The sequence below is a fragment of the Erpetoichthys calabaricus genome, chromosome 12 (genome assembly GCF_900747795.2).
Source record: "Erpetoichthys calabaricus chromosome 12, fErpCal1.3, whole genome shotgun sequence".
Lineage (NCBI taxonomy): Eukaryota > Metazoa > Chordata > Cladistia > Polypteriformes > Polypteridae > Erpetoichthys > Erpetoichthys calabaricus.
The window spans coordinates 54192341-54264429 of NC_041405.2; the positions used below are offsets into that span (position 1 = coordinate 54192341).

General features: G+C 40.0%; 1 protein-coding gene across 1 annotated transcript; it reads right to left on the reverse strand.

The window, feature by feature from the left end:
- Positions 1-27212: 27212 nt before the first annotated feature.
- Positions 27213-45569, reverse strand: LOC114662187 (calcium release-activated calcium channel protein 1-like). The gene is made up of 2 exons (XM_028815557.2): positions 44922-45569; positions 27213-29532 (listed from the first exon to the last, which is right to left on the reverse strand). Exons 1-2 carry the CDS (start codon positions 45183-45185, stop codon positions 28972-28974), a joined length of 825 nt encoding a protein of 274 aa, XP_028671390.1. The 5' UTR covers positions 45186-45569; the 3' UTR covers positions 27213-28971.
- Between the last annotated feature and the right edge of the window lie 26520 nt (positions 45570-72089).

The following is a 72089-nucleotide window of genomic DNA, read 5'->3' on the forward strand; positions in this document are numbered from 1 at the left end:
TTATAAAGGTTTGCTGCAGATGACTTAACTGAAAATAAATTAATAGTTCCTATGTGTATAATACATATTTATCTATTTGACTTATGCCTTTATTCCAGCAACTTGCAACATCTGAGGTACAATTTGTTACATTACTTTTGTTTTTTGCAGCACAGGCAGGTGAAGTGACTTCCTCAGGGTCACACAGTGGTGTCAGTACCAGGATTTGAACTGACAAGCTCCGGGTTTGCTGAAATATTACTGAAGAAAGAAAAAAAACGAAAACAGGCAAATGGGGCTATGCATACAAATGTCCATCCATCCATTATCCAACCCGCTATATCCTAAATACAGGAGCCAATCCCTGCCAACACAGGGCACAAGGCAGAAAACAAACCCTGGGCAAGGTGCCAGCCCACCACAGGGCGCACACACCCACACACCACGGACAATTTAGAATCGCCACTGCACCTAACCTGCATGTCTTTGGACTGTGGAAGGAAACCGGAGTACCCGGAGGAAACCCAGACAGACACGGGGAGAACATTCAAACTCCACGCAGGGAAGCGAACCCGGGTCTCCTAACTGGCACCTTTCACTGTGCCACCATACCGCCCGCATACAAACTTAAAAGGTTTAAATAAAACAGAAATATATACCTTTATTTTTACTTCCTTAACTTGTGGAGGGTGTATCCTGTAGCAAAGCCATTACTTTTTTCATGAAAGCCCCTTTCAGTCAATAAGCCTTAAAAAACAGGTGTAAAGCTAAACTTGCAGCACCGCTATTCAATTACACTTGCCTAACGCCTCTCCTAAGGGGAGATACTGTGGGATCTGGGCATCAGTCAAAGCACCAATCACAGGCCCGATTAGAAAGCGGGAAGCTGTGATTTGTCATCTCCCTCCCATGTAACAATCACAGCCCGTGTTACAACGCACTATGTATGTATGTGTATATGTATATATGTGTGTATATGTATGTGTATATATATGTTGATATGTGTGTATGTATGTATATATATATATATATATCTATATATATATATATCTATATTAATAAAAGGCAAAGCCCTCACTGACTCACTCACTCACTGACTGACTGACTGACTCACTCATCACTAATTGTCCAACTTCCCGTGTAGGTAGAAGGCTGAAATTTGGCAGGCTCATTCCTTACAGCTTACTTACAAAAGTTAGGCATGTTTCATTTCGAAATTCAACGCGTAATGGTCATAACTGGAACCTCTTTTTTGACAATATACTGTAATGGACGGCAGCTCGATGGCCGTGGGAGGCGGAGTTGAGTGTCACATCATCACGCCTCCCACGTAATCACGTGAAAAGACTGTGAACGCAGTAGGGAGAAATGAAGGAAGAGCCGCAAACAGCGAAGAACAAAAAATTCATTAAACAATTGAGAAGGGAGTGAAACAATAAGAAGCGAGCGAGTGAAGCATACAAGCATCTTCATAAGAAACAAAGCACGGTGTAAAACGTAAGTTTAAATTAAGTTTATAGAAACGCTCCTGCTGTGGATTGCAATAACATATTCGCGAGATAAAAGTTTAATGAGAAGACACGAGGTATAAACGAACCACATGCCGTAGCGCAACGTTAGGGGCTTCACCTCTGGTGCTGACGTTCGAAATTCGATTCCCGAGAGGGGATGCAATGAGTGTGTACGCATGAAGAGCACAGAATTAGGGCGAAACACGTGTCGCGTACTCTTTGCATAATTTGAAAGTAAACAATTTCAACCATTCTATGATCTGCTTCTCGCAACTGAAAGACGGCACATGGCGGATGTTAACCGACTTGCTGACCGCAACGTTAGGGGCTTCAACTCTGGCGCTGACGATAGAGATTCGATTCCCGAGAGGGGATGCAGTGAGTGTGTACGCCTGATGAGCCCAGAATTAGGGAAAAACACGTGTCGCATACTCTTTGCATTATTTGAAAGTAAACTATTAAAACCATTCTATGATCTGCTTCTGGGAACAGAAAGAGGGCACGTGGCGGACATAAGGTGACTTGCTGACCAACCACAAGAGTAACCTGGCAGGGAACCACCCATACAATCAGATTGTGATTCAGAAAATGAATGCCATGAATGTAATTACCACGATCTACATACTGTCAAATAAACGAAACACACGCCGTAGCGCGACAGCTGTGAAAAGGGAGGTTCACAAAAAAACATCCTTAACAAATTGTTATTGGTTATTGGTTTAAAAAGGTTTTCTTTTCTTCTTAATAAAAAATTAAAAGCAGTACTTCGCCGCAACGAAGCGCGAGAATTTGGCTATATATATCTGCTTCTCGCAATTAAAAGAGGGCATGTTAGACAACTTGATGACCAAGCATAAGCGTTACCTGCCAGGTAACCACCTATACAATCAGATTGTGATTCAGACTAGGAATGCAATGAATGTAATTACCCCGATCTACATACAAGGCGAAAGTCTTGCAACATTCAAAGATGATGGTTTGGGATAAGTACACCATGGAACATAAAAGAGCTTATGAAGCCTTGAACTGAAAAAAGCAAGATCTCAGAGATCATAAAAAAAAAAAATAGGAGGTAATGTCGTTTTACTTGCTGTAGATTTTAGTCAAACATTACCAGTTATTCCACGAGGGAGACCAGCAGATGAACTCAACGCGTGCTTAAAATCCATGCTTCTCCCACGGTCGGTTATATGTCGCGTGTTCTCGGGTAGGTACACCAAAAAATGTATACATTTAAGCATGTAATGGGCAAACAAAAAATGAGGTATACCCGAAGGCACTGCAGTAGTACTCAATGTAACTTTACTTCTTAAATGTTAATGTTTTACTGTTTAATAATTTACACGCTTCTTATATGTTGTTCAAATTCTTTTATCAAAATACCAGTGACAGCGCAATGCACGATAACATGGAGTGAATACACCATACGCATTCGCCCACGGCCGCCCTGGTGTGCGCAGATAGGAGTTGATTCTACAATAAAATAAAATAAAGATAAAAAGAGTAATGCAATCATCACCCATAAAGCGGATAGTAGACGTGACGTACTATATGTGTACCAGATTTCAAGTCAATAGGTGAAACAGTTTGTGAGCTACAGGTGATTTAAAATCCTGGACAGACAAACGAATAGCCATGGTAGCAAATTATAGAAGATTTTACTGTTTAATAATTTATATTTATATGAAATGTGCTTCTTATATATTACTTCATATTCTCATATGATAATGATGTTAATGTTGTTTATATTGATTTCTATGTTATTGTAAGTGCATGTATATGTGTATATGTATGTATGTATATATATAATATATGTGTGTATATATATATAATATATGTGTATATATATATATATAATATTTGTATATATATATATAATATGTGTATATATATATATATATATATATAATATGTGTATATATATATATAATATATGTGTATATATATATAATGTGTATATGTATATATATATATATAATATATGTGTATATGTGTATATATATATATATATATAATATATGTATATATAATATATATGTGTATATGTATGTATATATATAATATGTGTATATGTATATGTATATACATATATATGACAGCAACACTCATAACAATGACAACACAATTACATTGACAATCATGTTACGTTATTTTTAAAATGTTTCCTTTACTTTTTCATAACCTCTTTAACACACTACTTCTCCGCTGCGAAGCGCGGGTATTTTGCTAGTATATATATATATATATATATATATATATATATATATATATATATATATATATGTGGATGTATGTATGTATATATATATGTATATATATGTATATGTAGATATGTGTATATGTAGATATGTATATATATGTATATATGTATATGTATATATATGTTTACATAACCTCTTTAACACACTTATTTTGCTAGTATATACTAATAAAAGGCAAAGCCCTCACTCACTGACCCACTCATCACTAATTCTCCAACTTCCCGTGTAGTGTAAAAAGACACAAGAGAGCAGATAAAGGTTTGGGGTTTTCCGGCCCCGTATACTGTAGGAAAAGTGCAGAAGTTTGAAAATAAACAGTACAAATTTCATAACACCGTCCGCCATCATGGCGGATGGGGGAAACATTTATGAAGGGGGACCAGAAATGGTTGAATGTGCTGATGGGATGAAACCGAGATGGATGATGGGATTGCTGACGTCATCAGTGTGAGACAGAGGGAAGGCGGAAGTGGCGTGTTGAGAATCCGTGTTCAGGAAGATTCATGGCGGGGTTGTGTCTTTCTTTCTGTTGAAGAGAGAAAGGTTAGTACTCCGCCATTCCCGTCTGGTATATGCTTTCGCGTTACGGTTTAGATCGTTCCGCGGCTCCCTAATCGCGCATGCGTGACATGACCCCCCCCCCTCAGCCCAAACCCATCGGGTCGGGCAGACCGAACCGAGAGGTCGTGAACCCGGGAGAGGGCATCAGCATTGGCTTGAAAGGGACCCCGACGATAAGTAACGGTAAACTTATAGGGCTGCAGGTCCAAGAACCACCTGGTGACTCGAGGGTTCGACTCCTTGTGCAGGGCCATCCACTGTAGAGCAGCATGGTCCGTTACCAAGGTGAACTCACGACCCAGCAGGTAGTACCGCAGATGAGTCACCGCCCACTTAATGGCCAAGGCCTCCCTCTCCACCGCCGCGTACCTGGTCTCTCGGTTCAACAATTTCTGGCTCAGGTATATCACAGGATGTTCGGCACCGTCGACGCTTTGGCTCAGCACGGCACCCAGGCCTGTGTCCGAAGCGTCAGTCTGGAGAATAAAAGGTAAAAGAGAAGTCAGGGGTATGTAATATAGGTGCCGACGTCAGGGCCATCTTTAAGTCACTGAATGCTTGTTCCACTTTCTGGTTCCATACCACATATACAGGAGACCCTTTCTTTGTGAGATTAGTCAAGGGTGCTGCCCTTTCGGAGAAACGGGGAACAAACCGGCGGTAATACCCCGCTAACCCCAAGAAGGCTTGCACCTGTTTCTTGGTTATCGGACGGGGCCATTCCAAGATGTCTTTTATTTTGGAGCATTGGGGTTTCACCTGTCCCCGCCCCACTAGGTAGCCTAAATATTTGGCCTCCCTCAAGCCAAAGTAACACTTGCGGGGAATGATGCGGAGGCCGGCCTTCGCTAGTGTGGCAAGAACAGCATACACCTGCAGTATATGTTCCTCCCAGGTGCCGGAATAAATGGCTACGTCATCCAAGTAGGAGGCACAATAGGACTGATGGGGCCGGAGCACTCTGTCTACCAGACGCTGGAAGGTCGCTGGTGCCCCGTGCAGCCCAAATGGGAGGACCTTATACTGCCAATGTCCACTAGGGGTACTGAAGGCTGTTTTCTCTTTGGTGGATGCCGTTAAGGGAATTTGCCAGTACCCTTTTGTCATGTCCAAGGTAGCCAGGTATTGCAGGTATTGTGCCCTCCCCAGGAGCTCTAGTAGGTCATCCACTCTGGGCATAGGGTAGGCATCGAACTTGGAAACTTGGTTCAGACGCCTGAAGTCATTGCAAAACCTCCAGGAACCATCTGGCTTAGAAACGAGGATGATAGGACTGGACCAGGGACTATAGCTTTCCTCAATAATATTCATGTCCAACATCCTCTGGATCTCAAGTTCCACTTCCGTCCTCTTTGCCTCCGGGAGGCGATAGGGTCTCTCCCTGACTACCACCCCCGGGTCAGTAACGATATCGTGCTCAATCAGTGAAGTACAGCCAGGTAACTCGCTAACCACTTTGGGGACGGCATGGATAACATGTTCCAGCTCCTGCTGTTGTGATGGTGTTAAGTCCGGTCCGAGGTTAAGTATAACTTTACTTGCGCAAAGAGAGAGGGCTGTACCGGAGGGTGGAACCTCGTCCCTGTCTCTCCACAGCTTTAACAAGTTCACGTGGTACACTCTCTTGGTTGGTCTACGATTTGGCTGTTTCACCAAATAATCTACCAGCCCCTTCTGCTCCTTAACCTCATAAGGGCCCTGCCAATGGGCCAGTAATTTAGAGTGGGATGTGGGTACAAGTACCATTACGCGGTCCCCGGGGTGGAATTCCCTGAGGACAGCATTCCGATTATAACACCGGGCTTGCACTGCTTGAGCACGAGTCATGTGGTCTTTTAGGATGGGCCGGATCTTGTTCATTCTATCACGCATTTGCGCGACGTATTCCAAAACATTATTGCCGGGTCGAGCCTCCTCTTCCCAGCCTTCCTTTAAAATATCTAAAAGTCCCCGCGCAGGTTCGAATCCTGCTGACTACACCACTGTAAAAAGACACAAGAGAGCAGATAAAGGTTTGGGGGTTTCCGGCCCCGTATACTGTAGGAAAAGTGCAGAAGTTTGAAAATAAACAGTACAAATTTCATAACACCGTCCGCCATCATGGCGGATGGGGGAAACATTTATGAAGGGGGACCGAAAATGGTTGAATGTGCTGATGGGAAGGAACCGAGATGGATGATGGGATTGCTGACGTCATCGGGGTGAGACAGAGGGAAGGCGGAAGTGGCGTGTTGAGAATCCGTGTTCAGGAAGATTCATGGCGGGGTTGTGTCTTTCTTTCTGTTGAAAATAAAGAGAGAAAGGTTAGTACTCCGCCATTCCCGTCTGGTATATGCTTTCGCGTTACAGTTTAGATCGTTCCGCGGCTCCCTAATCGCGCGTGCGTGACAGTAGGTAGAAGGCTGAAATTTGGCAGGCTCATTCCTTACAGCTTACTTACAAAAGTTAAGCAGGTTTCATTTCAAAATTCTACGCGTAACGGTCATAACGGTCGACAACGTTCGCCATGTTAAACTTCCTTATTTATGGCCCAATCTTCATCGAAATTTGGTAGGCGGCTTCCCTGTGCTAACTGAAACCGATGTACATACTTATTTCGGTGGTATGACACCATTGTCGGCCGCCATATTGAACTTTCCAACGGTCTTTGTTACTTATGGGCCCATCTTCAAGAAATTTGGTACATGGGTTCCCAACGCTAACTGAATCCTACTTACGTACATATATACGTCCATAGCCTGCAGCTCAGTCGCCGTGTGAGGCGGCGTTGGGTCCCCCATCCCCACGCCTCCCACGTTGTTGGCTGCCTGCCTATATAAGGCTATCTGTCGCTCTGGTCTCTTCATTCCCTTCCTTGCTTCGCCACGGTATTCACGTCTCCCTGCTGATAACTGCAGCCTTTTTATTTAATCCACGGCTTCTCCGCTGTTTTATTGTTTGTTTATTATGACTATAGTTATTGTGTAGGTATTTTAGACTTAGTTTACATTGCTCAGGTACTCATTTCCTTTATCATTCCAACCGTACCCCCATTAACATGTCTATCGTGGTGATCACCATCGATCAAAGAACTGTCACTTACTGAGTGACACTTTTCCATGCCTTTTTCCATGCCTTTTCCATACACTTTTCCATGCCCAGAGATGGCGCCTGCCTTTTCCATTCTCTGTGTTACCTATTGCACGGCCATATCAGGCTCACTCTTGTTATCCAGAAGAACATTGTGTCTTATGTATTGAATGACTGGGGCAGGTTCAAGGTGTGGACTGATGACGGTACAGGAGATAATTATACTACACAGGAGCACTATAAGAGTGAAATGCTTAAGCCCTTCACCTATGGTTCTGCATGTAAGTTGATGGCTACCGCTATATTGTTCGGTTGTTGCTTTCAAGTGCACCAAAATGGCCAAATATTTTATACCTTTGGACAACTGCCAATGCCTCTTAAACATCTTAGATTCACAGGTACGAATCGATTTGAGTAATGGACACTTTCATGTTTATGAATGTTTAAACTCTCAAAAGCTGGATGCGAAGTTATCGATAAAACCCATTTCAATTCAAATGCCTCCAATTTCCAGTAAGGCTCTGCTTCGCAATGACAATTAATAATTAATTAATTAATTAATTTTGTAGGGACAGACCCTACAAAAGGTTGGCATTGATTTGAGGCAAGATTGCTTTTCGCATGGCCAACTATACCTTGTATGCTCAAGAGTAAGCTCAGCGCACAGCTTGGTCATATTACAACCGGAGTGCCGAACTGACAACGTGGTATACAAAGAGATCCTTAACAAATGATTATTGGTATATTTTCCCTCAGTTTAAAAGGTTTACTTTTCTTCTTAATAAAATTTTTAAAGCAGTACTTCGCTGCTGCGAAGCGCGGGTATTTTGCTAGTAAAAATATAAAAGCACTGTGGACCTTATCCTTATATAATTGTTTAAGCTTTTCATAAACTTTTTGTTTGTATTCCATGCCCCCAGTGCTCCTATTTATATTGTAGTTTTTGATGGTGATGTTAATTTAAAATAAAAATAACCTAGGCCCAGAACTCCTAACCTGTAAAGTCTCAAACTACAATTAAATTAAAAAAATAGTTTATAATATTTACTGTACATATGGCAGCTTTCATTAGTGAAGACCATCCTAAGTATTTTACTGTTTAGAATGTAAAACAGTTGTTTACATTTTCTAGAAGGTTACATGAGCTGCACATTCGTGCACAAGGAGCCAATACTAGAACCAAAGAGGCAACTTTGTCATTTATAGTCTAGGGGGATTTGCCCCTTGCTCGCTTCGCTTGTCAGCCCCCATTCCTGCGCTACGCGCTAGCCTCTTTGTGATTTTGTCACTCACGTATGGGGATGCGGTTGTACAATTTAAAAAGATTTTTATTTTCATGGGAATTGTAACATATGCATAATAGAACTAACTATTTTACATTACAGCGAGTAATTAACCATATTAAAAAAGAGTAAAATGTAATAATTTGAAAGTACAGTAAATTATGTTTCATGTTGTGTTAGACTTATTCATTGCATAATACGATTTTGTTCTGTTTGGCTTTGAAATTAACACGCAAATACTTTTTAAACTTCCACTTTTACTGTAAAACTTCAGTAAAAACAATTTTTTAAATTAAATTTTCGTCAGTATTGCATTGAATTTTGATTGTGTGTTTGGACTTTCATCATGACGATGCAACGTATAACTTTTTCGAATGTTTGCCTCTGAGATTTGATAATTATCTTTGCAAAAGCTATTCTAACAGGAAACTGTTTTAATGTTTTAATACAAATGACATTTCAAGATCTTCTTTGGTGTCTCATGTTATCCGCGGAAGATGTGCGACATTACCTTTCTCGGATACATCCTTCTTTCAACAGTAATTCAGGTGGTGGAAGACAGTACGGTGTTAACGATTGTAGATATTCTTTGGGATATTGTAAGTTGATGTTTTCATCTTCCGCACAATCACCAACAATCTTTCAGCATAGTCTATTGATACGCATTTAACCAATTTGCCATGTAACCGATCATCATTTTTGGCGTTAATTCGTTTGACTACATCGTTTCTCTGTGCTAGAATTGCCCGTGTACTCATTTTTTCTGTTGATAACCCTTCGTGATGAAATTCGTCAATAAGATTTGGACATAATATGTCTTCTTTAATTGGGAACTTAAAGTGAGGAAAATGTTAAAATCTATAAGAACTGAGAGAGCAGAAACTGTGTCTGTCAAAAGTATTCACACGAATTAGAGGTGAGATTACCGCGTGTGTGGTTGAAAATGGTTGAGAGGTGGGCATGACTTGAAAAAATCTCATGGCCAAAATGAATATGGTTGAGAGGAAGGCGTGACTTGGAAAAAATCTTCCAAGAAGTCTTGTCTCGCCTCAGAATTTTTTAATATAATAGAGAGACAAGACCTTATCGTAAGACCAAGACTTAGTTTAGTTGCAGAATTGTGTCTCATCTGCAAGTCTTCCTTCCAGCAAAGTTTATGTTGAAGTCCATTTTTTCAGCTATATGCATGGCTTAATTGGTCATGAGTTTTTTCTATATTTAATGTACTAATGGACATCATTCATCTACATATATTACTTTATTTTTCTTTTCTAAGGAGTTCAGAATGTTTTTTGCATTTTATTCACAATAATTGTTTACATTTTCTGAGGTTACTTAAGATTTGTTTTCAGAATGTTTAAGATGAATTTACTCTTTTGATAGTGAGCACAAGTTCATTTTTAAAGGGATATACTTTATTTAGGTGCAGTTAAGCAAATGAGCTGTTAACAATAAAGTGCAGTAACCAACTTATTGAGTATACTTGGAGAGTATTAGAAATTGTGGAAAAAAGAACAGACTTAATCATATATCTGTTATATACTATAGTATTCTATCTATCTATCTATCTATCTATCTATCTATCTATCTATCTATCTATCTATCTATCTATCTATCTATCTAAAATGTTACAGGTTGCTTCCATCTGTCATGCAGCTACCAGCAAACTACTGGGGCTACAACCTTGATCTCACTCTTAATCCAAAGTTTATGGCGTGATACACACTGGTGAAGCAAACAATTGGGTAGCGGCAAGTTACACAAAGTTATCAGGGTTCATATCTTTCTTACTGCACACTGCATAGGGAAACTGATCAAGAAATTGACATGGCAGAATGAAAAAGAAGAGCAGTAACATTTGAAGCAAATTGCAGAAGACGCTTATGTGATAGGAAGAAGAAGAATGACAGCTCTGGCATCTGCTGTGTATCAAGCACATGTGGAGCAACAACCTGCTAATAATTTCAAAGTACTGGAACTGGAACCTTGATCTTAGGCATACCAGATGTCCTGTTGTTTGCAGGTTGCATGATTTGGAATGAGAAAAAAACAAATCAACTAATTGAATATGACTTTAATTGAAAACAGGTTGAGCACATACTTGTATGTACACCTTGTCCCAACAATCAGCAGCCATTGGCTCCTCTAAACAGTTTCCTAGCACTCTGAAAAATAAATTAATTAATTGATCCTCACAAAGCAGGAGAAGGCTGCAAGAAGATAGCAAAGTGATTCAGGTAGCTGTTTCTTCAGTTCGTAATATTATTAAGAAATGGGAGTCAACTTGAACTGTGGTGGAGGTCAAGTTGAGGTCTGGGGAGACCAAGAAAACTTTCTGAAAGAACTGCTTGTTAGATTGCCAGAAAGGCAAATAAAAACCTTTGTTTGACAGCAAAAGACCTTCAGGGAGATTTAGCAGTCTCTGGAGTAGTGGTGCACTGTTCTACTGTGCAGTGACACCTGAACAAATATGACCTTCATGGTAGAGTCAGCAGAAGAATACACTTCCAGTATTCTAGCCACAATATTCAGTGCCTGAAGTTTGCAAATGAACATCTATAAACAAGCCTGATGCATTTTGGAAATAAGTCCTGTGGACTGAAGAAGTCACAATAGAATTTTTTGGCCGCAATGTGCAAAGGTATATTTGGAGAAAAAAGGGTGCCAAATTGCAGGAAGAGAACACCTCTTCAACTATTAGCATGTGGGAGGATTGATCATGCTTTGCACGTGTGTCGCAGCCAGTGTCACAGGAAACATGTCATTGGTAGAGGGAAGAATTGATTAAAAAATACCGGCAAACATCATACCATCTTTAAAAAAAGTTGAATTTAAAATGAAGATTGGTCCTACAACAAGATAATGAGTTTAAACATACCTCAAAATCTACACTAGAATACCTGAAGAGCTGTAAGCTGACAGGTTTTGCCATGGCCCTCACAGTCCTCCCACCTATAACATGTTTGAAAATCTGTGGATAGGTCTCAAAAGAACAGTACATGCAAGACGGCCTAAGAATCTTGCAGAATTATAAGCCTTTTGCAAGGATGAATGGGAAAAAATGTCCCAGGTAAGAACTGGAAGACTCTTAGCTGGCTATAAAAAGAGTTTACAAGCTGTGATATTTGCCAAATGAGGTGTAACTAGGTACTGACCATGTTGGATGCCCAAACTTTTGATCCAGGCCCTTTTGATTTTTTTCGGTGTACCTGTGAATGACGGAAATAAAAATGTAATCTTGCTTAAAATATTAAAGAAATGTGTCATCCTTAACTTTAACTTTTTGGTGATCAGTTCATCTTCTGTTCACTTAACTATTCACAATAACAGATTGTAGAAGCAAGGGTACCCAAACTTTTACATGCCACTTGTGATATTGGCGCTTGGTTGGTACAGAATGACAACGGAGGCAGAGTTAAAATAAACAAAAGAACTTTTAATTTCTTCTTCACCTATGGGGCACATCTTCCCCGTGAACCCCACAGGCACAACACAGTCCCAAAATACAAAGAAACATCACCCCAAATCACACTCTTCTTTCTACCCCTCCCAGGGCGTCGGCGTCGTCGTCGTCCTCCTCCAACTCTGGCGCCCTGAGTAGTGGCTGCAGGCTCATCTTATAGCCCACCCGGAAGTGCTGCTGGTGCTCGTTCACCTATTTCTGGCTGCACTTCCGGGTGTGGCTGTGCTCCCGCCCAGATGGGCTTGTTAAACCATGCAGCTCTATGCAGCTCCCCCTGGCTGAGGCCACAGAGCCCAACCAAGATGAGCTCCGCTGTTCCATGAAAGTGGACCCGACACAACCCGGGGGGCTACCAACAAAGGTTCCAAGGAACGTAGCGTGGCTTCCATGGCTGCTCCCCCGGATCTAGTGACAAAGGGGGTCCCAGCCGGGCATGGGCCCCGCCCATCCACCACACACTATATATTATTACTCCAGGGCCATGTATAAGAGTAAGTATAGTGGACTATAAAAGGCAGGTCCATGCTAAGTTCACAGACTAGATAACATCAGAGTAAAAGAAGTAGAACATATATTGGCTATGTTTTAAACTGCAGATTAATTCTGCATACATACCTAGGTCAATGGAATTAAGTAGTCTAAATATTTATAGAGGTCAATTTTAAGAGTAAATTACGACACATATTCTCAATCCTGCTTAATCCAGTCGATGGTTAGGGAGGGCGGTCCTAGCAGCTTTGGAAACAAGGTAAGGTCCAGCACTCTTCTGGTCCCAGTCTTAACAAACATTTTAAGATCTGGGAGAAGAACCAGAACACATAGAAGACAAATTAAACATTTACAGGAAGAATGTGGAAACCACACAAAGAACAAGAACAAGGGGTATGATTCTCTCCAGGTGCCTGGATCAATGAGGCAAATGAGTTTCTCTTTAATGTAATGCTTGCAATCAAAATCTTTAGTTATTGTACACCGGGGACCCTTATATAAAGCAGTAGTTCTCAGCATCTATCCTGATGCACAACTTAGGGTACTATGTTTTTTTATATATATATTTTATTGATTCTATTAATCATTCCATACAAATGATCAATTTTTACAAAAAATAGGATTGAAAACAAATCAACCCCCACCCCTGAGAAAGACAGTATGGCCAACAGAGTAAAACTTAAAACTAGTAAAAATAAGTAAATTGATGAGTTTAATCTAAAATGTTATTGATTAGATCCTGCCTGGTTTTGAAAAAGTTCTGCACAGATCCTCTAAGTGAGAATTCGATTTTTTCCAATTTCAAATAATATAAAACATCAGTTACCCACAAACTTAAAAGAGGAGAGTTAGGATTCTTCCAGTTAAGCAAGATAAGTCTACGTGCCAATAGTGTAGTAAAGGAAATCATAGTTTGTTTGTCCTTCTCCACTTTAAGCCAATCTGGAAGTACAGTAATCCCTCCTCCATCGCGGGGGTTGCGTTCCAGAGCCACCCGCGAAATAAGAAAATCCGCGAAGTATATGTTTATATGGTTATTTTTATATTGTCATGCTTGGGTCACAGATTTGCGCAGAAACACAGGAGGTTGTAGAGAGACAGGAACGTTATTCAAACACTGCAAACAAACATTTGTCTCTTTTTCAAAAGTTTAAACTGTGCTCCATGACAAGACAGAGATGACAGTTCCGTCTCACAATTAAAAGAATGCAAACATATCTTCCTCTTCAAAGGAGTGCGCGTCAGGAGCACAGAATGTCAGAAAGACAGAGGAAAGCAAACAAATCAATAGGGCTGTTGGCTTTTAAGTATGCGAAGCACTGCGGCACAAAGCTGTTGAAGGCGGCAGCTTACACCCCCTCCGTCAGGAGCAGACAAAGAGAGAGAGAGAGACAGAGAAAAACAAACAAGCAAAAATCAATACGTGCCCTTTGAGCTTTTAAGTATGCGAAGCACCGTGCAGCATGTCGCTTCAGGAAGCAGCTGCACAGAAGGTAGCAACGTGAAGGTGTGCGAACAGCCCCCCTGCTCAATCCCCCTACGTCAGGATCAGAGAAAGTCAGTGCAAGAGAGAGAGAGAGAAAAGTAAGTTGGGTTTCTTCTCAGCCATCTGCCAATAGCGTCCCTTGTATGAAATCAACTGGGCAAACCAACTGAGGAAGCATGTACCAGAAATTAAAAGACCCATTGTCCGCAGAAATCCACGAACCAGCAAAAAATCTGCGATATATATTTAAATATGCTTATATATAAAATCCGCGATAGAGTGAAGCCGCGAAAGGCGAAGCGCGATATAGCGAGGGATCACTGTACACCAAATACAGCTGTTAATGGGTTAGGAGGTATTGTGACACCAAGGCTGTCTGAAAGGCATTTAAAGATTTTGATCCAGAATGATGTTAATTTGGTGCAGGCCCAAAACGTGACCGAGTAAGGCTGGAACTTGATTGCAGCGTTCACAGGTTGGATCTTGCCCTGGAAACATTTTGGACAATTTTAAATGAGACAGATGTGGTCGATATATAATTTTGAATTGATTAATTGCATGCTTTGCACATATAGAGCTCGACTGAATTCTCTGTAGTGCTACCTTCCACTCCTTTTCTGATATGTTGAGTGAGAGATCCTTTTCCCACTGTCCTCTTGGATCTTTGAAAGGGAGGGACTGTAAAATGGTTTTATATATTGCAGAACTGCTGTCTAAGTCTTCGAAAACTCTGCAATATTTTTTCCAGCATAGAGGAAGGTGGGAGTTGAGGAAAATCGAGCAGGTTCTGTTTAGCAAAGTTTCTGATTTGAAGATAGTGAAAGAAATGTGTTGCTGGAAAGTTAAATTTGGAATGTAATTGTTCATAGGATGCAAAGACATTGTCTATATAAAGATCCCTAGGTGATTTAATCCCAAATGTTTTCTAGATATTAAAAACTGCATATATTTGCAAGGGTTTAAAAAGGTGGTTCTCGTGCAGAGGTGCCACAGATAAAAGATTCTCTATCTTAAAATGCTTTCTACATTGGTTCCATATTCTGAGTGAGTGAAGCACAATTGGGTTGTTAGTATATTGGCGATAACTTGCATTTATAGGGGCACAAAGCAGGGAATATAAAGAAGTACTGCAGGATTTTATTTCTATTGCGGACCAAGCCTGTGTATGTTCATCTATTTGTGTCCATGTCCAGGTTTTTATAGCTTGTATGTTTGCTGCCCAGTAATAAAACTCAAAGTTAGGTAGAGCCATGCCACCTTCCGCCTTAGGTCTTTGTAAGGTCGCTCTTTGGATACGTGGATGTTTTAAGTTCCAATTAAATGAGGTTATGGTTGAATCTAATTGCTTAAAAATGATTTATTGATGTATATTGGAATGTTTTGAAATAAAAAGAGAAGCTTAGGAAGGATATTCATCTTAACAACGTTAATTCTTCCAGCTAACGTGAGATGAAGGGTTGACCATCTATGCAAGTCTTGCTTAATTTTTTCCATACAGACGGCAAAATTTTGTTGATAAAGAGCTTTATGTTTACTTGTGATGTTTACCCCTAGGTATTTAAACTGATCTGCAATGATAAAAGGGAAGGTGTCCAATCTAATATTGTATGCTTGAGAATTCACTGGGAAGAGCACACTTTTATTCAAATTAATTGAAGACCAGAAATCTTTGAAAATTCTGTAAGTGCTGTTAGGACTGCAGGCATAGTATTTTGTGGGTCTGATAAATACAGTACCATATCATCTGCATATAGAGAAATTTTCTGTTCAAGTCCTTCTCTGATAATCCCCTTCATCTGATAAGCATTTTGACAGTGAACTGCCAGTGGCTCAATGGCGATTGCAAAAAGTAGTGGTGACAAGGGGCATCCTTGTCTGGTACCACGTTCTAGTTTAAAATAGTCTGAATTAATGTTGTTAATACAAACTGAAGCTTCTGGATTGGTATACAGTACTTTGATCCATGCACAAATGTTCGGGCCAAACCTAAATTTCTCTAATGTAGTGAAAAGGCAGTTCCATTCAATCATATCAAATGCTTTTTCTGCATCCAACAATAATAATATCTCTGGGGTGTTTGACTTTGCGGGTAAATATATTACATTAAACAGGCATCGAAGATTGGAAACTAAGTGTTGGCCTTTAATAAATCCAGTTTGATCTTGTGATATTACTGAAGGCAGCACTTTCTCCATCCTTTTAGCTAGGACTTTGGAGAGTATCTTAACATCATTATTCAGGAGTGAAATTGGTCTGTATGATGCACATTGTAATAAGTCCTTATTTTGTTTAGAAAAGACGGTGATTAATGCTTGGCGAAAAGTTTGAGGTAGAATTTGATTGTCTCTAGCTTCTGTAAATGTTGCTAATAAGAGGGGAGCTATTTGAGTGGTGAATTTCTTATAAAATTCAACAGGGTAGCCATCAGGGCCTGCTGCTTTCCCACTCTGAAGTGACTTTATAGCATCTAGTAATTTTGATAGTGCCAGAGGTTTATCCAATTCCTCTGCACTAAGAGTATCTATTTGTGGTATTTGTAATTCATCCAGAAACACATTAGATTGTGTGTTGTCTTCTTTAAACTCAGTAGAATATAGGGATTTATAGTAGTCTCTACATGTGTTCATTATATTTTTATGGTCAATGATTTTGTCTCCGTTCGTGTTGGTGATTGCTGGGATTGCACTGAAAACTTCTTGCTTGTGGATTTGTTGAGCTAAGAGCTTATTAGTTTTCTCTCCATGTTCATAGTAATGATGTCTTGATTTAAAAATGAGTTGTACAGTTTCTTTAGTTGTTAAGAGGTTGAGCTCTAAATGCAGAGTCTTCCTTTTCCTATGAAGAGCCTCACTTGGACACCTGGCATGTTCTTGATATATTCTAGTAATTTTGCTGGTTAGCTCTGAAACCTTCTTGGTTTCTAATTTATTTATGTGGGAAAGATATGAAATAATCTGTCCTCTTAAGAAGGCCTTCAGGGTTTCCCAAAGTATTCCTGCAGAGACCTCTGAGGATGTATTTGTCTCTAGAAAAAAACTGATTTGTTTTGATATAAATTATGTACAGTTTTTATCTGCTAATAAAAGTGGGTTAAGATGCCATCTGCGAGATGAGTATGTGGGGCATAATGATTTTAGCTCCAAGATCAGAGGGGCATGGTCGGAAATAACAATAGCGTCGTACTTGCAAGATTTAGAACTTAGGGTATTATTTTAATCAATTCTGTATTCAGAGTTCAATCCTGCTTTATACTATTAAACACATTTTTACCCCCCTCCCCACCAACCATATGAACTGTTTTGCACCAATCCAGTAATAAACAGTAGAGAGTATTATTTTTTTGCTTTTCAGTTTACTAAAGGTGTGTATTTTATATGCAGGAGGAATAGAATATCTTCCTAATTTTGTTTTTTGGGCTGTACTTTTTTAAAAATATGTGTAATAAATATGCAAACTGTACATCCTAGCAATTAAAGCATTTTTAGTTTATCCTGTACCATTGTACTTCATCCCCAGCATTTACATGCACATGTTGAGTTTTTGTTCAAATCTTTCTACTAAAAGTGGTTTCATTTTTGTTTCTTAGGTACATTGAACATGTGTCTAACAAGCTTTCTGTGGCTGACTTAGTGTTGTCTAAGCCCAACTTCATAACTGATGTACATTGTCTCAAAATGAATGCCTCGGAAGAAGGCTGTATCAAGCAGCTCTTCTGTGGCTGAATCAAGAGTATTTCTCATTTATATAATCAAGGATGGGATTCTTCTTGTCCTCTGTTAGCTCTGTGTGTGTGTGTGTGTGTTTTTTTCTCCCTTCTAGTTTTAGAATATGATTTTGTGCATGTTTGAGGTAAGTGCGTAGTATCTCCTTCTTCAGTATCAGAACTTCTGGGAAAACGTGAAGTGAGGCCCTCACACAGTTAATCATCGCAAAGGCTTTTCGTAAGTGACCCAACTGGTAAGCATTTCTGTAATGAATCCAGTTCAGCATGAGTAGCAGGATCCCTATTTCGTTTGTGCATGTCTCTTTTAGGTAAAGCTATCTACAGTATGTGCAGAAAATAAAGTATATGTTAAATAATTTACAATAGTTGAATCTAAAGCATTTGAAAAATTTGTAAAATGTAGTAGGGTATTACATAATAATATATCAAATTATTCACCTGATAATAATAACTTGTTTATCAGCTATCAATAGCATTGGAATTTTGAAACTGACTACACAGAAGGCTATGAATTTCTAAAGCCTGTTTGATTGAATGAAGTGTTTATGGCCAGGCATCACATACTGTACTTTAATCCAAATGTTGTGACCATTTCCTTAAATAGCCCTCTTTCAACTGTTTGTCATTTTTATGCCATTGCATAGTTGCACTGTAAATGAAGGTACAATGTCAGTTTCTCTTTCCTTTTTTCCTTCCTAGGTTAAGTCAACAGAAGATAAATATTAATGTCTTTATATTTGACACTGACACCACTTGTGTGTGAGTGTTACACTGTTAATAATTTCCTAATACCGTACTCTAAAAGCCTGTTTCATTTTGACATCTTGACCTTTAAGAGTACTGTAGATGTTTATATTATGCTAATACTATCCACAGCAATAACTGTCACTTGATGCTTTATGCATATATTTTTTAAAGGTAAACCATGGCTGCATAATAAAAGAAATACAGGTTGACCCACTAAAAAGTGGCCCGCCTCCACCAAGACGACTGCACTACTTGGCAAAGAATAAAATGATCAAATTTGGTACTCACATTTACAGAAGATACTGAAAGTGATCTCCTTGTGTGTCAATACATCTCTGTGTCCGTTTCAGCATGTTCATGTACACTCTTTGCAACGTCATGGGATCAGTTCTCTGTATTGCAATTTCAATGTTCAACTTCAGGTAATTTACAGTCCACAGAAATGTCTCATACACACAGCCCTTTAAATGACCCCACAAGAAATAGTTGCAAGTTGTTAAGTCAGGCTGTCTGCGGTGAGGAAACTGATTGACGAAAATTTCCTCTGAGAACCCTCAGTGCCGGGATATGGTCTATGATAGACTTCTTGGGCGTAAAACCAGACTGCACCGGTTGCTGCAATTGAGTAAGTGATTATGGATCCTATTGAGGATGACCCTAGCAAGAACCTAATCCAGCACCGAGAGCAGAGTTATCCTCCTGTAGTTGCCACAATATAAGCGATTACCCTTCCCTTTCTAAATAGGGACAAGTCCTGTTCTCCAGTCAGTTGGGATGATGTCTTTCTGTCAAATGGAAGCCAAGATTGCTTGCAATGCTAGGAGGACAGCCTTACTATCAACCTGGACAAATTCACCCCGGATACCACCTGTCCCTGCAGCCTTCCCTACCCTCAGCTGGTTTACCACCTGTGCAATCTTAGTGAGATTGGGTGGTTCACAGCTAACTGGAGGATCAGTCTCCAGAACTGTGGACCCAGAGATAGTCAGTGTCCTAGCCAGAGGATCAGCTTTAAACAGTGAAACTGTGAAATGGTAGTGCTAACCTCTGTGTCACTGTGCCACCACAAGAGATTATACTTTTTTTTTTTTATTATGATTTTTAACCTTGCAACAATGCTCACCACTCACATCATGCTCACCACAGTATATCATAGTCTTTTGTCTTCTATTGATGTATACCCAGTGAACTATGGAAATATAACAAAAATTTCTATTGGCTTTTATTTCTTTATCACTAAAAGGAGCAGTGTGGAGAGAAATGTGAGTAAAGATGACACAGAATACTTTCATATATACTTTATCTTAAAACCTGTATGGAGGATATTGCCTTGTGCAGCATTTACGGTGACACCTGTGAAAGGTTCATTTGCTAGCAAAAGAGGACAATTGTTCCCTGAAATATTACATATTTTTAGATCTCACTAAAATTGGAAACTGTAATCATTTAGATTATTGGCATTAAGGAGTGCTGTCACTATGCTAAAATACAGGCGATCAAAAAGACAGGTAGAAGCTGAAAAAATCTTTATCTGAACTGTCTACTATCAGAATAATGTAAAGAAAGCTTGTCACCCTTCAATTACCACAAAGGGCAATTTTGGATCTTGTGCCCAATATATAAACTAGCTGTGTTATCTGACATTGCTCAGGTAAGAAGGTAGTAAGGTAAAATGTATTGACAAATCATACATTATGTGAAGGACGGCAGGTGTCCTTACCCAACCAGGACACCCTCAGGAGGGAAGGACGGGGGAGACATCTTATACAGGGCTTTATCTCCCCCAGGATGCTAAATGGCAGCAAGCCCAGGCTCAGATCCCCACATGGGTGCCCGCAGGGCATGCCACATGTTGTAGTCCCAGTGGGCTGCCAGGGGAACCTACAGGATCAGGGAGTTCCTAGTCATTGTGTTTCCGCCTCACCTGGAAATGCTGACAGACCACATATGTGAAAGATTGAGAGGACTTCTGGGCCGGCTAAATTAAAAGGGACTGCCTACCTCGCATCATGAAGCCAAAGCCAGAGGGGAGGAGGACGAGCCTGCCAGAGGAGGAGTGGAGGCAAAAGGAGTGACAGAGACAGAGAAGAAGAAGAAAAGAAAATGTCATTGTTGCACTTAACTGTGCTTGGTTCTTGTGTACTGCGCTGTGTGGCTGGGCAACAAAGGAAAGGGTTTCCCTCATCGGAAAAATAAAACGTGAGCGTTGCTGGACTTATACCTGGTGTCTGTCTGTGTCCAGTTTGGGGAGCTTGTTTGCCTCCTGGTGGCCACAATTACCAGACTTCCTTACCCTTAAACTTGTTGCATTTAGTACATAACTACAGTTAATATTGCAAACTTTCTTTGTATAGAATTTTCTTGGTTTTCATTTTTGGTGCAGAGATCCCCAAACTGCAGTAAATAAACCAGGAAAAAAATATTCCTTGAGGTCAAGACAAAAATAGTGAGGGGAAATTCTTGATTAACGAAAATGTTAAACATCACGACCAGCATAGCACTATTTCCTTATCAATACATCACTCATATCATATTTCAAATCACTTGCTTATTAGAACTGTAGTACTGTTTCTCAGCTTTGCCCAGATGCTATTTTCAAAGTTCATTCTAAATTTAAAAGCAGAAAAAATACTCTGTGTGTTTATACTAAATTTGATTGTTGAGCCATATTCATTATGAATTTACAACCATTCACTCTTTTTAACAGTGTCTTTTACTAATGAAAGAACTGAGCTATTTTTCATCTTTCCTTTCTTTTTATTAACTTTTGTACAGAATTTGAAAAATGAAGTCAGGAGTGAACTGGATTTCAGACATGAATTTTTATCACAATTTAGGATGATGAGAGTGTTCAGTGTGACTGTAATACAAATCAAAACATGGGCGAAAATCAAAGACAAAATGAGTGTCAGTGCACGATGTAAGTCAAATCAGGTCAAGTCAAGTGGCTTTACTGTCATACCTTCCATACACAGTTTTACAGCATGCAGTGGTACAAAACAATGTAACACAGAACACGAAAATGAGATAGTAAAACAATTACTGTATATTAAATCAGCAAAAAGACTATTTAATGTGGGTGAGTGAGCAAATACTTGTTGTTAACCTTTAATACAATAAAAACACAAGTAATGTCTGCTTTGACATTTCTGCTTATAATAGAAATATTCATGGGACCAGGCTGCTTTTATGGTTCTAGATTCCTTGTACTTCCCCGTGTTAGTGGAAAACCTAGGTGGACCAACCATCTCTAGCCAAGAACAAGTACTGCCTTCAGTGAAAGTCCATGCAGAAATAGAAACAACCTAAGCATTAATATTAAAAAGAAAACAAAAAGATCTCCGAAGACATAATTTTGTTAATACAATGGAAAACAGCAAACAGTCTGTTACTAGATGGTCTTCCCTTCACCTTAGTTTAGCCAGGAAATTCAACATTGTCAAAATGAATATCTTCCGGAATCTCCTATATCTTTTTTAACTACATGACTTTCTTGTTTCCGTCTTGAATGTATTGCTATTTAATTCCCACCTGTGTAAGTAGTGTTGCTGTAATTCCCACCTGTGTAAGTAGTGTTGCTGTATGGAGTTGGAATGGAGATGAGCTGAAATGAGTAATAATTGATGGGGAAGCATGGCCAGAGGTTTAGAGAGAAAATGAGCAAGGGAGACAGGAGGTGAGAGGCCATACTTACTTTATTGTTGTATCAAGTGGAGGAAAGGGAAGAAGCCACTCTGTTGGGCAGTAAAGGTAGTACTCTGTTGTTAGGGACAGCCGGGAACATTGCCTGGCCAGAATACCCTCAGCTTCAAAGGGCAGGGGCAGAAAGCAGGTACAGGGACATTGTCTCCCATGGCCTACTAGATGGCAGTCGCTCAGGTTGTGACAGAGTCACAGATTTCCTTAGGGCACCATGAGAACTGGAATTTCCTGACTCAGCCTTATTGGGTTCCGTGGGTGCCGCCAGAGGGTGCTGTGGGGACTGAGGAACCCTACTTTGTCGGGCTCCAGCCTTACCTAGAAGTGATTGAGGGTCAAACCTGTGGGACACCAGAAGTACTCCTGGGTTGCATAAAAGGAGTTACATGTCACAACTCAAGGAGCCAGAGTCAGGAGGATGAGGATGAAGATTGCCTGGAGAAGAGACAGAGGAGTTATTGTGGGGAACAAGTCTTTTGATGGAAGATTGAAACCTGTGTAAGGTATAGGATTTATTTATCATGTTTATTGAAGCATTGACTGTGTGATTTCATTTGTGTTCTGGTTTTGAGAAGCTGCAGCGCCTCTAGTGTCCACACGGATAAAGTTTGAAACTTTACCACTGTGATCACAGGCGTACCATGTTTTCATGTGTGTAAAGAATAAATGTAATTCCAATCCAAGCAAAATGATCAAAAAAGTGTGAATAATTATTGAATAAATGTAAAGAATTATTATTATTATTACTCTTGTATGTACAAAAATGCAACAGTAAATAGATGAAAATATCACCTCAGCTGTGTCATAAAAGATACATTTGGAATATTTGGAATAAAACCTGATAAGCTAACATTATGCAAAGAAAAATGTATATTGATTATCCTATGCTAATGTATTTTTCTGGCACAAAGAATAATTTTGCTTAACTGGAAGAATCCTAACCCACCTTCCATAATTAAATGAGATGGTGATATTTTTTAATATTTAAAACTAGAAATCAATCAATTCTCTCTGTTGGGATGTGTTCCTGATATTCTGCATTAATGTTAATTTTTGAAGTATGTACACCAGCTTTCTTCTAAACCTTATGTGTAATACACAGGACAAATCACTTCCGACTGGGATATCTTGTTGTAGAGCAGTATTTAGGTTAGCACTGGGCCTTCACATCTGCAGGAGGAAAGGTCTAAATATCTGCACAGTCTCTCTCTGTGTGGAGTTTGCATTTTCACTTTATATCCACATGGGTCTTTCTCCTAAATCCAACATATTAAGGTCATGTTCATTGGAAATTCCAAAATGGTCCAGTGTGCACAATTATGGCTGTGTTTAAGTGTGCAATTCAATGGACCAACATTCTGTCCAGAATGGAGTCCTTTCTTGTACCTGATTTTGCTAAAATAAGTACATTCTATTAATGGATATTTTTCCTTTCCTGTTATACATAAAATCTACTATATAAACTACAGTATACACACCTCAACATCATCAAGTTTCTTTAGGCTTTGGTATCCTACAATGCAAGTTATAAAAGCTTGCCCCCATTTTATATACAAGGCACGCACACCCACAACAGAGAGAACTTGGTGATGCTGGTAAGAGCAACCTTTTGAAAGTCAGACGGTGACATTTGGGCTGGCAAGCTTTGTTGGGCTGAATAGACTGTTCTTGGCTAAATCTTTCTAATATCCAAGTATAAGCATAACATTTTTTTCCTGAGGTAGCAATAGGCATAAGCAAGAGCAAGATATACTAAAACAATAAGGTACCAAAAAGCTTTCCTAAATTAATGTATGCTTTTGTGCGTATGATGTATACTGTACATTGCCCTGCCTGTTTAGCAAAACCACAGACCAAATTGAACTTTATCCTCACTGACACACTTCTCTTCTTTTTAAATTAATTTTATTTCAAGAAGTAACATAGTGTACAATGGGGGCAGATCAAATTTACAGAACATGTCCTAAGAGTTCCCTGGTAATTGAATGCCTTAAATATGTGTTGTATTTAAGCTTCAAGTCTTAATGTTTTTCTGTTTGCTGTTATAATGTGGTAAAACACTTCCTTAAGAAAAAAATGTATAGAACAACTATACATCATGGGAAAGGAAGTTAGCAACTTCCTGCCTGATAACCAAAAAAGTTGAAGAACAGACAGAAAAGGCTTGATGCATGCATTAAAAATAAATTTGATAAAAAAACTGACATGCATACTGTACATAAGTAGAGCTGTCAGGAAGAAAAATCTTGGAGCTGTTTTTATAATGATCATGTCCAAAATAACATACAAATGTGTTCTATAAAACATATTCAAACCCACCTCATTACAGCAGTTGTTTAGAGTGAAGTTTTAGCTTTTCTTTCAAGAGCATTCTTTGGCTGTCTTGTACTTCAATTCTTAAATTTCAGAATAATTATTTTGTTAGTTTTATTCTTAAATACATACACTCTCTCAAAGAGTGCATATCTACATATGACAGTTACTTCCTCCAAGAGGTCTCTGGAAGAAAAGGAAATGTAGTAGTACTGTGTGTGGCAGTGGTAGTAGTACAGTACAATGAAATTCTTAACTTGCTTATCTGACCAATCTGCAACATGTTGACACTATCATAATAGTAAAGATACATAAATATATATTTATGAAGAAAACATATTACCCTACTAATGAAAAATCTGGACACACCCATAATTTTTAATGTTTTTGATAGAAATTGATATTTTTTTAAATCAAGATGTTATTAAATTGGTTTAAAAATCTTGCCAAGGCATTACTAGTGTAAATAATGGCTATTACTACTTTAAATGGCTGTTTTTAATTTATTATTCACTTATGACTGCAAAGTCCGGTTTCAGCACCCATTCCTTCAGTGTCCTTATGATAAACTCCCTTAGCTTTTCCTTAATAAGCCATTTTAAATGCTAATTGGTTATTAGAGAAACAGATATTGGGGTGATTGGAGAGGAAGTTGCAAACATCAGTGGCAGAAAGTAGAGAGAATGCTGAGTTATGTTTGGGAGGAGTCATAATGACAGGCAATGATGATGGGAACTGACTGCTGATAGCAGCCACCCTTTCCTGCAAAGACAGTAAAATCATTAGTAGTCAAGAAGATTGGTGGAGGAAAGTTAATAAGGGAGATGAAAGTGGAGAACAGTGAGGGTGTGCTAGTACTGCTGTTAATCCTGGTCTGATAGAAACTTACCTTAGTCTTGATGGTGACAGAAGAAAATGTCCATTTGTGTGTGTGTGCAGTGTGTGTGTGTGTGGGGGGGGGATGGCAGTTGCATTTGTGGAAGTACAGTTATTTGAGAGAACAAGCCTTATTAAGTTGGTGGGGTATGGAGCTGTGTTATGTTGAAGGAGGAAAGGAGAGCGAGCAAGTCAGTAGCAGGACGACTGTTCTGGTGGATGTTCAGGTACCCGATTTTTAGATGTGGGCCACTGTTATCTGGGAGGGAAGAGAGCTGTCCATCTAGCTCACTGAAAAAGTTCTTGAGCAAACCTGGAGGACAATAAATAACAATGTAAATGTTAATTGGACGGGAGACAGTAATTGCATAGTATTCAGAGGTAGTGTAGTTGTACATAGTACCCAGGGGGTGGTGAATCAAGAGTTATTTGACACAACAGTACCTGTCCTTCCACCCCTACCAGTAAAACAGCAGGTATGAGTGAAATTGAAATCAAACCAAAGTACTGTCGGTGTTGCTGTGGTTTCCAGCCAAATCCATGTTGCTGTCAGAGCCACCACTTGGAGACCCATTTGGATGGCAAAAGCTGCAATAAAGTCTGCTTTACTGACTGCAGAATTCCACAAGCTAAAGGCGAAGTGTGTGTCTGAAGAAGTGACTTGATGAAGCAGACAAAAATGGCCAGTATCTCTCCTTATCCTGCTAAAGGGGCAAGAGAAACATCTAGTGTTAACAACAGGAATGTATTATAGACACATGTTTGAGGAAGCAGATGGAAAGGAAAAACAGTACCTTTGTTAAGTATGAGTACCCACTGCCTTTTATGGTCTCCGGGCTCAGAAGACTCACAGTCTTTGACTCTCACAGGTAGACTTGCAGTCTGATGTGCAAAACAAATTAAAAATCACTCACTCAAGAATTAATGGCCAATAATAATATATTGATAAAGAAGATATCAATTCCTATCAAAAACATGAACATTTCTAGATGTGTCCACACCTGCGACTGGTAGTATTCATGACCAAAAGCACCTCTGTTGGAGCTTCCTGATCTGGATAAGCAACAGTTCTCCTCTGACAAACTCACATAACACTGATCTCATCCTACCAGAAAATGAGCCCAGCATCCATTCAGAGGAATCCCATGATGATTGCAGCTTTCTTGTACTTGTGGTCTCATTGTTTTGATCACACTACTTGGACATCCTGATAAATTAGTATGCCATTGTCAGACAAAGAAAATCCAGAAATGACTTTCAAGATAGTTCAAAGTAAATCTATGACAACCTTGTCTGGAACAGGGATGCTAGGAGGCATTCATGAGGAAACATCATGGAGGTGGGATGTTCAGTACTGAGTGCCTGCTGGCCAAACAACTCACATAGTCCAACTGGTTTTTATGTGAAAAGGCTGCATGAAGCCTTCATGTAGGCACACTACCCAGAAGGTGAAGGGTGAAGATTGAGTGCAATGCCAGTCAGGCAACAGGAAAGAGTGGATCAGGTCCAGCATATTAGATTTTTGCAGTTCTATCTTGCCCATGGTAAAGTTTATGAAAATATCACATTGCCCAAATATTTTAAACAGTGAATTGTTTTAATTTGTGAAAGTAAACACCCTGCTTATATTTCTTACAAATAATATAAATATAATGTGCATGTATGTATATACAGATATAATTGCACAAAACACAACATGCCACACATGTAGTACAAAAAAAAAAAAACATTTCTTACTGATGATTTAAAAAGTGCTGTTTTGTTTTTGGTTCACCTTCACATATTGGTGTTAAACTGGGATGACAGTTTCCTTTAGATCTTTTCAAAAAAATCTAAAATTGTCTTCTCATCCCATGATACATTTCCAATATTTTACTGGAAGAGATATTAATTTCTATAGCAATGCATACATGCAAACTGATCATCCAAAAGGAGTATATAGCTGATGATTTCTGGACAACTAAATATTTTTCCTTTGCATCATCTAAAATATTCCCAATCCATTTAATTTATTACAAACTGCTATCACAACAGCAAATCAGGACATGATTTGTACAATAACTGATAACTCAGAGTGAAATGGTGAGGTTATGATGAACAGATTAAAAAAGTTAAAATTAACAGAAGTACCTGGCATTTTTTTGCACAAGCCCCTCCAGCACCAGAAGTGATCCTACATTATAATATATTTAAAAAAAATAAATAAAGCACTTAAAAAAATTGTCTATTGACAAATCTTCTGTCTAAAAATACAAAAATCCTGAGAAAGTCAAAGAAAGAGCTGAATTTACACTTTCACAGTACCCATTATGTACCCATTAGCTTCATCAAAGTATATGAAAGGAGGTGTATAAAAATTAAACCCATATATAATTAAAATAGAACCATTTAGGGGTAAAATGATAAAATATATATGTTCACTTTTTTTGAATTGACTTTTTTGATGCTGTTAACCAGGTTTTGTAATATGGCCAATAAACTGTAACTCTTATATTTACAGTGTTAACAGAAGGCCTGGGTGGCAAGGTGGTTGGCACTCTTGCCTCATACTTCTAGTTCCTGGCCTGGTCAATGTCCACATGGAGTCTGCAGGTATTTTTTTTCTCTGGGTACTTCAGTCTTCCCTCCTGCCAAAGAGGTGTGTTTGGTTACACTGGTGACTCCTAATTGGCACAATATGATTATGTTCTTAATTGTGCCCTATAAGAGACTGGCACCCAATGCTGCCAAGAGAGGCTCCCACAACTCTGAACCAGATTAAATGACTTTGATGATAGATTTAAGGGTAAACATCCATACACATATGGTCAAGATAGGCTCTTCATAAATTTTCAAGAAATAGGAAGATTCACTAGAGCAGAAAGACATCAGGGCATATTCACACAGAATGTTGCTAAAGTGCTGAGACACATAACTCTAGGAACATGGGTACAACTTCAAGCATTAAGTGGATCAACTAATGGACTTGTGTTGTGTGTCCAATCCAAGATTAAGGTAATTCATTAATCATGGACTCCCAAGGTTGATATCCTGCAGTTTGACACATTTTTTGTTGTCTCATAGCAGATCTGGGCAAATCAGGACTGGAAATGGTGAGTTTCGTATGTGCCTAATGGCCACACAATAATGGAAAATATTTCCTTAAAGTCTCAGGAATGCACATTATGCTTGTCATACTGGCAAACCATCATTGACCAATATTCTGTGCTCACACAACACATTAAACTTTTTTTAAAGGCACTTTTAAAATAAGGTCACATTTTCCAAATTACAACATCATTTTGAAATAAACAATGAATAGAATTTAGAAAAAGTTGCAGTCCATACAAGAAAAATGTGTTGCTGCATTCTTATAAGAAAAAAACTCAGGGGTTAATTTGTTTCTGTACTTGATGAAATGCCTGAAATAGGCCACTAAGCGAGTCTCTGAACATGATGGTTCACTTGAAATGATCATTGCTCTATGAATTTTTCACACAAATAGTAAACTGCCAACTGTTTTGCCCAATTTTAAACTGTATTCACAGTCAAGTCTTCATCATCAAGCTGAAATTTAATGCGATTCAACTCGTCCAGCCCCTGTGTGTGCCGATCTGTTTTATGTGTGACCAGTGAACGATAAAAATGAAAGGCAAAAGCCATGAAAATCAGTACAACTGGAACCATGATGATTGTGGCAGCTAAAGCTGCATTCCAGCGCTCACTCTCATCATATTTGGAATTCTCTGTCGTATTTATTATCAGTCCATCTTTCATCTCCGGAACTCCCACTGGCAGAAACTTTACCCAGCAAAGCAACACCACCTCTACAAGGAAAAGGAGGATACCCAGGGCTGTGGAGAAGCCCCAGGCAAGCTCAATATAGTGGTGCATGCGTTCATGTGGTGACTCCGACACTGAGTTCAGATTGTGGATGTTGCTGACAGATTCAATGTGTGGCAAAATGCAGGTGCTAATCATCAGGGCGAAGAGGTGGACAGCCACCAGGACTGTGGTGCACACGCTGAAAGCAATTAGTAAACCAGGTGGATAGGAAAATGTATCTTGCAGCTGCACTTCTACCATGGCCACCTGGAACACAAGAGATGAAGAAGAGATACAGGTATGAAAAACTTAAAACGGAAAAGAACATTCCAAAAGATGTGTTAGAATTACTTTACACTGCTTCTTGAAAAAAGGACAAATAGACAGAAATGGCACGGAGAAAACTGTTTAATCCTATTCAAAGTTATACTGAGACTGAGCCTATCCTGGCAGTATTAGGCATAAGGCAGAAAGCAACCCTGGACAGAAATGTGCAAGAGAAACCACTCATACACATTCACATAGGGCCAATTTAGACTCCCAGTTTAAAAAAAACAACACACACACACTTCAGACATCCAAGGAAAACCTAAATAGACAGTGGGAAAACATGCAAATCCCACTGGACTGGTATTTTAACTCCAGGAATGTTTTCCGTTCCGTGACACCCACACAGAAATCTAGAGTTGGTAAGTAATTAAGATGAATGAACATTTTTCAAAATATCACTTGTACTCTTTTGCTTTACATAGTGTCACAGACGACTGCGGTCATTACCTGGCCGGGATGCCTGGAGGGACTGGAAAGAGACATTAATAGCTTCCGGGGCACAAGGGGGCAGCCGCCCTGGATAAAAAGAGGACCACGTGAAAGGGACAAAGATGATTTGACCTACTGGGAACCATGGCCACCGCCAGGGGGCGCTTTAAGCATCAGGAGACCCGGATGTGATTACTTCCGCCACACTTGGCAAGATGGCGGAGGGATCGGCCAGGGACGCCCGGAGTGCTTCCGGTTCAAAGGGCAGCACTTCCGCCACACCAGGAAGTGCTGCCGGATGGACATCATCAGCCACCTGGAGCACATCCGGGTGGGAATAAAAGGGGCCGCCTCCTTGCAGTCAGTGAGCCAGAGTCGGGAGTGGGAGAAGGACGAAGCTCCCAGGAGGAGAGGAAAAGCGGCCAAGGACATTGTGAAGTCTGGAATTTTGGGGTGATTATTGCTTTGTGCTTTGTGTGGAGTGAGGAACTGTGTTTATTTAATGGCTAATAAACGTGTGCATTTTATAAAGATGTGGTCTCCGACTGGTGGTGTCCGGGAAAGTCTCACAATAGTCACCTACTCATGCAAAAGAATAGGATCCAGGTGCAATGGTCTAAAGCCCCTCCAAAGCCTGCTATGACCTGGTGGCCAGGACACTAAAAAAATGTACCCCTTATGGGATTTACGTTATTCAGTGCCTGTCTGTATCAAGGGTCTCAGAATATGGTGTCAGATTTTGTCTGCAATCAGTTTTAAAAGTAGAAGCCAGTTCTGGTTTTAAAGGGGAAAAGTCACATTCTTCTATCTTTTAACCTTAAAATGTACATTTTCATGTAGCTACTTTGAAAAAAAAATTGCTGTGTGAAATTGTCATCATTTCCATCCTTCACCAGCTCAATATTAGACCAGTGATGTTGCCAGTTCACTCTTTTCTGGTGATTTATACAAAAATGGCTGCATCTCTTCAAAATGTGATTTTTTTCAAAGTAACCACATGAAAGATTATTTTCCTCTATTTAAAAAAAATAGAACAACAGGACTGCTACCTTTAAATGGTATCTGTTACTTTATCTAATTATATGGCGTGGATGTGTTCTATTAGGAGCAATTTACAATTTAAACTGGCTGGAAAGAAATCATAAAGCCAATCCAGATCTCCAGGAATGGCATTCGAGACTTCTAATTTAGAGTCAGAAGGCAAGCTGAGGTAACGTCTTACTGGAAAAAAGAGGAAGATACCAAAAAAATGATGATGATAAAAATGCCACAGGAAATGAGAAAAAGTGGGGGAGCCAACCCAGTAGACAGAGGAGGTACAAACCTAGGCAGGTAGGCCCAGTGGGACTGTGGGGCTTTATTTGTTTATGCTCATGTGTTTGCTACTAGTGTTTTTATATTCCTCTTGTGTTTTGATCATAACAAAGTAAAATATTTTTGATATTTTTATCTTCTTCGCACTTAAGTGGAATTTGGAACCACCCTTAGGTGGTGCTATCTACCACAAACCTAAAGACATTTTTGCAGAGAAAAAGACTTTATATGGCTATGTTTTGTGTTCAAGCAAGAAAAGTGTAAGTGGTGAAGGCAGCATTAGCAGACATCAGTGAAACAACTGTAGAACACCCACCTTTTAGTCAGATTAATGGACAATTTTGAAAACTGACCAAGAGTGAGAAGCAATGCAAACTAAGTCCCAACAAAATATACTCATAACACATATACAACAATGCACGTATAGCTTGTAAAGAATGTTGTTTGAAAATGAACACTATGTCTCATAAGCTGTATTTTATATGAACATCCACACACACACACACACACATACAGTGCATCCGGAAAGTATTCACAGCGCATCACTTTTTCCAACGTTTGTTATGTTACAGCCTTATTTCAAAATGGATTAAATTCATTTTTTTCCTCAGAATTCTGCACACAACACCCCATAATGACAACGTGAAAAATGTTTACTTGAGGTTTTTGCAAATTTATTAAAAATAAAAAAGCTGAGAAATCACATGTACATAAGTATTCACAGCCTTTGCTCAATACTTTTGTCGATGCACCTTTGGCAGCAATTACAGCCTCAAGTCTTTTTGACTATGATGCCACAAGCTTGGCACACCTATCCTTGGCCAGTTTTGCCCATTCCTTTTTGCAGCACCTCTCAAGCTCCATCAGGTTGGATGGGAAGCGTCGGTGCACAGCCATTTTAAGATCTCTCCAGAGATGTTCAATCGGATTCAAGTCTGGGCTCTGGCCGGGCCACTCAAGGACATTCACAGAGTTGTCCTGAAGCCACTCCTTTGATATCTTGGCTGTGTGCTTAGGGTCGTTGTCCTGCAGAAAGATGAACCGTCGCCCCAGTCTGAGGTCAAGAGTGCTCTGAAGCAGGTTTTCATCCAGGATGTCTCTGTACATTGCTGCAGTCATCTTTCCCTTTATCCTGACTAGTCTCCCAGTTCCTGCCGCTGAAAAACATCCCCACAGCATGATGCTGCCACCACCATGCTTCACTGTAGGGATGGTACTGGCCTGGTGATGAGTGGTGCCTGGTTTCCTCCAAACGTGACGCCTGGCATTCACACCAAAGAGTTCAATCTTTGTCTCATCAGACCAGAGAATTTTCTTTCTCATGGTCTGGGAGTCCTTCAGGTGCCTTTTGGCAAACTCCAGGCAGGCTGCCATGTGCATTTTACTAAGGAGTGGCTTCCGTCTGGTCACTCTACCATAAAGGTCTGATTGGTGGATTGCAGCAGAGATGGTTGTCCTTCTGGAAGGTTCTCCTCTCTCCACAGAGGACCTCTGGAGCTCTGACAGAGTGACCATCGGGTTCTTGGTCACCTCCCTAAATAAGGCCCTTCTTCACCGATCGCTCAGTTTAGATGGCCGGCCAGCTCCATGAAGAGTCCTGGTGGTTTCAAACTTCTTCCACTTACGGATGATGGAGGCCACTGTGCTCATTGGGACCTTTGAAGCAGCAGAAATTTTTCTGTAATCTTCCCCAGATTTGTGCCTCGAGACAATCCTGTCTCGGAGGTCTACAGACAATTCCTTTGACTTCATGCTTGGTTTGTGCTCTGACATGAACTGTCAACTGTGGGACTTTATATAGACAGGTGTGTGCCTTTACAAATCATGTCCCATCAACTGAATTTACCACAGGTGGACTCCAATTAAGCTGCAGAAACATCTAAAGAATGATCAGGGGAAACAGGATGCACCTGAGCTCAATTTTGAGCTTCATGGCAAAGGCTGTGAATACTTATGTACATGTGCTTTCTCAATTTTTTTATTTTTAATAAATTTGCAAAAACCTCAAGTAAACTTTTTTGACGTTGTTATTATGGGGTGTTGTGTGTAGAATTCTGAGGAAAAAAATTAATTTAATCCATTTTGGAATAAGGCTGTAACATAACAAAATGTGGAAAAAGTGATGCGCTGTGAATACTTTCCGGATGCACTGTATACATACTCACCAGCCACTTTATTAGGTACACCTTGCTAGTACCCGGTTGGTCCCCCTTTTGTCTTCAGAACTATCGTAATTCTTTGTGGCATGAATTCAACAAGGTGCTAGAAACATCCCTCAGAGATTTTGGTCCATATTGACATGGTAGCATCATGCAGTTGCTGCAGATTTGTCAGCTGGACATCCATTATGTGAGTCTCCTGTTCCACCTCATCCCAAAGATGCTCTACTGGATTGAGATCTGGTGACTCTGGAGGCCATTTGAGTATAGTGAACTCATTGTCATGTTCAAGAAACTGGTTTGAGATTATTTGAGCTTTGTGACATGGCGCATTATCCTGCTGGAAGTGGCCATCAGAATATGGGTACACTGCGGTCACAAATTGATGGACATGGTCAGCAAAAATACTCATGTAGTTTGTGGCATTTAAACAATGCTCAACTTGTATTAAAGGGCCCAAAGTATGCCAAGAAAATATACCTCACACCATTACATACCACCACCAGCCTGAACCATTGATACAAGGCAGGATGGATCCATATTCTAATGTTGTTGACACCAATTTCTGACCTACCATCCAAATGATGCAGCAGAAATCGAGACTCATCAGACCAGAGAACATTTTCCCAATCTTCTATTTTCCAATTTTGGTGAGCCTGTGCAAACTGTAGCCTCAGTTGCCAGTTCTTATCTGATAGGAGTGGCACCAGTGTGGTCTCCTGATGCTGCAGTCCATCTGCTTCAACATGTTCGACATGCCGTGTGTTCAGAGATGCTCTTCTTTATACCTTGGTTGTAACAAGTGGTTATTTGAGTTACTGTTGCCTTTCTGTCAGCTCGAACCAGTCTGGCTATTCTCCTCTGACCTCCGGCATTAACAAGGCATTTTCGTCCAAAGAACTGCCACTGAGTGGATATTTTCCCTTTTTCAGATCATTCTCTGTAAACCCTAGAGGTGGCTGTGTGTGAAAATCCCAGTAGATTAGTGGTTTCTGAAATACTCAGACCAGCCCAGCCAAGTTCAAAGTCACTTAAATCGCCTTTCTTCCACATTCTGATGTTCAGTTTGAACTTCAGCAGGTCATCTTGACAATGTCTACAGGCCTAAATGCATTGAGTTGCTGCCATGTGATTGGCTGATTAGATATTTGCATTCACAAGCAGTTGAACAGGTTGTGATAGACGGCCAGGAACCCTACCCTGCTGGGATGCCTGGAGGAAGGAAGAACCGGGAGAGCGGCACTTCTTTTCCCTGGGCACCCGGATGGGCCTTGATCCCTGGGGGACAGCGCTTCCGGGGCACCAGGAAGTGCTGATGGACCAGGGATGGTTTATGCCCGGAGTGCTTCCGGGTGCAAGGGCAGCACTTCCGCCACATTGGGGAGTGCTGCCGGAAGTCCATCATCAGGCACCTGGAGCACATCCCGGGCTAGATAAAAGGGGCCACCTCACTCCATTCAGGGAGCCGGAGTCGGGTGGAAGAAGGACAGAGCTTGCGCAACAGGAGTGGAGGCGGCCGAGAGAACCAAGGACTGTGCATTGTAAATAGTAATTGTAAATATTTTGTATGAATAAACGTGTGTGTTGTGGACACTGCATTATCGTGTCTGTCTGTGGCCGGGCTACCTCATACAAGGTGTACCTAATAAAGTAGCTGGTGAGTGTATATATTTCATATATAAATATATTCATGTATACACACAGACACACTATACTCACACTTACATATATACATTTACATACTGCATATGTTTTGTCATTTGTAATGGTTGTCAGTAACCTAATGGGGGATGATTTTGAGGTAACACTGGGAACTTCCGTTGTATTCTTCCCCTACAGAAGGGAGAACCTCAACCAGGTGGACTTCAGTAATGGCAGTAACCCACCCATTCTTGCCTCCAGGACTAGTGAGTGACAAAATCACAAGCGTTTCTATTCTGTTACTACATAGCTTATCAGGATCATCCATTGTGGGTCCACCCAGGCTGGCATTGCCACCTGAACCCAACATAGACAAGCATGGGACACAATTTCAAGGCACACACATTTTATTCTTTTTACCTTGTGGGCAACGTCTTCCCCGTTCCCATAAGCCCAGCCCAGTCCAAAGCACCAACACAGCACAGTAAGTCTTCCTTCACTCTTTTCCTTCTCCTCCACTCCTCTGGTCAAGCTTTGTCTTCCTCCTCCCGACTCTGACTCTTTGAGTAGTGGCTGCTGGCTCCTTTTATAAGGCACCCGAAAGTGCTCGAGGTGCTTGATTACTTATTTCCAGGAGCACTTCCGGGTGTGGTGGAAGAACTGCCCATAAGGGCTCAGCAGCTCCTGCTGCAGCCCACCCTGGTGGCGCCTGTGGATCCCAACAGGGCTGCACCAAACTCCAACTCCCAAGAAGCCCTGTGGGAGTCCGAGGCACCACAGCAACTCAGGGGTGTTGCCATCTAGCGACCCAGGGGAGGTAACGCTCTGGCCAAACCTGCTCCCCTGGGGCCTCATGTATAAACGGTGCGTACGCACAGAAATGTTGCGTACGAACCTTTCCACGCTCAAATCGCGATGTATAAAACCTAAACTTGGCGTAAAGCCACGCACATTTCCACGGTAACTCATTCCTTGGCGTACGCAATTTATCCGCCCGGTTTTGCAGACTGGCGGCACCCAGTGTCAAAGCAGTGCTACTGTTCCTGTGTGGTTACCCTTTCTTAGATCCACATCCACGGCGGCGGCTTTATCAAATACACTGAAATTAACCGCATATCGTTCATAAATTTAATGCATCTGATTGTAATTAACCTGTAACAATATAATGGTCCACAGAATGGTCAAACTACTGTTCCTGTGTGCTCATCCTTTCTTTCTTAGCTCCACATTCCTGACGCGGCTTTATAAATATACTGAAATTAACTGCATATTGTTTATTAGTGTAATACATCTGATTGTAATTAACCTGCTGCAATATAATGGGCCAGGGAATAGCCATAGTATTCCAAATACCATAACTGCTTTAGCGTTGTTACTCTCACTGCATCTTGTTCTTCTTTTTGCTGTTCCCGTTAAGGGTTGCCACTGCGGATCATTTTTTTCCATATTACTCTCACTGCACCACTCGGAGTATTTATATCACTGTATCTGAGTGTGAATCACAGCAGCAGATGATCGGAAAGAGAATTATCGGTATACAGTTTCAAGTACACACTACCTCAACCACGGCAAAAAGCGTCAAACCCTTTCCTGTACGGACCTCGCGTTTCAGAAACAGTTTCATCCCAAGAACTATAAACGCACTCAATCAGTCCATCAAGTGCTCCTTGTAGAACTGTTTACTTATAAGTACAATCACCTCACTGTAAACTTGCACTACAGTTATAATATTGCACAACCTGCGCTACTTTATAAAGCGCGTATGATGACAATATCATTTTTAAGATGAAATGCAGCAAAATATGTTGCTTATAGTATACAGATAAAACTTTAACTTCATTTAAATAATCTGTATTGCTAATAATTAAACATGTGAGGACACGGTGCCGCAGCGCTAGCTAGTTCACGGATAGCTCCTGCCTTGCGCTGTATTCTTGCTGGTGCTGACGCGACACTGGAAGGATAGACGAATAGAATAATTAAACATGTACTACGAAGATATTTCAATGTTCCTTAAAAGTTTTGAAGAATCGGCGTTCTAAGCTTACAAATGGCTTCACGTCTATTACAGAGCTGATTGTGTGGCGATTGGAGAAAGAAAAGTATGGACAGGAATTGGAGGTTAGTACGTTTGAAAGAGACAGTACTTCTGTAATAAATTATTTCATCGAAGGTCACACATGGTGCAACAAGCCTCTTGCGTGAGATATGAACAATCACTGCGCCACCGTGTTCCCATGTTTAATAACATGCTTTCATTCCTATCATCATGAAAATGATATCACGTATACATCTCAGTATTTTAATTATTCAGAGAGCTGTAATATCTCGAATGTAATGCATTCTGTGTCCTGTCGGAGAAAGAGAAAGAACGGAAGCACGTAGTGATTCACACACATAGAGCACATAGAAGATCAAACACAGAAAAAAGCATTTAACATGCTACTTGAGAAACTACGGTAGTAAAATAAACGATTTTAAGAAATTTCGAGATTAAAGTTGATATTTCGTGCTTTTTTCCCACTGTGTGCCTATGTTTTTTGTTTGTACCCTAATACGCTTTCATATGACACTCAGACGGTGGGCTACAACTCGCCTTTTCACAGCGACTTTGATATGTGATTTCTTTTTTATTTCGGGCACTGTGCGACTTTGTGAATTTGATCTTTCGAGTTTTTCCGACACTCTGTCACTCGATCAACTTTCTTTTGTTGATTATACCACTGTTTAAACCAACAAATAGTACGTTTTTCCTTTGCCTCCACTTGGTATTCGCTGAAATTCTTATATTTTCCCCTGTGCTTTTCACATTGTCTTTTCTCAGAAGGCTATTTATATTGATTTGCATATTCAAAGAGGCGTAATTCTGGGAGGAGTTGGGGCGGGACAGAAGGCGCGTGCACGTGCGTTACTTTTCACGCAAATCGGGATTTATGTAGTGGAAGAACGTGAAAGTATGCGTGCGCACAGATTCCTGCATCTGGATTTTTCTGTGCGTACGCACAATCCCGCTTTTGTGCTTACGCCATGTTATAGTGTGAGTTCTACGCACGGCGTTATACATGAGGCCCCTGGTCCTCACAGCGTGGCGGCATCCCAGCCAGGCAAAGGCCCCAGCCACACACTACACCGCATTACACTGAGATGTACACTGTGGACCCCCAACCCTTTTTGATGTCTGTGGTGTATTTTATCCCAAACATATACCGGTATATAAGTATGCATTTCCAAAGCAATATTTTACTCTTTGAGCATGTATAATTACACCAGTGTTCATTTTCCAACCTGCATACAAGGCCATTGGCACATGCCAGAAAAATAAGAACCAAAACAAAGACGCTGGGTACAAACAAAGTCAAAATGTAAAAAAGACCTTTAAATCTGAAAAGAATTTGTTTTTTTAAGAAAATAAAAAATTGTGACACCTTTTTAAATAGTCACTGATTATTGTCAATGATACCTGATCATGTGTTTGACAAAAGACTTTGTTGTTAATAACAATATGATCTTTACTCCAACAACTTCAGTGACCCTCTACTGGAACCATTTCATTAACCTCAATGTAAAAGCTTAGGGCTAACCCACAGTGGCAATATCATGGTAGTCCCATCTCTCTTTCTTGGGGTTACATCCACAAAACACAAGGAATAAACACAAAAATATTAACAAGAATGACATAAAAACAACAAAACACATGAAAAATAACAATTTAGAAACTACAAAAGTAACAATACAATAGAAAATATTACACAGGTCAGGAAAACACTTGGCTGTAACATAACACCAGGGAGTAGTGTAGTTATTGTGAATGCACATCATGCTCCGCAATAAATGTGACGATACATACAGTATCTGCCATGGGCTCAGTGGCAGTTGTGGTGGCAGTCACTCAAAGCAATGTAGGTGGAAAGTGGACAGCACGAATAACCACCCTATGTGTTTGATCCACCTCATGCTGTGCTTTTTTACCCCACTCATGACAGCACAGAAACAAGCACTGGGTTCACTTAATTTGTCATACTGAGTGCTAAGGTATTTTCCTTCACTTCCATTTTCCTCCAAACAAATCCACAGTCATTTATTTTTAACACCTCATTTTATTGCATGTATGTCATCCCCAGCCTTAAACATTTTGATCCCTTTCAAGCAAAAATTGTGTTCATGTTATTCTCACAGCAAAAGCAGCTTTCCGATGATACTCCATTTACATACTATTGGTAACTGCAAGCATATTATTACATGATGGGTTAAAATGTATCCAAAGCAAAAATCTGCATCATTGTGGCTTTAAAAAAAAGGTCCCAAATGGGCAGTGAATATTTTTTCTGAATATAAAATGGCCATATGCCAAAAATACGGTCTTTGCCAAAAAACATTACTTGCTGTACTAGCCATAAAAGTGAGATCTCCTGATGGTGAGATTTTACTATAATAAATCCTCACTCTGCAGCTTTTGTAGAATATTTATTACATTTTTATATATAGATTGTATCTGTATACTGTATAATTTAGCCAGGTAACATTTACACCTGCCATTAAAATGTGTCTCCAGTGTCCACTTGTGTTTCTCTCGGCACACCATATTAAATTATCTGACTTGAAACTCTTAGCAAACAAGACAATGTGAAAAAAGGTCTGCCAAACAAAAAACATTAGTGTTCTGGTATGATGGCAAAGATTTGACAGTCTCAAGAAGGAGCATCTTGACTACACTCACACCACTGCTCCATTCACTTTTTAAAGCTGCACCAGTGTCAAGGCTGGCCACCTTTCTGCAGCTTAACTAACTGCTGTCACCACCCTACATAATCCTTTAGGCTCTTCTGTTGACTTGATTGCTGTATATTGACAGAAAACATTTTAAATTTACAATTGCAATAAATGTGATTGCTACCTGTTTCTGACCAATGGCCTCCAAATGTGTTCTGTGTGACTCATTGTCAACGTATTTACACCAGTTTTTTTTTAAACCTGGTCAAGTGCCATCTGATCATGACATGTATAAGTGCAAGCAAAAACAAATGCTACGTTTAGCTACGTTTCTCACTTGTGTCCAGACTGCTGGTTTCACTTAACTTTATGCACTGACATCCTTCACACAATATTGATTTTGGTCCCGTGACCACTGGTTGCTTTCTTCACTAATTGCAATATTCAAGAATGGAAAAGCTGATAAAGACTGAAGACAGGAGACACAAGGCAGGATTTACGATTGAGATGAGCAGAGAGGTACCTATGTGTCTTGTTTGCAAAGAAAAAAAAGTGTCAGTAGTTGTTTGCCAAAATATCGTGACCCATGCTGGGTATTTAAAGTTTATTTTTTTGCCTTCAATACAGCTGAATTCGACACCCCTGGTGTAATTAGACAAAAAGATGGTTTCTCACATGTTTTTCAGCAACTATGCTACATTTATGGTCTCCAGTATTGTTTTTTTATGAAAAATGGCTCCTGGGTTGTTACCTTACACCACAGCCACATTACTTGACCGTGGGGTTTATCGAGGCTAAGAAGTCACACCTCAAAAGAAAAGACAACTGCGGTAAAAGAGTTGTGCTTTTAATTATGTCACAATGGTACCTGTATGTTTGTCAGTGCTGGTGACAGTAAGTTCTTAAGTACAGACTTCTACAGTACAGTATACAATATTGTGAGATATATTAAGGCTCCATTGTCTACTTAAGGATATTTATGCAAGTAAAGACTCCTAGAGAATATTGTGAGACGTATTCTCCTTTGTCTATTTAAGGATATCTATGTGTGAATATGAGGGGGCTCTAAGTAGAATATTGTGAGGTGACTGATAAATAGGCTTTCACCTGAGACTTTATCGTTTATCTGTATGTGTGATAATCTTAAGGTGTGAAAGTAGACCAACCTAGTAACAGACTTGGGAAGTCCTTCAGAAACCCATGATAATAGAACTGCCATCTGCCTATTCAGTAGCTTCTTCTGGTTAGCTCTCTCTGCACATCCAGTCATGGTGTCTATCTAAATTGGTGACTTAAAATGTCCTGATGGTTCCTCTTCTTGATGATGTTCTTCAGTTTTCCATGATACATGTAATGTCTATGTATTCCTTTTCTGTAACTTTCAGAAATAAAACTGAGTGGCTTTGGTTAGCCTAGGTGGTCTATAGTAACTTCTGCATATTGCAACCAACAAACATCATTAATTCATCCAGGAACAGCAGATTTTTTTGGGATCAGTCAGAATCATTTAAGTTGATGTATGGGTAACGTAAATGTCCTTTTGCAAAATTTGGAATATGATGGGTTAAATCTGAACAATTGCAACCCCATTACTAAAGACACACAATTTCTGCAACCAAGGCCTGAAAGGTTTCAGTTTTTCCCTTCAATCCCTCAACATATAATGCAACAATGACTGACTGACTGACTGACTTATCCATCAACAAAAACAATATTCTCCATTTAGTTAAAAAGCTATAATTTCGCAGGATAGTACATCTAGGCCAGTAGGTACCTGCTAAAAAAGGACATTTTTATATAGCAATATTTAGGAGTAAAAAACCCCTAAAATAGAAACGTATCAAAAATGCTTTGATGCAATTGATTGAAATTTGCTGACATTATAGAAAAAAAAGAGATTAAAGAACTTATTTTGGCTAATTATTTGTCCATTTTTTAAATTTTTTGATATTCATTAATATTATGATACGTATATGATCTGTGCTGCACTGAGAACAGGCTTTATGCAAACGAAGCATGTAGCAGAAGTGATTGATGGGATATGGAAATACCCTCTCTAACCAATAGGGTGGATGGATGATTGAGTAAGGGGCAGTATCCTGGACAGAAAAAAACAGATATACTCACATTATGAAATTGAAAAAGAAAGTCCAGTGAAGCTTAAGGAAGAAAATGCTGTACTTTAGCAAATAGCGTAAACAAATGAAAATTGGCAATATCTAATAATGATAATAAACCTGCACTGCTGGTTATTAACAGATGCTGGTCAGCAGTGCAGGGCTGAAGACAGTGTTGAGAGGAATGGCTGATGGTAATGACAAATGCAAATATCAGCATCCAGAAACTTCAAGGGGTGGAAACCTCCAAGGAAACTGCACAAAAGAGGGGTAATCAGCGCAAAGCGGGATGTTACTGGGAAAAAAAAAGAAGTGAAGCTGTGGAGAACCAATCCTAAGAGGAGGATTGTTGTACAGCAGGATTCTTAAGTGGAACTTTCTCCAAGAAACAGGCATGCTTCCAGGGTGGAACATCGAAGTGAACTTCAAGATTAACATTACGGCACTCTTGGGATCAGAACCGTGAAGTGTGGGGTAGAGACATCTGAGGAGTGCTCCTGGATCAGGACACCAGAGTGGGTTACAAAGACACTTGTGCTATGCTCCAAGGCCAAAACATCTGAGTTTCTAATGATGTAAATAGTTCTTTGACCTTTACAGTTTGTTTTGATTTATAATACACAGGCCATTGACTCAAAATTCAATACATTTTTACACTGTGTTCATTTCCTTTACCCCACTATGGCAGTTCTTTACAATATATACTCAAATTTCACATTTTTCTTACTGATTACCCATTTCAATTCCTATAAAATTGTGTTTTGCAATGACCATCAAAAAAAAGTCAAGTCACTAGGAAAAGCAAAAAAAAAACAGGAATTGATGAAATTCCTCATGGACAACTGTTTATAGTATGTTCAAGAGCAGACACCTTCAGTTACATAATAATACCATTATTGACCCCACATAGAATGGAACAAGATGAATAGGAAAAAGAAAATTATTATTATTTCTTATCATTTGAATGATGTCTTTATCCAAAGCAATTTACATTTGAGATACAATAGGTTACAATTCTTCTGTTTTTTTATTGGAGCACAGGCAGGTCTAGTGACTTGTTCATTGTCACATAGTGTCAGTAACAGGATTTCAAACCACAACCTCAGGATTTTAAATCCTAGGTCCAAAGCCTTAACCACTACAAAACACTGCCTGCCAATAATATTAGCCCTAAGTTTAAAACAAAACCCAAAAACTACAAGTATTGTACACAGAAGAATGCTTAGTTACACTGTACTTCTGATACACCCAAATAACTTGATGGCACTATAATTGACACACCGGGTGAAGCCAGGTAACATGGCTAGTATTATATATTTTGCTTTTCGATAAAATTTTGATGGTCAGAAAATTTTATTGAAGGTAAGAAAGGTCCCATGTTATTTCACAATTTATGTAAACAAAAGCTAACATTTTAATAAGATTCTTACATTGCCTAATAAAATCACCTGTTTTTTTAATTTATTCTGGGGAAGTTGTGGTGACTTGGAATAAAGTAACACATCTGAACCCAAGTGCGGTACATCCTTACAAGTAATAGTTCTAAAATTACACTGTGGGTTGTGTGGTTCCTTCGTAAAACCATGTCTTAAAAAAAAGAAGTATTTAATTCTGGGAAGGGTTCTTTGAGCTTTGAAAAGGTTCCTAATATGTGGACAAAACTGAAATCTTTAATATACAGTAACTACAGGATACCAAGACAATCCAAACTAACGGGTTTGTTATTGTATGCAGAAAAGTGTTTTAAATCATGAATACATTGGCATTGTACAAATCTGTTATGTTTACAACAGTTCTTGGAACCTGTTACCGATCTAAACAAAGGTTCTTTCCGTGACCTTCATGTGGATAGTGGTTCCTTTGGGAACCTAAAATGGTTCCTCTATGGCATCACTCTGTAGAACCATGTCGGCACCTTTATTTTTAAGAATGTGCCCCCAATTACAGTTATAATGACATTTCACCACTGGGTTCATTCTAAATCAAGGGGAGTTGAAACCCCAAGTTGACAGCATCAAGGGCAAAGCAGGAACCACACCTGGACAGTAAATGAGTCCTTTGAGGACACATACCTGCTCTTCTGTAACAATTTAGCACCATCAATTCACTTCTTCAGGACTGAGGAGGAAACTAGGACACTACCTAACATACATTTTAATATAGTCAAATATTTCTGCCTCAGTGCATCAGATTTTCCGTTTGGGCATGTAACTAAGAGATCCTTTTGGAAATGTGTAAGTCTAAGGCAGTGCTGTAATTGCATCATTCAAACTTGTCCGTTTTCCAGGCGCAATGCCCTTTCACCACCCTCACCATAAGTGGACTCATGTGGCACAGCTAAATTTTTTAAATGTGTCAACAATGAAACAGAATCCTTCACACTTTTGATTTCTTTTCTGTGCTTCTCAGCACGCATTGTCCATAAAACTTAAACACCCTGTGTTACATTGTTTTATGTGAAAAAAGTTACTTATGGTACTCTTTTAATGGAGATATGACATTCGATCGGGGATAGTTTCGTGATCCCGCCAAGCTTCTGGATATATCAGCATTCGATCTAAGGGATGGAGGATTGGGTTGGGGAATTCTCCGTGAATATTCGGGAAAAGATGCTGGAACTCACCGGTACGTTATGGAAAGGTGCCAATACTCTATATTTAAACTGGAGGAGGTGCCGGTACTGCGTATCGGTGAGTAACTGCCCACTTCAAGCACTGCTGGGTTCTAAATTGGCCCCATATGATCGAGTGACTGGGTATACGTGATCCTGCTCGTTTATCTGCCTTCCAAGCCAGGGATCTTAAATGAAATAACATCAAACTCCGGCTTAGGCGATTTTAAAGTCTGTTAGACACAGAATATGGGATGACCCCGCTGTCCTCATCTAAAGGTAAAAAAACAAGAGTGTAGCTTTCATATAATTGACCTTTAATAAGTCCTCCGAGCGATCACTTACCATTGCAAATCCGGACAGCAGCGCCGATGTTCTGCTAGAGGCTTTCAGCTTCGCCCTGCTCAGGTAGAGTCGCCGCCAGTTTAGGGCGTGTATAGAGTGCTGGTTGGCACTCATCAAGTCCATGTATGTGCTTGTGACGAACTCCCGGTAAGTACTGAGCGATTCTTTTCGGTCCGAAGAAGCCAGAAGCTCCGTGTCGCCGGCCAGCCCGCTGGAGGATGGGATAGAGAGAGGGGCTGTAACGGCTTCTTCTCCTGGATGCATCGAGAGCGCTTCCGTCAGGCGAGTCGGGAACCCAGGAGGCGAATTTTATTTATGTCGGATTAGGAAAGGAGACGAGTCTACAGTGAATAAAATAAATTTAGGACTAATCCGTAATAATCTTAACTAGTAACCCGATAACAGCGTCGCAGCTTGAATCCAAGGGGATTTCTGTCCGGCGATCTTAAAATAGCTACACGTGGCGAAGCGAGACGATGAGAGAGTTAAAGGAAAACTTTTATTTTCATTGCTATTATTTTGAAAAAAAAAATACAAATTTTAAATGTATTCGATTTGCAAGAAAAACTTCGCCACCCTATCAACTCGCGTACATCCTGGTTTCAAAGGGGCGGGGAAACGTTTGTGGTTTTAGAGCAATTTAAGGAAGCAGAGAAAGAAGTGAGAGTAGCAGCTTTGCAGTCAACGAAATTGAAGTTACAACAGACAAGGCGAAAGCTATACATGCTGTGTATATGTGGATGGCCGTGGCTTCATCGTATTTAATTGTTTTATTCTTAATTCTCTTTTGAATATGCGCATATTTCAAGAACGTGGACTCTTATTCTGGGATATTTTGTATAGCATGAATCTCAAACTGAGTTCCTAGGGTCTTGGGAAGCTGCAGGTTTTCATTTCAGCCACTTTCATAATTAGCAACCATTTAATGCTGTAAGTGGAACAAATTTGATTTTAAAGGAATGCCCTTTCTGAAACCATAATTGCTTGTTTTGTTCTTAACTTGCGGTCAGTTAACAGTAAGTACTGAGCTGATCCTGTTAGAAAACATCTGGACGACATTCTCAGAAAAAAAAGAATATAAACACTATTAGGAATGTCTGGTGCGTCAGACTCGGCTCACTGCCAAGGTAAACAGCCTGCACAGCTGCTGATGTCCGGCAAATCATGTGTTGGAATACACCAGTAGTGTAGGGACACACACACATACCCCGCAGGATGAGCAGTTACAGCTCCCGAACACATTTGCCTGCCTGTTTTTGCAGAACTGCCCGTCTCCAAAATTTTAGATTAAGGGATGTCTGGATAGTTTCGCCTACTTAACTTCCTCCCTTGAAGAATTGTACTTTGTCAGATAACCGATCGCTAATTCACACCAAAGGCAACACGTCAACGTAGCGTAAACGCTTATCTGTCTAGTGCACAGTGACTCTGTTTTGCACTGAACGGGAGTAACACAGTACCCCAAGCAGTATTACTTTCGGGGGAAAGTGCGTACCGACAATTTTATTGTCATTTTTAATCTGCATTGTTTGATTTGGACTTCATAATTCACAGCAGTCGCGGATTTACCACACACAACACAATATTATATATATATATATATATATATATATATATATATATACAGTGCATCCGGAAACGGATTAAATTCATTTTTTTCCTCAGAATTCTACACACAACACCCCATAATGACAACGTGAAAAAAGATTACTTGAGGTTTTTGCAAATTTATTAAAAATAAAAAAACTGAGAAATCACATGTACATAAGTATTCACAGCCTTTGCTCAATACTTTGTCGATGCACCTTTGGCAGCAATTACAGCCTCAAGTCTTGTTGAATATGATGCCACAAGCTTGGCACACCTATCCTTGGCCAGTTTCGCCCATTCCTCTTTGCAGCACCTCTCATGCTCCATCAGGTTGGATGGGAAGCATCGGTGCACAGCCATTTTAAGATCTCTCCAGAGATGTTCAATCGGATTCAAGTCTGGGCTCTGGCTGGGCAACTCAAGGACATTCACAGAGTTGTCCTGAAGCCACTCCTTTGATATCTTGGCTGTGTGCTTAGGATCATTGTCCTGCTGAAAGATGAACCATTGCCCCAGTCTGAGGTCAAGAGTGCTCTGGAGCAGGTTTTCATCCAGGTTGTCTCTGTACATTGCTGCAATTATCTTTCCTTTTATCCTGACTAGTCTCCCAGTCCCTGCTGCTGAAAAACATCCCCACAGCATGATGCTGCCACCACTGTGCTTCACTGTAGGGATGGTATTGGCCTGGTGATGAGTGGTGCCTGGTTTCCTCCAAATGTGACGCCTGGCATTCACACCAAAGAGTTCAGAATTTTCTTTCTCATGGTCTGAGAGTCCTTCAGGTGCCTTTTGGCAAACTCCAGGCGGGCTGCCATATGCCTTTTACTAAGGAGTGGCTTCCGTCTGGCCACTCTACCATCCATATTACTAACCGAGAATACACCGGATATGGACGCAGGGACATGGCGATGGGACCATGAGACGTTCTGTGCAGGCGCGCGTTCCATAAACCACAAGCGAAGTCGAATCCACTGCGAACGAAGGAGTCACGGCCCAAGAACGAAAGAACTCAACTAACGTGAATGAGAAATGAAGCAACAACGCGCCCATAGCTACCACTAACGACACAACCACACAGAAAAGAGGATTCTGCGCTGCACCCCAGAGTCAAACGTGAGAGGCTAAGGAGGCCCCACAGGTCTACAAAGATATGGCGGTGACGCCTGCGCCTTTCGTACTATTGTGAGTGGCACTACTGCGGAGTGAAGTTAGGAATAATGTGCTGCTTGGGATTGTACAAACCGCTGAACGCTTTACACCAAATTCAAACACAATACAGCTCAACGATACAAACACGAGCCCACCTGGATTAGATCAATGAACGCAGGTGCCTACAACGCGCATCTGAAACTGCGGAAGCAAAGCAGGCACGGGTTGAAAACGAACGACCTCGACTGACGGATATACAAACACGAGCCCGCCTGGATAAAATCAATGAACGCAGGCGCCTACAACGCGCTTCTGAAATGCCACGGGCAAAGCGGGCACGGCTCCAAAACGAACGAGCTCGACTAATGTATTTCAGGATACCCAACGCCAGGGGTAGGCGAGCGAAGAGAGCAGGCGGCGGAGCCCCCTTGTACAGGCCTGATTGGTGGATTGCTGCAGAGATGGTTGTCCTTCTGGAAGGTTCTCCTCTCTCCACAGAGGACCTCTGGAGCTCTGACAGAGTGACCATGGGGTTCTTGGTCACCTCCCTGACTAAGGCCCTTCTCCCCCGATCGCTCAGTTTAGGTGGCCGGCGAGCTCTAGGAAGAGTCCTGGTGGTTTCGAACTTCTTCCACTTACGAATGATGGAGGCCACTGTGCTCGCTGGGACCTTCAAAGCAGCAGAAATTTTTCTGTAACCTTCCCCAGATTTGTGCCTCGAGACAAACCTGTCTCGGAGGTCTACAGACAATTCCTTTGACTTCATGCTTGGTTTGTGCTCTGACATGAACTGTCAACTGTGGGACCTTATATAGACAGGTGTGTGCCTTTACAAATCATGTCCAATCAACTGAATTTACCACAGGTGGACTCCAATTAAGCTGCAGAAACATCTCAAGGATGATCAGGGGAAACAGGATGCACCTGAGCTCAATTTTGAGCTTCATGGCAAAGGCTGTGAATACTTATGTACATGTGCTTTCTCAATTTTTTTATTTTTAATAAATTTGCAAACATCTCAAGTAAACTTTTTTCACATTGTCATTATGGGGTGTTGTGTGTAGAATTCTGAGGAAAAAAATGAATTGAATCCATTTTGGAATAAGGCTGTAACATAATAAAATATGGAAAAAGTGATGCGCTGTGAATACTTTCCAGATGCACTGTACATTCTTAAACCTGCTTAATCCAATTCAGAGTTACTGGGGCTGGAGCCCGACCCAGCAGTTCTGGTCGCAAGGCAGGAAAAGACCATTATCAGGATGTGAGTGAGCTCTGAGAGTGACTGGTGATCCACACTTATTCATATTGGGAAGAGTCATTAGTTATCTAAAGCCTTGTTATATTATGTGACTTTTGCAGAAATTTTAGTCATAGCTTTCATTTATATAATACTGTATTACCGAGTCAGGATCAGTTGCAGCATAGTCTCACGAACTTCAGTTGCCCAGGGCCATCATAGGACCAAGGCAAAGTCATGCGCCATGGCCAAAGCTTTAATATCAAAACAGAAACACACATAGGCATCGGAAACTTTGTGGGCCCCTATGCCCATTGTGCCCTTCCATTAAGATGGCCCTGAGGTCGCCTAGTCTAAAATAACCAGTGACTCACCCCGACAGATTTGTCTTTGTTTTTACTCACAGGGTTTCTATATGCATGAGAGATGACAATGCATATACAGCAAAAAACAGTAAAGAACACAGAAGAGAAGCTTTTTACGTACCACCTCAGAACAGAAAAAAAGGGAAAAGGTGCAGAGAATGTGGCTGGACTCATCATATCTGTTAACCCTTCATACAGCATGGGCTTCATCAGACAGTACGTGATTGGATGTGAGAAAAAGGGTCGAGCAAATCTGTGCTAGAAAGTCGACATTCAGTCACATTATTGGACATGCCCAGCGATTTTCAGTCATTTAGAATTCCATGGTCTGAAGATGAAATGAGCAACTGCAGTTGGCAAAACTGACATAAAATACAACTAGATGTCGGGTATTGTGAAATCGGCTTTAATTGACATGCTCCACCTCGAGATCAGCAACAGCAGTCGTCAAGGACGATATCCAGAGAGGTGAATTAATTAATTGGCTAATGTGGGGTGCAACCTAGGGGGCCCGCACATAATGGGGAAGAAGACATTGGACGTAATTCCTTTAATGGACTTTCTATAATAATATTAACAAATGAAGCTTACGTTACGGATGTACTTTACACTATGTACAGAGAAGGATTGGTCATTATGGACTAACAGGACAACTCCGGCGCGCTCTCTTTCCGGGTTGTGCTATCGAGCTGTAAGCGCCGGAGAGTGAGCTCAGAACCGCACGTGCCAGAGAGACGCCTCGTGAGTGGTCCACGCTGCATCCTCAGTTTACCTGGCCAATTACATGATCGTACTAAAACTTACGGCAATTCATACCGTTTAACTAATGCAAACAAGGAAAATGCGAGAGAAGAGGGAAGAAGGAAAAGGATAACGAAATTTGCCGTTAGCCGAACTGTAGCAGGGTCATCGTGTAAAAGTGATTAGCACAAGTAATTTCGTACTTGTACTTCTCTTCCGAACAGCAAGAAAAATACAATACAGATTCTTAGCTTATACATGGAACACTATCCTAACACTATTGATAATATCACAATATTTATAAAATAACAGAAAATGTGAACATATATTCATCCGTTTCCGTAGTGGTGAAGGGTATGTTGAAAGATTAAAATAGTCCTGTGTCAGCAACACAAACGTCACAGAAAATTTCCCTTCATTTCTATAATCTGTTGTGCATATAAATTGCTTTACATTTTATTTTACAAGGACATCGATTTCTAAAGATGTGGAGTGGAGTTAACATTAGCTTGCCAGCTGTGAACAGACGCTTCATTTTGTCCATGTTAGACACTCGCATTTATTTTTGTAAGGGTTTGGCCAAGTGCAGCATCTGCAATGGAGCGGAACAGATCCGAGCTGGTGAGAGGCAAGAAGACAAGACAGTTGCACAGCCTGTGGCTTCATGGCAGCGAGTCATCCAAACCAGAGGTTCCCAGTGGCGCAGCATTTCCTCCAAACCAGCTTCTTTTAATTAGATTCCTACTTCTAAGGAAGTGACTATTTCCAAGTTTTTGTCTTATCTAGAATCAATCCAGAAATTGCAAGGCCAATTTTCACCAAGTGAAGCTAGAATTTATGTGTTAGATGCATAATTATTGTTTTACAATATACTATTTTGTTCATTTTAATGTTCTTGTCATTTAAGCCACTGCTTATTAATAACAGCGCATGTGGATAACGCTGACATTACTGTCCTTTGCCATTATTGTTGGCCCCGGGGTCTGATGTGCTTATCATTAATTCTCAGAATTTGGAAACAAAGCATTTAAAGATTTAGCAAAAATATAGATGTTTTTAATTGCACATACGTGTAACTATGACATTAATGCACTTTTCTTAATTCAAAACAAAAAAAAGATTAGATAATTTAACAGTGAGATCAATAAAATGTAGAAATGACTTACTGACTGTAAAACCTGTTGAAGCAAAATCCTGCATATACAATCTTAAAAATAAAGGTGCCGGAATAGTTTTTCAGAGCAATGCTATAGGAGAATCATTTTTGGTTCCCAAAAGAACCATCCATATCAAGGTTCCAGAAATAACCTTTGTTTATTTAGATCCATAACAGGCTCTATACAGTAAATGTCCATGAATAGATGGTAACGGATTTGTGAAATACCAATGGGTCCTTATTTTAAAAGGACTCCTGCTGCATACAGTAACACAAACAAAGTCCAATTTTTTTTTTTTTTTTTTTAAATCTGCTAGTGTTCTGCTAGGCAGCCAACCATACATTAAAGATTTCAACTTTTTTCTAAATGCTAGGAAATTTTTCAAAGCATAAAGAACCAGCTTCATATGCAAAGAACTTGTCCAAGAATGAAATGGTGCTTTGTCAAGCAATGCAGCTACATGGACCTTACAACAAGGTAAAGAACCATAAATGTGCGATTAAAGAACCAGTATTTTTAAGACAGTATAGGGGAGGGTGTTTAGAACTGAACCTGAGAACCAGTGCACTACACTACGTAGAAATCAATCGGGAATAGTATGTGCTTTGAACAGGATGCAAACGTAGTCGGCGTCTGGCCGACTGTGATGCACCATTCTGGACAGAAGTCCAGGAATAATTTTAATACCAGTCCATCCTTGATTACTTCTGCTAATTCTAGTGAGGAGCACTGTTTATCAAAGTGGTCTTTAAAGTGTAACCGCCTGAGGTCTATAGTGCAACAGCAAAGGCACAACAGTCTTAACTTGCCTCTTGACAGTGCCCCTTCAACATCTGAATTTAACAGGAGTTATAAAGGAGTTTGCTGCAAAGAACACCAGAATAAAAAGCTCTGGTGGTATAGGCAAGCAGATTTTGCTATTATGCTATTTTGTGTTGTGCAGTTACCTAAGGTTTTGTAGATGTTGTTGGCTGATTGATTAGACAGCAGTAGGTTACAGAGTGGACTGGTGGAAATGTCCTTGTTGCTCATATTTTATTTTTTGCAACTGATTGACATCTCCTCCTTTTTGTGTCAATGTTGCTGATATCTTATGGTTTGGTCTAAAAATACAAATTTGTAATTCAAAGTGCATTTCTATAGTCTAAATTATATTGTTACATTCATAAATTAAAAGTAATTTTGTGTGCATCAAGGGCCAAATAGTGTTTTACATTTCATGCTTGCTATAGGTTACTTCCTGAAGGTGTAAGGTGCAGAGAGTGGGGCATCTGTATTAACACAAAGGTCATGGGGGCCTCAGCCTAAGGCCGTGATGTTAGTTAATCTGTCCCTGGGCACCCCCTCCAACTTGAAGTTGTGTAATGTGACATCGGCCTAACCTGCATAACTTTAGAAGAAGTTTAAGGAAAACCAGAATAGCTTTTGTGAAACCAGTGGAGATACACAAAGAATAATCATAGACAGTATTCAAACCCAGGATGCTGCATGTTATTGTAAAATATACTTGTTTGTAAAACAAATAGATTTTTCTGTATGTTAATATGGTAGTATCTTGGATTGAGTAATGTTGTTAGAAAGCAAATAAGAAGAGATTATAATTTGAATGGCTCTTATAAACACTACAGGTTTTGTTACAATACCCTTTTGAATAGCTAGTGTCTTGGAGGTCATAAATTAAGGGAAAAATGACTAACTGAAATGTTTTGCAGTGGCGCTATATCCAGGGTTGGTTCCTGATTTATACCCAATGCTGTTAGGATTGGCTTCAGCCTCAGTTTACCCTTAAATTAATTAAAAGCATTCTGCTTTTAACAAAAATGGCCAACAAGGCTCAAATCAACATAGAGTCTATTTGGAATTTTTTTTTAAATTTCCTGCTATTGATTCAGTCTTTAGCTTTTCAGTTTACTAGGGGGTTTTACCCCCTGCTCGCTTTGCTCGGCAACATCCCCCAAACCGCCTGCACTACGCACCAGCAACTTGGGTCTCTGTCATTTGCGTATATGGATTTCACTTTCACCAAACAACAAAACTTTTAATTCTCATGGATAGGCCTCTCCATTGGGAAGAAACACTACTTTTCCCATGATGGCAACACGAATAAGACAATCTACAAGTCTCCACCTTAAAGTTTAAAGCCAAACAATATCTACATACTTCTGTCATATCACCTATGTCCATATATTCAATTTCTTTTCGCTTTTACCTTTTCGTCAATATTGCATTGAATTTTGATTCCGTGTTTGGAATTACATTGTGACAACGCAACATATAACTGCCTGTGAGTGAATATCATTTCTTTCTCTGTACAAGAAATGCGTCTGACGATAGCATTTACACAAATGAGAAATGATTGAACCGTGTGTGTGGTTATGTGGGCAGGACTTTTCCAAATCTCTTTGCATAAGCTCTTGTCTCGCGTGGCTTGAAATTTTCTCTTGCGGGATTTCACTTTCACCAAACCACAAATCTTTTAATTCTCGTGGATACACCTCTTCATTGGGAAGAAACATTACTTGTTTTTTTCCCTGATGGCAACACGAATTAGACAATCTAGAAGTCTCCGACTTGAAATTTAAATCCGAACAATATATTCAATTTATTTTCGCTGTTGTTATTTCAAAGAGTTTGCGCTAATGCGATCTTTACTATCCTTTTTTTGAGACTTTCAAATTTTCGTACTTCCATCATCTCTAACCTGCTCTGAATGTATACCGCGCCAACGTTTTTGAATTCTTTACGATGTTCCACTTTGTCATCTACTCTTTATATTTTATTTCTGGCCCCAGGCGTGGTTAAGTCTCTTGGCACAAAGACTCATGTCGTGGGATGTGAAAGTGTCTCTCTGAGAAAATCATGTCTCGTCTCCTTCCAAGATTTTTTTTTATAATAGAGAGATTTTATAATAGAGAGATTATTCAGTTGTGCCAATGAAGCTATGACCACAATACACTCATTCACAATAATTGCTGACTTTGTTTTCAATCAAATAATCTTTATTTTTATGCAAAAACCAATCAGTGCAACAGGAGGAAAATTTGTAAATGCAATAAATACACCACTGGCAGAAACCAGAAGTTCATTAGAAGTATACCTGTCAGTTTATATATGGCAAGGCTCAAAGCAGTATTTACAAATCATAGACAGTTTAAAGTTACAAAACAGAATACTTAACAATAGTTATTGAAAAAGTAACAGTAAGTAACAAAAGGAGAAATAGAGATCAAACACAGCAACTACATAGAAATACAACAGAAGGCAAAAAGTAACAGAATGGGATACATTCATATAATTTGGGAAGCGCTTCTAAGTTTCGTAGACTAAGTCAGTATTATAGGGTGTGAATGTGACAGTAAAATCAAATTAGAGTAATATAAAAACATATAAACCACAATATAGCAATTTAAAAAAAATAGAGTGAAATCAGGTAGGTTCTTCAGGTACGATTTAAATGCAACAGCCTTACAAATACTGTGAGCAAAAGAGTTCAGGAAAGGAAAAACATAACAGATGGAATGGGCATTTGCCGAGAGTTGTGTAACATTAAGAAAGTGAATGTCAGAAAACACGTGTGACATGTCTATCTGGTAATACTACAGATACATTCACTGAGAAAATTATTAGGAACATCTGTACACCTGTTTAACAATGCAATTACAATACAATACAATACAATTTATTTTTGTATAACCCCAAAATCACACAAGAAGTGCCGCAATGGGCTTTAACAGGCCCTGCCTCTTGACAGCCCCCCAGCCTTGACTCTCTAAGAAGACAGGGAAAAACTCCCCAAAAAACCTTGTAGGGAAAAATGGGAGAAACCTTGGGAAAGGTAGTTCAAAGAGAGACCCCTTTCCAGGTAGGTTGGGTGTGCAGTGGGTGTCTAAAAAAAGGGGGTCAATACAATACAATACAATACACAGAACAGAACAAATCCTCAATACAGTATAAAAATAAAGTACGGAGCAGAATTTAACAGTAAATGATATCACATAAGAAGATTTGGATATATTTAGAGTCCTGGAGACCTCATCCATCAAGTTACCTCCCCCATTTGGCCATTCCATGGCTGAAACAGCGCTGGGCCAGCCAATCCGATGAAAGGACCCCTTCTTCCCATGATTCCTGCGATCCTCCATCAGGGATGACTTTAGGCAGGCAAAACAACTTGTCAGGTGGGCCGTGGCACCAAGTGCCACATTTGAGTACCGAGAAGAGAAACAGAATAGGTGAGGGTTAGTATCCAATTATAACTATCATGTTACTTATGTTTTAATGCTATTGACTAACAACAGAGATGCAGTATGTACAGTTAATCAGCAGCTCTAGCCAGGGTATGCTAAACTGATGTAGTGAGTCTTCAGCCGGGATTTAAAAGCTGAGACCAAAGGGGCATCTCTTATAGTAGCAGGCAGACCATTCCACAGTTTAGGGGCCCTGTAACTAAAAGCTCAACCTCCCATTGTTATTTTATTAATCTTTGGAATCATAAGCAGACCGGCATCTTGAGATCTTAATGTGTGCTCTGGTTTGTAAGTCATGATAAGTTCCGACAAGTAAGGAGGACCTTGGCCATTTAATGCTTTATATGTTAAAAGGAGGATTTTGAAATCTGCCCTAAACTTAACCAGGAGCCAGTGTAAGGATTTAAGAACTGGAGTTATGTGTTCGTATTTTCTTGTTCTTGTAATAATTCTTGCAGCCGCATTTTGGATTAACTGGAGGCTGTATAAAGAACAGTTTGAACATCCAGTGAACACTGCATTGCAGTAGTCAATCCTACTAGAGATAAATGCATGAATTATTTTCTCAGAATCCTGTTTATTTAGAAAGCGCCTTAATTTCCTAACATTTTTAAGATGGAAGAAACATGATTTGGACAACTTCGTAATATGCGCTTTAAATGACATGCTAGAGTCAAAGATAACTCCTAGAATGCGGGCTGATTCAGTATAATTAATGGGGATTCCAACTGAGTTAAATGATGGCAAAATATTGTTATGAACAGTGTCATTCCCTCCAACAATTAACATCTCTGTTTTATCTGTGTTTAAAGACAAGTAGTTCTCATCCATCCACTCCTTTAATTCACTAACACAACTAATTAAAGACAACATCGGAGAAACTTCATTTGATTTAAACGAAAGGTATAACTGGGTGTCATCTGCATACGAGTGAAAATTAACATTATGTTTCCTAATGAGAGATCCCAGTGGAAGCATGTAAAGTGAAGCAGTAAAGGTCCCTGTTTTGTCTTGGTAGAGTAATATATATTGCTCTACTTTCCCCTATTGTATTATTAATATGTAGCCTTAGAATGCCTAATCTCACAGACTTACCACTGTTTATAAGGTATTATTGTATATAACTTATCCCCATGTTCCCTTCTATATCTATAACCTCAGGCAATTAGATGTAGTAAAAAGACAAGCACATAAAATAATGTATTATTGATAATATTCATAAATAATAACAAAATGCAAAGTACATTTGAATATTGGCAATCATACAACCTGATTAAATGATAATATGTAGTTCAGGCGGCACACAAACTTGTGGTTACTTAAATGTCTCTAGTTAAGGCATCATTGGTGCTCAGTTTTCAGCCACGTCTGTTCAAAATGGCTGCTGACCTGTGCTCCTCATTGTGTCGTCTTCATCATCACATGTTAGCAAGAGAGATGCTTCTTTCAGATGTTGGTTAGTAAGAGAGAGAGTGTGAGGTTAAACAAGTAAATACAGGTATATAGATTTTCTGTCCAACCCCCACAGCCAATAGGGCGTCGTAGTACTTATAGGCCTCTGAGACAAGCCAATTCCAAACAGCCATACCTCAGGAGAAATAGAACATCTTAACACCTGCCCCGAAACCATATGTTAAAGTACACCTTAGCCCATTTGCGGGGGTAGAAATGACTTTAGCAAACTGGTTTAAGACACATCCCCCAAATCCTGTCGTAAAATTCAAACAGATCCATTCCTAAGTTTGGGGGTTTGTTTAAGCACTAAATTGCTTTGTCTAAATTACAAATAAAGATATACAAAATATTCATCAAGTTATATGTAAAATCTCACATCACAACAGTCCCAGTACTGAGCCCTGCAGGACACCATATTGAACTTCTGTGTATAATGATGGAGTACCATCCATCCATCCATTTTCCAACCCGCTGAATTCGAACACAGGGTCACAGGGGTCTGCTGGAGCCAATCCCAGCCAACACAGGGCACAAGGCAGGAAACAATCCCGGGCAGGGTGCCAACCCACTGCAGGACACACACAAACACACTCACACACTAAGCACACACTAGGGCCAATTTAGATTCGCCAATCCACCTAACCTGCATGTCTTTGGACTGTGGGAGGAAACCGGAGAGCCCGGAGGAAACCCACGCAGACACGGGGAGAACATGCAAACTCCACGCAGGGAGGACCCGGGAAGCGAACCCAGGTCCCCAGGTCTTCCAACTGCGAGGCAGCAGCGCTACCCACTGCGTCACCCGTAATGATGGAGTACTGTCAGCACATTTCTGTACATATTGGAATTGATTTGATAAATAAGAACTAAACCAAGCGAGCACGGTGCCTGTAAGCCCCACATCATTTTCTAGCCTGTGTAGTAAAATAGAATGGTCGATAGTGTCAAATGCTGCACTTAAGTCCAACAACATAATTACAGTGGAGTTTCCTTCATCAGATGATATCAGAATGTCATTTACAACCCGTGTTAGTGCCGTTTCTGTACTATGACCAGTGCGGAAACCAGATTGGAATTTCTCAAATAAATTGTAATGCATAAGGTGTGACTGAAGCTGACTGGCGACTACTTTTTCTAGTATTTTAGAGAGTAACGGTAAATTTGAAATAGGCCTATAATTATTTAGTATGTGTGGATCTAGGTCTGACTTTTTAAGTAATGGTTTAATGACTGACACTTTTAGTGCATCAGGTACTGTGCCATGCAATAATGAACTATTGATAATGTTTAGAATAGGCGCTGCAAGAACGTCCATTGCAATTTTTACTAGTTTTGTTGGCACTGGATCTAGGGAACAAGTAGTGGGGTTCGTTTTAGAAATTAAAGTTAAGACTTCCTGCTCAGTTACAGGATTAAAATTATTAAAGCGCTGAATGCAATGTGAGACAGGGTCTGCTAAGCTAGTATTTGGTTTGTAGTGTGATGCAAAGATCTGGGATCTTATATTATATTTTTAATTTTCTCATTGAAGAAGTTAATAAAGTCTGTACTGCTAATATCTGTTGGTATTTTGCACTGTTGATCTGAATTTCCATTTGTTAATTTAACCACTGCTCTAAACAGTACCCGAGGATTTTTATTATTGCTATCTATTATTGTAGAATAGTATTCTGAGCGAGCTTTAAAGAGGGCTTTTTTATATTTATTAATACTCTCTGTACGTGCAATTTGAAAGACATGTAGCTTTGTTGTTCTCCATTTGCGCTCCAGTTTTCGACACTCTAATTTAAGAGCTCGAGTGTTTTCATTAAACCAGGGAGAGTTTCTATGTGCTTTGATCACTTTTGTTTTAAGGGGAGCCACTGTGTCCAAAGCATCTCTCAAGGTCACATTATAATGTGATGTTAGATGATCTAAATTGTTTTCCACGTTTACATTTGATGTTAACTGATCTAAATGGTTTTCCACAATTACACTCGACTTACTCAAAGTATCCATAAATTTTGAAGCAGAATTACAATCTAGATGTCGCACTGTCTTTGTTTTAATCTGTGAGTGTGTTGGCAAGGGCAGGACTAAATCAAATGTAATTAAGTAGTGATCGGAAATAACTTCATTTAATGGACTAATATTTAAATTTTGAATTTCAACTTTGTAAGTTATAATTAAATCTAATGTGTGGTTATGATTATGAGTTGGACCTTTGACATTCTGACAAAATCCTACTGAATTTAACAAATAAGTAAAACATTTGCTAAAAGTGTCAGTTTCCACATCAATGTGTACATTAAAATCCCCCATCAGTACTACATGATCATAATTTATAGCCAAATCAGATAGAATGTTGCTAAATTTAGTCATGAACAATGAATAAGGCCCTGGTGGTCTGTAGACCACTATAATTGTGTTGGAATCTGTTATAATATTTAAAATGAATGCATCAAAGGATGTAAAGTTGCCTAAATTTTTAGAAGTGATTTGCATTTTGCTACAGTGAATTATTCCAAGTCCTCCTCCTCGACCAGAATCTCTAGACTTATGAAGGAACGAGTAGCCATCTGGTGACGCCTCAGCTAGGGGGACAGTGTCACATTTACTAAGCTAGGTTTCAGTGAGAAGACACAGATCAGATTTTGTACTTGATATAATATCATTTACCAAAACAGCTTTAGTGCCAAGAGTGCAAATGTTCAATAAGCAGCATTTAAAACTGCATGGTTCTTTCTGAACTGGTGATATATTTTTTGTTTTAATTTGAAGTAAATTTCTATTACAGATGCCCCTGGTGGAGGGTCTGGTTTTATCCCTTGGTCTAATTATACACCTTATTTTTTGGTTATCAATTAATTTAAGGTTTGTATCAAGACTAAATTTACTGGATGCCCCACAACAGGGATTATGGGTAACAGCTTCAGGATAGTAACAGGTGGGATAAACAACAGCCTATGATTTAAGATCACATGACTGTGGCCTGGATGGTGCTCTAATCAGTCAACCAGGCAGTTTTGCTGCCATATTTTGGGATAATACATAAGATCCCCTCCAGTTAGGATGAAGACCATCTCTTTTGAAAAATCCAGGCCTTTCCCAAAAATCATCCCAATTGTTCACAAACGCTATGCTTTTAACTGCCCACCAGGTTTCTAGCCAGCAGTGAAGGGAATGCAATCTGCTATAAATCACATCCCCTCTATATAATATTGGTAAGGGGCCAGATACAACTAAATTCTGACATTTTCTTTTAGCTTTGATGCATAGAGAGATGAAGTTCCTCTTTAATACCTCAGATTGCTGTGAATAAATATCATTAGTGCCGACATGCAGCAATAAGGTAGATACTTCATCGTCAGCGACACAGTCCAATGCGGCCTCTATGCCAGAAATCTTGGCCCCTGCGAGGCATTTAACATTAACTGCTGGTTTAACATAGTTTGGAATTCTAACACTCCACACTATGGAATCGTCAATTACTTAATTAGCCAATCAAGTAACAGCAGTGTAATGCAAAAAATCATGTAGATACAGGTCAGGAGCTTCAGTTCATGTTCACATTAAACACCAGAATGGGGAAAAATGTGATTGCAATGATTTCAGCTGTGGTGTGATTGTTGGTGCCAGACTGGGTTGTTTGAGTATCTCTGTAACTGCTAATTGCCTAGAACTTTCATGCACAATAGTCTCTAGAGTGTTCTCAGAATGGCATGATAAACAAAAAAAAACATCTAGGTAAGTGTCAGTAATGAAAATGGAAATGCTTTGTTGATGAGAGAATGGCTAGACTGGTTCGATCTGAAAGGAAGGCTATTGTAACTCAGTCAACCACACTGTACAATGAGCAGAAACGCATCTCAGAATACACAACACATGACCTTGAGGCAGATGAGCTATAACAGCTGAAGACCATGTTCATGTCAGGTTCTACTTCTGTTAGCCAAGAACAGAAAGCTGAGGCTGCAGTGGGTACAGGTTCACCAAAACTGGACAGTTGAAGAGTCAAAAAGCATAGTTTGGTCTGATAAATTCTGAGTTCTGTTGAGGCACACAGATGTTAGGGTCAGAATTTGGTGCCAATGGGCACACAGTATGTCTGAATGTTCTCTCTGTGTTTTACATTGCACACCACTTCTCAGTTGATTTTCTGGAAACATGAAGGATATGTTGGAATTCTGGCCCTTGTGACTAAACTGCTGGATTAAACAGGAAACAAGAAATGTGTAAATAATATTAGTTGATTAACAGATACAAATTATTGTGAACTGAGTGTAAAAACATGTAAAAATTTACACATAGTGTGAGGGATTGCCGGTCATATATTCTGGTCCACACCTCCAAGCCGCTAGATGGAGCTCTCCCAACAACATGGAAGTGCCCCAAATTCCAGCAGGGCCATATGGACATTGTAGTTTTTATAAACAGCCTTGCTGGATACCATGGGGACCACTAGGAGCCGCTGGAGGGAGGCTCACAGAGTGCTATGTGCCCTATAACCCGGAAGTGCGTCATGAACACATGACCGGAAGGAACGAGGTGCTACCGGGGTGAAGAACTGGACATTTTATATGACCTGGAAATGTTCCTAGTCACGTGGACAGAGAGGGCGAAACACTTCCAGGTCAAGGACTATAAAAGGACTATGGGAAATCCCAGACGTCGAGCTGAGCTGGGTGGAAGGGTGGCAACGCGTCTGGGAATGTGGAGGATTGTGATTATTGAGTATTGATTATTGGTGATTGATGAGTATTGTGGAGTGGAGGGTGCTTGGTGTAGATTATTATTATAAAATAAATAATAATTGGATTTTTATCTGGTGTCTGACGTCTGATCTGAGGGTTCAAGGGGATGACAGTGCCTCTATCTTTCACAGTGGCGTAGCTGGCAGGATTCTCTGGCCGTCGGTTTGGCAGAGGACCTGAATTTAAAAAATTTCTGTGGACAGAGAACCCCAAGAAGACAGCGTGAGGACACACAGAAAAACTCACCACACTCAGTGGGCTGCGCTGCAAAATAGGAAGCCTCATTCAACATCGGTACGTGATGGGGAAGAAGTCTGGGAAGAAGACGGACTAGACCCTAGATGATGCAGCGCGTCTATGGACATTCCTGACAGGAAGCGAGGAAGACAGGGCCATGACTGATGCAGAGAGGGCCCGAGCATTACAACAGCGGGAGGGCTGTCGGATGTCGGACACGCAGGACTACCTCTATAAACTAGGAGAACACGGTCAAGGTTCAGAGGTATGTGCCGAAAAAAGTCCGATGCGCCGGGACCTTACTTTAATTATTTTTCAGAGGCCTGTCTTCTTGATTCTGACGAGGAGTCGGAAACATACTTCCCACCTAGGCAAGATGGCCGCGATGACGAGGAGTCTAGCCCATCTAAGAGTCGACACCAGGGGATCCTATTCGACGAGAATAGTCAGGTGGACTATCCTGGAGCAGGCTGGGAACACCTAAAGGACTACAACCGATCATATGACCATGAGGGTCACCTTCCATTCGCCGAAACTGGGCATGTGATCTCCCCAGATGGATTATGGGAAGGAGAAGGTCAACAGCGGTCTATAGGTGAGGTCGTCTTTTCCCCGACGGAATCGAGCTCCCTGAAGGGGAAGGGGGAGGCGAGCGAAGCAGCGGCAAATATAAAAAATGATAAAGAGGAGCGGGATGTGACTGAATGGTCTGCCGTTAAATCAGAAAAGGCAGATCACAGTCGGCCGGTAGCGGCCACCCGTCCCTCTAAAGACTTCAATTCGCAAAGAGCCTTTGCGCGACCCAATCGAGCACGTGCCGACAACAGACGTGCCCATTGGCTCCCGGCCGGTAGCAGCGCCCCGGCCATCTAAAATGCGAGACTCAAATTCCCAAGAGCCTCCACAAAGCCCAGCCGGACACGTGCCAGCAGCGGACGTGCTCATTGGCTCCCGGCTGGTAAGTAGGCAGAAGGAGGAAGTAAGCCTACCTCCGGCCGAATTAACTAACTTTCTAGATGTACGGGAGCGCGAAAAATTAATAGAGCACGTACGAAGTATTTTTCAGGTATTAACTGAGGTCAAGAGGATCATCGGAGACTTGGGAGCGACAGCCGAAGCCCCGATAAAGAAGGTGGAGGAATACCTACGGCGGCTGGGTCGTGAGCGTCCCATGTTATATAATTTGGCGGTACAGGTAGGTAATGCCGGTACCGTATATAATGAAATAGGGACTCAAAGTGACACGGCCCCGCGTTTAATCAATAGCGGGTGCCAAGTAACTGCGAGCCCTACAATGAGGCGGAAATGATGACCGTTGGCTTAGTGGAAGGGTCGGTCGAACCGGAACAGCTAGATGGTGCTGTCTCCAGGAACGATCTGATCCTGAAGAAACCGAAGCCGGTACAAATTAAATCAAAGGGTGTTCAGACAGTGAAAGGGCTCTCTTTTGTTAATAGAGAGACCCAAACTGTGAACAAACCCCAGATTAAGCAGGTGATCCCCAAAATAAAATGCAGGTCTCCTGACAAAGTAGAGAGAAGGGCGGAGTGTACAGAGGCGGCCTTAAAACCTCCCTTGGTGGAGAAAAGGGCGGAGTTGACGGAGTTCCCGAGGTGTTTTCAGTCTCGCAGAGGATGACAACCAGGAGAGCAAAGACTTTGTTATAACTGTCATCGGCCGGGCCACATATGGTGAAGTTGTCCTCGGAAGACAGGGGATCGAAAGGACACCCGATACACCGTTCCCCCTAGGTTCTCTGGGGAGTCTAGACAGCATAGCCAAGGTCCGACTGATGGGTTCTCCTGGAGGAGGACGTCCCTCGCGGGGCTGGACGCTCCGCCCCACTGTGCTTCACTGAGGGGGGTGATATGTGAGGGATTGCCGGTCATATATTCCGGTCCACACCTCCAAGCCGCTAGATGGAGCTCTCCCAACAACATGGAAGTGCCCCAAATTCCAGCAGGGCCATATGGACATTGTAGTTTTTATAAACAGCCTTGCCGGATACCATGGGGACCACTAGGAGCCGCTGGAGGGAGGCTCACAGAGTGCTATGTGCCCTATAACCCGGAAGTGCGTCATGAACACATGACCGGAAGGAACGACGTGCTTCCTGGGTGAAGAACTGGAGTTTTTATATGACCTGGAAGTTTTCCTAGTCACGTGGACAGAGAGGGCGAAACACGTCCAGGTCAAGGACTATAAAAGGACTATGGGAAATCCCAGACGTCGAGCTGAGCTGGGTAGAAGGGTGGCAATGCGTCTGGGAGTGTGGAGGATTGTGATTATTGAGTATTGTAGTGATTATTGGTGATTGATGAGTATTGTGGAGTGGAGGGTTCTTGGTGCACATTATTATTATAAAATAAATAATAATTGGATTTTTATCTGGTGTCTGACGTCTGATCTGAGGGTTCAAGGGGATGACAGTGCCTCTATCTTTCACAATAGAGGTTATAAAGCACAGGGTATGGAAACAGTAAATGACTCATAGTACTAAAATGGGAATGATCATGCTATGGCATAATCACTGCCAGGTTGTGTCCCTATTTGGCATGACTTTTGTATAAACTGAATATTTTTTAACTTTAGGTCTCTTATTATTTGATGTGTGATTTTAAAAATTAGCAAAATTTGTTGACCAATTTTCAAGCAGTCATAGAAATATTAACCTACATAATAATGTATTGAACTCATCCTGACTATGTGTCAGTCTTTTCCTCGAAGATCATCTTTCATTTAAATTGATTACTGTACTTGTCAGTGTTAGAACAGTAATCATGCATGAACAGAATTAAGTCCAAGAGGAAATGTTTAACATGTAAACTACATCCGTTGGTGAAGAAAATGTGCTCAGGGAGAAGTACATTGTTGTACGATTCTGGCAGTACAACAAACCATGGATAGAAGCAACTAAAAAGGCAATATGTATGTTGGACTATGCATCAAAATTTGCAACTACATGTCTAAAAAATTTAATTTGTTGTGTTGGCATGCTCAGTTGACAAGAGAAAATGGAAGACACAGGATAGGAATTGGATACTATGAGTGAAATTGGGAGTTAGAGAGAAAGAAAGATGGGAGAAGAGACCTAGCAGTCTTGGAGGTATCTGGTAGGCGGGAAGCCATGTGAGTCACCCCACATGACAAGCAGAAGTTTACGACCTGTTTAGTTAGGGCCAAAAAAGCAGCAGAGCTTTGTTTTACTTCTGTTTATTTGTACTTTTGTACTGTATTTTGTACAGTTAACACATCATTTTTGTTTTAAGTTTTGGCCTCGGTGTGGATAGAAGCAACAAGGGCACCCTCTTTTGTTTAACTGCATAATAAGGCTGCAATTGGAATAGTGTGTAACATTTTACTTTAAACATAACCCAGGGCAAGATCCAACCTGCGAACGCTGCAACCATGCTCCTGCCTCACTGGGTCACATGTTTTGGGCATGCACCAAATTAACAACATTTTGGACCAAAATTTTCAAGTGCCTTTCAGACAGCCTTGGTGTCACAATCCCTCCTAACCCATTAATAGCTGTGTTTGGTGTTCTTCCAGATGGATTTGAAATGGATAAGGACAAGCAAACTGTGATTGCATTCTCTACACTTTTGGCACGCAGACTGATTTTGTTAAATTGGAAGAATCCTAACTCTCCTCTAATAAGTCAGTGGGAAACCTATGTTTTATATTACTTGAAATTGGAAAAAATCAAATTCTTAGTTAGGGAATCTGTACAGAATGTTTTCAAAACCTGTCAGGATCTAATCAATAATATTTTAGAATAAGAAGAAATAATTATTTCCGCATTTCTTTTCCTTCTCCATTTATCTTTTTTTGCCCTATTAAACTCAATAATTTAGGCATGTTTACAAGCCTTAAGTTTTACTCCTTTGGTCATGCTCTCCTTCTCAGGGGTGGGGTTTGATTTGTTTTTAATCCTATTTTTTGTAAAAATTGATCTATATGTACCGAATGATTACAATAAAATTAATAAAAAAATAAATAAAATAAACATAACAAGAATGACACACAACACTTGAAAAGCAGCCTCAAAAGCTTATTCTATTATTGAAGTGTATAAGACATGAGTAATGATTTTAAAGGAGTTGAAATAATGACAACATTTGCAAATCTATTTCTTCACCCTCTAAAGTCTCCCAGCTATTGTTTCCTTGGCCTGCTAAGTTTGCTAACTGTTCAAAGAAGTCAATAGAAGATGCAATAAAAATGTATTTTCTTTTCACATAGCACTCCAAGTATTTAGTCCAGGAAGCTGTTTTTAAAATTTAACGCTACAAGTAATGCAGTTATACCAGAATTGCTCCACATTTGGATCTTTTACTTTCTGGGTGCAGGGGTTTACAGATGATGGTGTTGTTTCACGTTATTCTTGCTGTTTTGCAAGGCGGATGATTGAATTTGTGAGGGTATCCTAAAGAAAAAATAAAACAAGATGACAACAGAAAAGACACAAACCAAAATGAACATTTCCAAATGTTAATCTCACGTGGAATTCAAGTGTAGAAATTAATTCTGAAGTGTTTAAAAAGCCTCTAATAGGAAAAAGAAAATTAAAAAAGAGACACAACAAAGACAGGAAAAATTAAATATTAAACCCAATCCCGACAAAGGATCATCTGTTTTTACAGAAATGTTTTCCCTTGTAACAGGTGTGGCAGGTGGCCGGGGTCCATGCCCAGCCGGGACGCCCCTGCACACCATATTCAGGAGGAGCAGCCCTGGACAGTGCAATACTTCCCCCTGGACGCTAGATGGCCGCCTCCCTGGGTTGGAGCGGTGCCTCGGTTTCCCACTGGGCTCCATGGGAATTGGAGTTGGGTGCAGCCCTGTTGGGTCCCACAGGCACCGCCAGGGGGTGCTGTGTTTGGGCTCCTGAGCCCGTGTGGGCAGCATATTCATCACACCCGGAAGTGCAGCCGGAACTTGGTGATCAAGCACCTGAAACACTTCCGGGTGAACTATAAAAGGAGTCAGCAACCACCACTCAGCGGCCAGAGTCGGGTGGGAGGAGGACAAAGCTTACTGAGGAGGAGTGGTGGTTGAGGAGAGAAGAAGAGTGCTTGGTATTACTTGTGGACTGTGCTTCAGGACTGTGTTGTGTCTGTGCGTATGAGAAAGGTGTAGCCCATATACGAAGAAAAAAAATATTTGTTTTATTTTACACGTGCCTCCCTTGTTCAATCTGTGTTGGGATGGGCGCTATATAGTGTCTCTCTTACACAGGTTATGTTAATGTTTAACATGCTGTATATAATGTGTTCTCCGCAGGCATAATACATATTTGTATGCTTAACACATGTGTTCTGGGGAGACATTTCAGTTATTCATCGTAACCACAGGCTTGCAATCGGTTAGACAATGTTGACAAGAGCACCATTAGTCGTTATTGTTTAAATTACCATTCCTGCTATGAGCTACACCTTCATGAGACACTTAATTAGTATAGAAATGTCACACTTAGTGAACCATCACATTTAAGACAAATTTATTTACAGTTGTCTCCAGACTTAGAATATACAGTATACAGTTAGGTCCATAAATATTTGGACAGAGACAACTTTTTTCTAATTTTGGTTCTGTACATTACCACAATGAATTTTAAATGAAACAACTGAGATGCAGTTGAAGTGCAGACTTTCAGCTTTAATTCAGTGGGGTGAACAAAACGATTGCATAAAAATGTGAGGCAACTAAAGCATTTTTTAACACAATTCCTTCATTTCAGGGGCTCAAAAGTAATTGGACAATTGACTCAAAGGCTATTTCATGGGCAGGTGTGGGTAAGTCCGTTGTTATGTCATTATCAGTTAAGCAGATAAAAGGCCTGGAGTTGATTTGAGGTGTGGTGCTTGCATGTAGAAGATTTTGCTGTGAACAGACAACATGCGGTCAAAGGAGCTCTCCATGCAGGTGAAAGAAGCCATCCTTAAGCTGCGAAAACAGAAAAAACCCATCCGAGAAATTGCTACAATATTACGAGTGGCAAAATCTACAGTTTGGTTAATCCTGAGAAAGAAAGCAAGCACTGGTGAACTCAGCAACGTAAAAAGACCTGGATGTCCACGGAAGACCACAGTGGTGGATGATCACAGAATCATTTCCATGGTGAAAAGAAACCCCTTCACAACAGCCAAGCAAGTGAACAACACTCTCCAGGGGGTAGGCGTATCGATATCCAAGTCTACCATAAAGAGAAGACTGCATGAAAGTAAATACAGAGGGTGCACTGCAAGGTGCAAGCCACTCATAAGCCACAAGAATAGAAAGGCTAGATTGGACTTTGCTAAAGAACATCTAAAAAAGCCAGCACAGTTCTAGAAAAACATCCTTTGGACAGACAAAACCAAGATCAGCCTCTACCAGAATGATGGCAAGAAAAAAGTATGGAGAAGGCATGGAACAGCTCATTATCCAAAGCTTATCACATCATCTGTAAAACACGGTGAAAGCAGTGTGATGGCTTAGGCATGCATGGCTGCCAGTGGCACTGGGACAATAGTGTTTATTGATTATGTGACACAGGACAGAAGCAGCCGAATGAATTCTGAGGTGTTCAGAGACATACTGTCTGCTCAAATCCAGCTAAATGCAGTCACATTGATTGGGCGGCGTTTCATGATACAGATGGACAATGACCCAAAACATACAGCCAAAGCAACCCAGAAGTTTATTAAAGCAATGAAGTGGAAAATTCTTGAATGGCCAAGTCACTCACCTGATCTTAACCCAATTGAGCATGCATTTCACTTGTTGAAGACTAAACTTCAGACATAAAGGCCCACAAACAAACAGCAACTGAAAGCCGCTGCAGTAAAGGCCTGGCAGAGCATTAAAAAGGAGGAAACCCAGCATCTGGTGATGTCCATGAGTTCAAGACTTCAGGCTGTCATTGCCAGCAAAGGGTTTTCAACCGAGTATTAGAAATGAACATTTTATTTCCAGTTATTTAATTTGTCCAATTACTTTTGAGCCCCTGAAATGAAGGGATTGTGTTAAAAAATGCTTTAGTTGCCTCACATTTTTATGCAATCGTTTTGTTCACCCCACTGAATTAAAGCTGAAAGTCTGCACTTCAACTGCATCTGAGTTGTTTCATTTAAAATTCATTGTGGTAATGTACAGAACCAAAATTAGAGAAAAGTTGTCTCTGTCCAAATATTTATGGACCTAACTGTACAACAACGGTCAAAAGTTTTAGAACACCTTCGTTTTTCTTCAAATTTAATCAGTTGAAATGCAATGAATGACCTAAAAATCTGCAGTTGTCCACAGCTGGTATTTCAAGGTCCGATAAGGAATGGCTTTCTTACTGCCACTTGCCCTGTCAAAACTACAGCACAAAGTCTCCTCTTCACAGTAGAAACTGAGACTTGTTTTTTTTGACCAGTGCTTGAAGCTTTCTTTGAAGCTGTTGTATTTTATTATTTTCATTATTATTTTGACAATGTTTTGTTTTTTTCAATTTGCTGTGACACCGTGCATTACTAGGGGAGTTCTCCAATCGATGTGTGAGAGTGTCATGTTAAGGGTGTATGGTCTTGTGTATTTTTCATTCTTCTCATATAAGGGCAAGGCATATGCTCAGTAATTGCATTTTTTTTAATAAAGACTTTTTTTTTAATAAAGACTTTTTTCTAGTGATGGAAGGCCAATTCTTTGATAATTTTTAAGTTTTGTTTTTGGTTAACATCTGGTCTGGCCTGGCGTGTCTAGTTCTTTTAATTAGTTTGCAGATGTTTTTGTATTCCAGAGTTTTCACCTCAGCTCTGTATAGGATACTCTTCCTATTTTTGCCGTAAAGTACTTTCACGTCACTCTGGGGCTTAAACCTTTTTTGATATTCAGAAACTATCATCTTGAATTCTAAACTGACCCTGTATTCTACAGTTCTTATCGCACTGGCCAGGAATGGCTTTGATCCACCTTGATGTTATGTTATATTTTTATGGTATCTAACTCAGTGCCATATCTTCAAACTTGAGAATGTACTCTAATAAAGAGGAAAAACAGAACAATCATTTTAACCAGCTTAAGAGAAGATGTGCAAACCCTGGCTGATTAAAAAATGAGTAGAACCTTACTTATTATAGTCTATTCAAAAAGTATTTCTTTTTATTTTTGACTACAATTAAAAATATCCTGTAAATGTCAAAAAATGCCTTTAATAAAAACTGAGGTTGAAAGGACATTTAAAATTTAGTCATACATTTAAAGTATAACAGAGACTCAAAAAAATGCATAGACAGAGCATTAGGTTGCTTCATGGTGTGCAAAAAACATACCAAGGTAATCTTTACTGGGCAGAATTCATGGAGTTTGTGTTGTTGATTTTTTCTTTTACGCTGGCTTAAAGAGAGACTTAAAAAAGGATATGTTTTCAATTGTAAAAATGAAGTGGAAGATTTTGAATTTGAAGAAATGTAGAAAGCTACTTTAGCTCATTTCATGTAAGTTACAAACAGCCTGTTTTAGTAGATTGTGTTTTCAACGAATTAAGAAAAGCAATGCAGACACTAATTGATGTGAAAGTGTTCTTTTAATAAAAGTGACATTTACTTTCTTTATCATTTCAGGACATTTTTACCCAGTGTATATTAGTTATGTATGTATGTGCGTAAAAAACACAATGCAGGTCAAATAAAAAAAAATTAAAAAGTTACAGAATGTTTCTAAAGAGCGCTTCTTGCTATTGTGCTTCACTGCACCTTTCTCAGTGTTTATTAACAATATGGGCCATATATGATATGAGAGCTTGTGTAATGAACTGGCTTGCTATGATTGGCTGATATGTAATGCAAGGTAATGATAGGGTAATGAACTAGGCTTGCTCTCATTGGCTGATATCTAATGCAAGCTGTGTTGGACTTCTGTGCTTGGCTCTTGCAAATGTGGTGTGCAGACACAAAGGTATGTGTATATGTACATCCTGTATATGTATGTTTATACATTTGTTAAGGAAAAAACAGAAGTCTTATTGACTGGAAAATATGGAAATAGCGAAGGTATTAAAAATAAACTTGATCCCTAAGGCAGAGGTAAAGAATTTAGGGGTAATCAAAGACTTTGACCTAAATTTTAAATCACATTTTAACCAGATTACTGCATTTTTTCACTTAAGGAGTTTAGCAACAGTTATACCCCTTATAACATAACAAGATTCTGAAAAATTACTTCACACTTTTGTTTTTAGTCAACTAGATTACTGTAATACACTCCTAACAGAAATACCTAAGAAAGACATCAATCGGTTGCAATTAGTGCAGAATGCAGCAGCAAGAATCTTAAATAAAAAAAGAAAATTTGAGCAGATCTCACCAGTTTTAGTGTCTTTACATTGGTTACCTGTGTCATTGAGAATTGACTTTAAAATACTACTAATGGTCCTAAATAATCTTGCTCCATCCTATATTTTGGAATGCCTGTCCCTCTACACTCCAAGTCATAACTTTAGATTTTGTAATGGTGGTCTGCTTATAATTCCAAGAGCCAAGCTTAAAAGAAGTGGTAGATTGCCTGGAATACTTTACCAATAGAAATTTGCCAGGTTAATACCGTGAAACATTTAAAAAAACTGCTTAAAAACCTGTTATTTTAATTTGGCTTTGTTGTACCTATATTTTAGTTGTACTCCAAATAGACTATATGGTCATTATCATTCTCATATTCTGCAGGGATCTGCAGTCTTCACTAATTTCTACTTTTCCCTGTTGTCTTTTTCGATTATTGCGCACCACCACCACCTGATCAAGGCACCATGCAGTGATGATGGAATGAAGGTGGGTGTCTCAGCTGTCCATGAGCCTGGCTTCATCAGATCCTATCATGTGTAGCCTGAAAACAAAGAGGAATGAGTTAAGAATATTTACATTAAGTAGAATGTCCAGTGAGGGCTGGGTGGTCTTTGGCTGTGGAACCCCTGCAGATTTTGTTTTTTTCTAACTGGGAGGTTTTTTTTTTTTTTTCTGTCTTCCCGGCCATCTGACCTTATCACTGGACTCATCCTTGCATCATGGTTCTGGCACTGTATATAAGGACCATCCTCTTCTACTTGATATTGTATTCTGTCTTTTAAGATTGTTTAGATTAATTTGTTTTTCTCTTTCTATGTTACTTATTTTTTAACATCATTGCCTAATCTTGTTTGTTTTTCTTTTCTTGTAAGTTTCTCTGTGACATTTGTAAAGCACTTTAAACTACATAGGAAAATGTGCTATATAAATAAACATTATTTTAACA

What these genes read in the sequence shown, in the direction of transcription:
- LOC114662187 (XM_028815557.2), bottom strand. Translation starts at nt 45,185, where the DNA reads ATGCATCCAGGAGAAGAAGCCGTTACAGCCCCTCTCTCTATCCCATCC. An exon ending in TGCTGTCCGGATTTGCAATG is followed by an intron (nt 29,533 to 44,921) that starts GTAAGTGATCGC and finishes CTTGTGTTCCAG; the next exon opens with GTGGCCATGGTAGAAGTGCA.